Here is a 60,948-nt window from a genome sequence, read left to right on the forward strand (position 1 = left end):
TATAACCTTAGTCAATACCTATGACAAACAGATGCTCTCTCACCAATTCGATGAAGATAAATATTTTGAAGATATATACACAAATATATAGATTCGATGATGAAAACTATTATGGAGATAAATACACAATGAAGATAAACACACAAATATACGGTTCACAATGAAGATAAATTCATAATATGTACATACCTTGAGCTATTCAAATTGAAACAACTCAAGAAACACCTACAAAATGGTGTTTAAACAATATTATCACTATAATGAAGAAAATAAGTTAATTTATATAGAAATTTAAAAAAACAAACTTACCTTGAATCAATAACGTGCTAATGTTTATAGATTTTGTGGATAGAATGAAGGATTATAGAGAGAAAAGTGGAGGATTATGGAGAAGAGGAGTGTTTTTGGCGCTAGTTAAAGAAGAATAAATGAGAAAATGAGAGAAGTTCGTGGGCTGAGGGGTTTTGTAGGGAAAGTAGGTTTTAAAACTTATTATGGCGACTTTTGAAGTTGTAATAAGTTCCCCACACCTTGGAACGATGCCGTTCTAATTAAAATACAACTTATTACAGCGGAATAAGTTGTCACTAGGTCGTCAGCTACCGTTCGAACAACTAATTTTGAAGTTCAAACGTGAAAATTCAATGGGCGCCAAAATTTCCCTTCTAGAAAAATTTTGACTGAAGTGTTCGAACGGTTAATTGTGTTGTTTGAACGTTAAAACTCAATGAGCGCCAAAATTTCTCAGCAACCAAAAATTTGGCGTAAGCGTTCAAACTCTCTTCTTTATGCATATTACTGTTCAAACTATATTACATACGGTTGAACGGTGTTATATCACGTTCGAACGTACTTAAAGTATAAATTGTACATATACTCATTAAGTCATATAATAATATAACACTAAGTAAAGTTACTAGTTACTATTATAAGTTATGATAACTATACTTACAGTATAGTTATACTATAAGGTAACATAAAGTACAGTATATAGTTACTATTAGAAGTATAATATAAGTATTATATTATACTAACTATATAACTATTATAAGTTATAATAACTATAGTCATATATGTTATATAATAATAATATAACACTGGTTGAAAAGCTATTTGGATTGTTCCGTCTGCTTTTTGATCTATATATTCAAGATCATCTTTAGAATTATTTTCTTTCTTAGGTAATGGAGTAATATTCTCTAATTGTCATTCATTAGGAAGAGTAATTTGATTCCAATTGATTTGTTTAAGAATTTGTATACTAGAGTTTTGTGTACTAGATTGTAATAATAATGTATGTCATTTTGGACTGGTAATAAGAGCTTGTGGTTCTAATGTTGTTTTCATTAATTTATAATGTATCCTATAAACTACTGTTAAAGGATGTGATCCTTTCATCATCTGGTAACTGTTTGTTTTAAAATTTAATGATAAAACATGTAAAATATTAGAATCGAATAATGAAAGAGAATAATTGGGATAACAATTAAAATAAACTGGTCATTCGAACATGTTTGATTCTACCATTCCAAGTAATGAATCATGAAAATTATAGTGTCTTCCGTCTCTTAAACAGAGTAATACTGAGGTGTTTAATCCACTTCTAGTGAGTAGTTTTATAGCTACTTGTACTAGTTCAATATGTATGAAAGAATATTTCTATTCTTTGTGATGTTTAATTGATTCTTTTGTTAATAGTTATAACGATTCATAATCATTATTTAAACTAATAGTTTTTCTACTGTTTTGATTGCATAATTTGTAAGAAATGATAATTTAGAAGAAAAAGTAGAATACTTATATATTTAGTGTTGACTAATACTATTCTTGTTATAAAAAAATCTGTATTAGTGATTACTTACTCTTTTTTTTTTTTAATAAAGCAAGAATCCTCAAATGATTTCTTACACTTTTAATTTCTTTTCTTAAGAAGTTGCAGTTGTATCGACGCCATTTCACCGCCGTATCAGCATCGTAGCATCGTCACCGTCGACCAAAATTATTACTATCAAAGAGGTACATCTTTTATTTTGTATTTTTGTTGTTATTTTTCATTATTATTTAGAGTTTATATAAAACTTATTCTAAGTTTAGATTTAGTACTCTAGGACTGCAAAACACAAGGCTGAAATGGTTCTATGGACATTTCAGCCTTGCATGTGTGTTATTTTGTTGAAGAAATGAAACGAATCGGTGGATTCCTTTTGTTTCAATGTCCATTGAGTCGACTCAGCCATTGTTGAGCTCGATCCAGTTATCGTTCGAACAGTAAGAATCGAAAATACTTTATTGGGAATAGTGTCTCAACCGTTCGACTGCCTATATATAACACTGTTCGCAAACGATTGTATACCGTTCGTGAATGATTGCATACCGTTCAAATGATTAGAGTCGAAAATACTTTCTTGGGAACGGTGTCTCAACTGTTCGACTGCCTATACACATTATCGTTCAAAGGGTTGTATATTGTTCGAATAATTAGAAACGAAAAGACTTTCTTGGGAATGATGTCTCAACCGTTCGACTGTCTATACACATTACCATTCAATTGTTTATATACAACACCGTTCAAACTCTTTGTAAGCGTTCGAACGTCTATAACCCAAATCAAAACATTTCAAACGTTATTTGCAGCGTTCGACCGGTTGAACACAGAAAATGGATTTATATTGTTTTATTAATTATATAATTTTATGATTGTTTTGTATCTTATATTTTGTAACTAATCTTTTTAATTTTATTATTTAAATTTCATGTTGAAATGTGATACCCCGTATTTACATGTATTTTGACTAAGGAATTATTGCATTTCTTAAGGTTATCGGCTTTCTTGATTTAAATTTTAGATGATTTACGTGGTATTATTTTAAGATTTTTAACTGTTAATTTAATGTATTTCCTTGTTATTAATTATTGTTCATTATTTAAATTTCTCTTTATTTTAAATTAGTTTATTTAAATTGTCGTTTTGAAATCATTTTCATTAGATCAGTTTCGAGACTCCGAGTTGAAAGACTAGATCTCATTTCTTTTCCTCATTTTTTCATTTTTTTCTTTTTCCTCTCTCTTTTTCTTCTTCTCTTCTTTTTCTTTTTCCTTCATTTCTTTTTCCCTTTTCTCTCTCTCTTCCCGCTCCGTCCATTTGCATTGTCCTCCATAACTCCGCCATGCGCCACCCATTGCCGTCACCGCCCCTCCCATTCTTCTCCCCATCGACCGGCGACCTTGCCCCTCATTTTTCAGCCCCTCTCACATCGCTGTCAACCCCCAGCCGCAGCTCTAAGCCACGGCACCCATTGAGCTCACGCGCCGCCGTTGCACCACCACCTCTTCACCACATCACCGGCGACACCCCACCTACCCAACCCATCCATCCTCAGCCCCGATCCGTCACCGATGAAGCCCATCCATCTCCATTTTCAATTTGAGCTTTTTGGACTTCAACCGCCGCCCACGCTGCAGCCCACGCTGCCGCCCACGGCCAACCACCACTACCATTAGCTTCACCAACATCCCTAAGCCCTTTCCTTGTAATCTCAAGTCTTCATTTGTCCCTATTCAAAAGTTGAGTTTTTGAGACCCACGGTTTTTGTCCATTTTTCACTATTACATTGTTGTGTCGCCACTTCTAGCACCTCCGTGATCATTCAAAAATTATATTATAGCACTGTAAGTATTTTCCCAAAGAAATTTTGAGATTTAAATGTATTTTTACGCTAAATCATATTTACTATGAACTGGTTGTTTGTGCCAGACTGAGTCCGAGGAGTAAGAGGGTCAGTTGGATTGGATGATGGAGTTGTTTGTGTGATTTGTTGGTTGTTTCGGATTTAAATATTAGTGTTTTGGGTTTGTCGTTGTTTATGGTAGATTTTAAGTTACTATTGGAATTGATAAATAGTCGTTTGGGTGAATAAATATGATTATTTAGACTATATGGTGTGGCTATTTTGTAATGGTTAGGTGTTACAATTTGAGTTAATGTTGATTGTTGGCTTGTGTTATGGAGGGTTGTGTTGGGTTGCGACAATTGTGGACTGTCATTGTCGTAACGAGTTATGAAAGTGAGTTGATTGGTTGGACATGACGTGTTGGGTTGATGTTTTAGAGGTCGTGTGTGAGTATGCTTATACCATATATTGAAACCGAAGCAAAATTATGTCGTGTGTGGACTGAATAGAATCACAAAATTTAGCTAGTTTTATTGAATTCGCATTTAAATGGAGTATTAACATATTAGTGAATAATTTTCTGTTTAGGTCGTGATATTGATAAAGCTTAAGTTCAAGGTTCTAGTAACTCTTCGCAAGAGTCAGGTAAGCGGAGTTCATATGCTTGATTTGCATAAAAATAAATGAACTGAGATTGGTTTATAAAAATGTGCATGTTGTTTTAGAAAAAAAAAATGTGAAAAATAACATCAGTATATGTTTTGCATTCACTCATGAGATTTGTATGAAAGAGAAAAGAAATATTTTTGACCTGAATACTGTAGACATGAGCAATATTTAATATGTTTCTGGAATATGCAAAAAAACGAATATGATATCATTGAGATTTTTATACATGTGACATGAAATGATTTGGATCTTTTTTTTTTATCAAATGGAAATAATATGAATATGTTTAGCACGTGTTTTGATATGATATGGATATGAGAAAAAAAAAAACCTTTGATTCCGAGTATGATTCTGATATGATGATACTGGTTCACGTGATATGATTGGTACCAACATGATATAATATGATATGAGTGCACCCACTTTGAAAACAAAGTGGTTTTCTATGTGTTCATTCATGTGTGCACACTCGGGGCTCGAGATTGAAAAAGAATAAGTTTCACAATATGATATGCTTGGTTTAGCCACCGGGGATAGTACAATCCTACCACAGGGGTTAAACATGATATATGATATGACATGATATAATACGATATGATGCGATAAGATGAAAATGTTCAGTTATGTTATGCCAAAGCATTTTTGAATATGAAAAGTATCTATGTAACGTCCCATTCCCGGAAGTCCAGAGAGTTAGTTTTTAATACTTAATATCAATTTTAATAACACAACTATAAAATCTAAAAAATTCTATAAAATATTAATTCATTTACTCAACCCAAAAATCTATGTTCATTCATAGGGACAACAAAGAAATTCTCAATGACATAAATTAAAACTCTCCAAAGACTCGAAAATATCCTTAATTCATCAAATCAAAATAACCGAAATAAATCAATTTACTAACTATGACTCTCAAATAAGTACTTGTACCCTCAGACACTTATTCCACTACGAACATCATACCTTGCTAAAATTTCATACACTTGTTCTACAGCTGAACTATAAAAAAAATATATATGCAGATAAGGGGTGAGTTACCAATAATTCAGTAAGCAGAGGATATATACTAGTGTGTAAACATGAGTATTTACAGAGTTCAGAATACAGAACAAAATATTTTCTTTCAGAATGTCGAGTCAAAATACTTGTTTTCAAAATGCAACGTCAAAACATGTTATCAAAATATCAGAGCGAAAGTTCAAAAATATTCATAATCAAAATCTCTTTGGCATAGCATAAACTGAAACATCACATCTTATTTTATCATATCATAATAGATACCATATTTAACTCCTGTGGTAGGGTTGTGCAAACTCTGGTAGCTAACCAAGCAAAAACAGAATGTGAATCTTCCCCTTATTCATTCTCGGAGCCCCGAGTGTGCACATAGGAAAGATTACGCAAAAAACCACTTTCCTTCCAAAGTGAGTGCACCAGAAACAGAGAAGTTGGTATCAACCTGAACAGAGGCCACAATTTTACACTCGCGGTAAGGTCAAAACGAAACAGAAACAGAAACAAAATGTTATGCCAGAGGTTTTTAGAAATCACATCATATCATATTAGAGTACGAAATATCTTTAAAACATAACAGAATCAGATCACAAGAACATAATTTATGCACAAAATTTAATATTCGCTCTCTTTTGCACAGTTCAGCAAACAAAATGCCAAAATAGTTCATGTCTACACTAGTCATGCTAGAAAATACTTTATTCTTACATAGAATCTCATGGGTGATGCAGAACAAATAACTGAGGTAGTTTAAATTTCTTTTCATAATAAAACATGAATATTTTTCAGAAATCAACCTCAGCTCATTTTATTTTTATACAAAGTCTTGCATAGGAACCCTGCTTACCTGGACTCTTAGCTTTTCAGAATTTTTCTCAAAAAATGTCGAGTCAACTATAAATCGTCACCTATAAAATAATCATGTAATTCTGTAAATTTCCAATCAATCACAAATTTAAACCATTTGAGCCTAAGCTTCTAAAATATCTATTTTAATTCTTTAATACCTAAAAATTTCCATAACCTTAAAATATCCCTTAATTCTAAAATATCTTCATTCTCTAAATTTCCTTGATATCAATCTACACTTAAGATAAGTACTAGTAAAAAAATTCGTTAAATAAAAAAAAAGAAATAGCTTTAATCATATTTAAAATGTTCAAAATAAAATTACACACTTACTATAAAAATAACTTGCTACCAATAGTACAATTTAAAAAAATCCTATTTATTTTCTGTACAATTTCTTATACTTCCCACAAAGACCACGTAAAAACAGATTTAATATAAACATAATTCTAAACTGAACCCATCCAATAATAAGGGCAATATTGTAATTTTGTATCAAAATAAAATGTAAAACTAAAATTTATGTAGCCTCTGTAAGTTTGTAACACATAGCTATAAGAAGAAGAAAAAATATTTTCATGTGTTATGTAGTGTAACCGCTGGCGAGACAGGGGCATGGGATACTCACCGAGAAGGGAGGAGCTGCATGCAGTGCAGCGAAGACGGATGTTGTCCCGACGGCGTCGTATTAAGAGAAAAAGTGACGAGTGAGAGAGAGAGATATATGAGAGCACCGAGAAGGAGACGGAGAGCTCCTTACCGAGAGAGTTACTTGCGGCGACGGCCTGGGTGACTATCAACAGTGGCACGGCTAGATGTGGCTGAGATGCTGGACTATGGGTTCCCTTTGCGCCGCGAAGGAGACGTCTGAAAGGGTTTTTAGCGCAAAAATTGCCATGCTTGGAGGAGCAACCAATTGCTCAGTTTTTTGGACCCAAAACAGAGGAGTTTCGGTTCACTAAGCAGGTGGTTGTTCTTGGCACTTTGGTGGTGGCTCCAGTACTCTTTAAGTGTTGCATAACCGTCGTTGGTGACGGGTACGTGTGCTACCAGCTTGGGGTGTGTTTACGTGACCAAGGCATGGAGGAGTTTTTTTTTGCAGTGGGCTATCTTTCGGTGTTGGTGGTTTGTGGTGGAGGGAGTCTAGCTCATGGTTGATCTACTCCGAGGGTGGTGTAAAGACGGCTTGTGACGGTTAAAACGTACGGGTTGGTTGGCTACGATTTCGCTTGGCTGGGCAGTGGATACCCTAAGGTGGTGTGGCGGCAATGGGAAACAGAGAGGAGAGGGAGAAAAAGAAGAAATGGCTATTCTAGGTTTTCGTTGCGGATGATGAAGGTGTAAATATAAAGATGAATGGATGACCAAAAGAAAACCCTAGAGATGAGAGAGTAATGTGCATGCGGATGGGAAAAGAGTCCTGCAGGGAAGTTAACGTGTGAAAAAAAAAATAGGTGATTGAAACAAAACAAAAACAAAAACCCTAAAGTTGAGGAGAATAGAGGCCTACGTGCATGGGAGTGCAAACGTGCGTGCAGTGACTAAACGAACGCGAACGGGCACAACGTGGAGTCTGAAATTATTTTTCACGGCTAAGGCTCTTTAACCTGAAAATAATTGGCCCACAACATGGATCTTGAATGGGGTTAATGCATGGCCTTTTTCTCTAAGTTTTGGATCTCAACTCAACCTAAAAAAAAAATTACACTTGTCCCATAAATTTTTCAAGTGAATATCTACTTGGTCTATTAAAAGAATCAAAACCTAATTATCAAGCCTATTGAAAAATCATAGTTAGCCATAAAAAATAAATAAATAAATAAAATAAAATCCGGGTTCAATGTCCATAAAAAAAAAAAATACTTGTTAACCCGAAATGGGCTTCTCTTACCTATAAACTCAAAAATTTTGTAAAGCGGGTTTGGCTAGGCCCGAGTGTTACAGTCTTTATATATGAACATTTGATTTTTTAGTATGAAAAATTGAAAAGTCGCTCTAATTTTCTAAAAACACATTTCTGAGATCTACATATGAAAATAAAATATTTTGTTTCTGCATACTGAACTTTCTGAAAAGACTCATGTTTACATACTAGTATATCTTCTCTGCTTACTGAGTTGTTGATAACTCACCCCTTATCTCCACAATTTTTTTTTCAGATGATTTTGGATATTTCAACTGAGGATCAAGATTTTGAAGTTCTGGGTGAGATGATTTAAGAGTAGTGGATTAAGTATAGAAAGTTCTCGATGAGTATTTGCGATTTTTATTAAGAAATTTTATTGTGTTATGGTGACTTGGCATTTTGAAAAATTGGTTATATTGAGGAAACTAGTTTGAATTAAAATTTCTTTATGATGTTGGGAATTTGAAATCTATAATTATATTGTTGAAATGGGAGTGTTAGTGACGGGAAGTAACTCTCCGACCCCTGCGGGACCGGGGCGTTACATGAAATGTCTGCTATGAGAAGGTCAAAGCGTGTCAAACCAAGGGAACTAGGTTCTTCTAGTAGTACGGTCTATACATTGTTAGGTCACAAAGTTTTACTGGAGCGTCAAGTGAAGATCGACGATTTTCAAGATCTTCTCTTCTAGGGCCGCTCCTTGACATCTGTATTCGTGGAGCATGGTTGGTCACCAATTCGGAACCACAGGGATGAGGCGTTCCAGTTCGTGGCATGCCAGGTATTTCATTCCCATTCTCAGCAGACATACTTGCTGATTTTATTAGTATCACACGTTTGGAGACTGCATATACAAAAGTGGTGCCCAATGAGTCTACAGCTGGTGAGGAGACAGTTGAGGATGAGGGAATTGATCCTGATGGACTTTATGGCCTTTCGGATGCATAGGTGAGGCAGTTGGCTGTTGGTCCATATGATCCTCCTTATGATAGGATGAAGAGCATCAAACAGGTTCATTTATCAGATTTTTTCAAGATTCTGAACTTAATTATCACCTACAACATTAACCCTTAGCAGCATAAGACGGAGGCTGACATGGATAGGGCGAGATTTATGAGACATGTTGCTCGTATGATCCCTATCAACCTAGTGGGTTATATATTCACTAGGATGCGATCAGAGGTTTCATACGTTATGACAGGTTTTTTGCTGTTCGGCCTCCTGATCACACAATTCTTGTTGTCGGTTGGGGTCTTGCCTAATGTTGCTGAGCGTATTCGGGAGCCGATTGGACCGATCAACGCCTCCACCCTGTCATGGAGCACGGGGCACTCGAGACTTCATCTTCGTGCTCCTACTATATAGCCGGTCGATACTCAGACCAGAGATGCACACCCGACTGATCATAGAGTATCGGTCAGTCAGACATCCACGCAACCCAAGGCATCACGCACTCTTACTGCTGATCAGATTATTGATAGTGCGTACGGAGATCCAGATTGCCTTCAGAGGCTTACGTAAAGAGTTCATGGGTGCCATTGATCGCGTGTCTCAGACTCAGGAGACGATATCTACTCAATTGACACAGATAGAGGCAAAAGTAGATTCAATTGAGGATATCCTCAAAGAGTTGGGGACATAGTATTTTATATCTTTTATTTTGTATTTTTTTTATTTATTTTTGGTATGGACAATATTTAATATTTTCAAAGTTTAATTAATTATGCATTATTTCTTTCTTTTATAAATTAATTGTTGATTACTATTATTAATTCTTTAATTGATTAATTTTTTTTATTGAATTAGAGTCACCGTTCGAACGTTAACTGACCGTTCAAAACTAGTGATTTACATATTCGAACGGTTATAATGGACGTTCGAACGACAAATTACTTTCCCGAGAACGACCCGCCAATTTTTCTCGCAACCACGAATGATTATTTCACTAGGCACGAAATTTATCATCTCCAAGTATAGTGTTTGAACAGGAAGCATGTTTTAGAATTTTTTTGGGATGAAATCAAAATTTCGTCCTTACATCTTACATTTTAGGACGATTTTAATTTCGTTCTAAAGAAAAACCATCCCAAAAGTTTGAAATTGTTGTAGTGAATATTGATCAAAGACAATATTGCAGGATAAGCTAGCTAGCTAGCTAGCTGATGCGGGGACTGGATATAAGATAAACTTAAGTCTAACAGCATTAAAACTCAAGACCATGCATGGTGATAATGTTTAGATTATGTGAAGATGTAGTGGGAAGGGAATATATTTGATCAGCCGAAGACATACAAAGTAAGCAAGGGCGCTTCTTTCCCCCTTTTTTTGAAAAGTGATAAAGGTACGTAAGTGGTGTATGAGATCTCACATTATTTGGAAATGAGAAATTTATGTTCTTTATAATGTTCTAATGTAGTTCCAATTGTATTATTGACTAATCATTTTGAAGTATAAATCATGTGGTTTGAGCCTTCCATTAGGGTATTATAGGGCTACTGGTGGGGCTGTGCCCACTTGCCCTCTTCTTATTCACTTTACCGTTGGAATAATGAACATTAGAATTGGGGATATTTATGTGTGTATCTCTCTCCTACTTGAGACCCTCAAGTTTGAGCTAGAAATTGAGAGAATCTTTTCAAAAGGGGAAATCTATATGAGATGTTTCAATTTTATCCAAAAGTATTCAAATCAACATAAATTGTAAACAATTACCCAATATGGGATTTTGTTATTATAATTATTTAGTAAAAGAAACATTTAGTTTGAAAATTCTAGATCTTTGAGTTTTTTCTTTATAGTATACCATATAGTTATTAAAATTTTAGCAATTATTTTTAGGGGAGGTTTGGATACAAAAAGCCTCTCCACCCATCTCATCCCATCTAATAATTACAATTTTCTTAAATTTTCATACAAAATATAATAAACATTAATTCAACTTTTTTAAATCCAAAAATAAAAATAATATTCTAACAATATTTTATTTAACTTTCATCTCATCTGAACATCTCAACCCACTACCCAAACTTCCCCACTACATGGTTTATATATACACACTCTTCTTTTCTTTTCTTTTTTCTAAAGCACTTAAACGTACAGTACTGCATAATTTAAGAATCTGTATATACTTTTGTATAAATTGAAGAGGGAATAAAAATGTAATCCACAATTCCTAGCCTATATATTCTAGTCCAGTTTTCTGCTTCCAGAACTACAGTAGATGTTATTTCATTATGATTCATCAATGACCAACGTCATAGATCCCATTATCATCATCCACGAAGAACTAGTACTATTTCTACCCTTTATTCAAAAAAAAAAAAAAAGTACTATTTCTGCCCATTAATCGTTTTCTTGTAGTTGTGGATCTATCATTCTGGCAGTTCAGTTTCAGATCATCTAGCCTCTCTCTCTCTCTCTCTCTCTCTCTCTCTCTCTCTCATGTACTAGCTAAGGGCTTTGCGCAACGTTCTGAACTGAAGTCTCTAACCCTCCTGTTATATATATATTATTTTCTGAAGTCCCAATCCCCTCTCTTTGATGAAGATCACAAGCACCCTCCATTTCTCATTCCCGTGCATGAAACTATTGAATGGTACCATTGCCTCAGCAAAAGGAAACTGAACAACCCGGCCGCAACACCAACATCTAATTTTACCCCACATCGCTCTCTCTGATGTCACCGGATAACATCCCGGCAAAGCCGGTGATTCAGAAAGATGACAGCCAAGGCTCAGGTAGCCGCAAAACTGCGTCCACAAGGCCAGCGGAGCAAGGCCTAAAGTGCCCACGATGCGACTCGCCTAACACCAAATTCTGCTACTACAACAATTACAGCCTCACGCAGCCAAGGCATTTCTGCAAGACTTGTAGAAGGTACTGGACAAATGGTGGGGCTTTGCGCAACGTTCCCATCGGCGGGGGTTGCCGGAAAAACAAGAAGGTAAAGTCATCTTCGAGGCTCTCCGGGGACTCCAAAGACACAGTGATCTCATCTTCAGAGATCGGTGGATTGAAATTCTTCCATGGTCTATCCCCGGCGATGGATTTTCAGCTTGGTGGGTTATCATACCCCAGACTTCACCCTCCAACAACAGGTATTTACAACCAGTTTTCCTCATTAGGAGACGTTTCGAGTACTTTCGCAGCTGCTTCTGGAGGTGTCACTGGTCCTTGTTTTACCCTTGATCCATCTGGAAGCTCTAATTCTCTGATGACTTTTAATTATCCTCTTTCATCGACAAGTGCTGGTGTTGGTGGTTTTAGTACTGCTGCAGTTCAGAACACGACCTCCATTAACATTCACAGCGGTCTTGCATCTTCTATCGAATCTCTGAGTACCATCAACCAAGACTTGCACTGGAAGCTCCAGCAGCAGAGGCTGGCCACGCTATTTGGTGGGGAAATTCAGAAAGATAACAGCGTTCCCTCCATTCCTCTTGAAACCCATACGCAGAAACCGCAACCCATTGTATTTCAGAATCTGGAGATTTCCAAAACAGAGGCTTGCGGTGTTGGAAATTCAAGAAAACAAGGTACAAGTGGGGATCAGATAGCGACAGAGTGGTTTTTTGGGAACTCTTATGGCCCAGTGACCACTACTCCGACCAACAGTGCCGTCAACGATGGTGGCAACGGTAACACGAGTAGCTGGAATGGAACTCAAGCGTGGAGTCATGACTTGCAACAATATAGTGCTTTGCCCTAGATGAAGAGCATCAGGAGGTAGACCTTAAAGCTTGTTGAAAATTGGGAAATATCATTTAGGTATAAGGTTGTTCATGTTCTTTTGTGAGTGCAGACCAACGCGTAAACTTTGGCTAAAAAGAGATTTTTTTTCCCTGTAATTCAAGTTTATATTTTATTATTTTACGTTAGGATGTTGATCAACAGTCTCAGTTCTTTGTTAGCTAATATTGATGCTGTCGATTGTAGTGCTTTCCACCTCTTTTGCATGTAAATGCTGGATCAAGCCGATTATGGCAGCAAATAAAAACTAGTTTTGGATGCATTGAAAAGCAATGCATGGTTGTCGGACTCTCTCTAAGCTTATACAAATTAAAATGTCTGTAGTTGAAATTTTATGTTTGATTTGAAAATAGTTCAGTACTTTTATTAACCTCAGTTTTTCAGGGATTTGATGCTCAATTTCTAGCACCAATATTGTATTGAAGACTTGATTATGCACATGCCTTCTTAAACAATCTCTTTGGGATCTGTTCAGTCTTGACTTTGGGACTGTTAATACATACTGCATACATAAATACATATATATATATATATATATATATATGTTTGATCTGTTTTATGTTCATTCGATATCTGGAACTCTCACCGTTTCTGTGTGTCTCTCTCTAATATGATATCCATTAACTGAGAGTCTCAGCCTGCTCAGCTAAAGAACAATATCGTAAATATATGAAGCAACACAGGATGATCAGCAGTGGCTGGGTAAGGCATTCGCTGCTCAGCCTCTTTTCCTAGCTAGGCCTGCAGTGTTAGAGCAACTGATCTGTCTTCCTTTTCTCTATCTGGGGCTCTCCATAATTATTAGGTGGTATTATGATCATGTGCATGCTTTGGTGGTGTCTGAAAAAGTGGTGGTTTGAAACTGTATTGAATGGAAGACTGTCAACATTTGAATGAATGAGAAAGAGGTGAGAGCTATGTGGCATCTAAAGCTTCATTTTTTATAACGAATAAGTTCTAAATGTACATGTCTTGTACAAAATTTTGAGTTCCACCAAGAAAAATTAAGTTTTTTTATACTTTTTCACAGTGAGGTCTATTTTTTTATAAAGTACTTGCACGAGACCAATGCATTTGGAAATTATATATATCATTTTTCTTGTATAATATTCTTTTATATAGCAAAAATTAAAAATGTTGTGGAGCTTTTTCAGGGTCTTGGAGAGTGAGCCCCGCCATCCGTGCTAATTGCTATGTACTGAGCATCCTCTCATTGTCATTCTGTTTTATGAGTACTGGTGAGGGGGAGATCAGCTTTGCTTTTCTCTTGCTGCCTTTGTCTATCGTTATTCTCTACTTCCACTGTTTGGCCGACAATGATGAGAAAGGAATAGCATTAAGCTCCCAAGTCTGTATCTATCGATAGACAAGGACAATTCCTAATTCATATATAAAACCATTATATTAAATTTGGCTTATGTGTTGAACGAGTCAAATGCACTTTCATGTGAATGATTAAGTTTAAACTTTAATGTTGGTTGGTTCAATCTCCACTAATAAGAATTCTTTTCAACTTCTTTTAATGGTGATTAGTACTATTGTCACATAAATATATGACTTTCTGCATCCTCCCCGAATTTTACCTCATCTCTTGATCTTCATGTCCAAAAACATGCCGGAAAGTTCATACGTATTTATTCTCGATCCATTCTTGCATCAGATGATCTCTCTCTCTCTCTCTCTCTAATCAGAACTTTAGGACTTCCAGTCTTCACCACTATGTATTGCCGGTAAATTACTGAGTGATCACAGCCTGTAACGTACAAGGCCAACCTCTCTCTCTCTCTCTCTCTCTCTCTCTGCCTTTTGTTTGGCCTATCATGGCAAAAAGGTGACATTCTATACAGTGAGCTATTTCTCATTTGCCACGCTTCCTTCCATGATGGCATGATGCCATTTTTTGTTCTTAGCGATGCTATAATCGTTCTAGGCATCTAATGCAACATTCCTTGCTAGTTTTATGCGAAGGCCTGGAAAGCGGTCTTGTAGATTATGAAAACTCCGGCGCCCTGCCTTGTGTGCTAGCTATTAAGCTGATTAATTAGTTTAAACTTCTTGCTGGTGGCATGCTTTTTTCATACCGAGTTGGGCTTATATCAACTCAATAATTTTTCATATATATATTTTTTATATTTTTTCCAACAAGCTGCTTTTTTAATATATATCTATATATATATATATATATATAATCTTTCTGAAATAAAAGATAATTTATAAATACGGTCATGAACATATATAACTCTTTGGAGTCAAAAGGTTTCCTACTCAAAAGTTTTCCCTCCTATATATATGTTATCATTAGCCTTTTGTTGGGGAGAGAGAGAGAGAACATGATCGAAGTAGCGTGATTAACGTGATAGACTCGGTGGGAGTAAGCTTTTTTTGGTCATGACAGCTTTGTGGATGTGTGTGTTTGGTGTCAACTGTCATATACAAGTTAAACCTGGCCGGCATATATGCAAGAAGCTCATGACCCAGCTTGCTAATGGGAAACTCTATGGTACGGTGCTCCTCATCTTCCAACCTAGCTCGCTAGCTAACTAGCTGGTACCTCATATATATATATATATATACACACACACACATACACACACATTGACTTGATATGATGGAGGGAATCATTTTATAGGATTGGAGCCTGATTTCTAATTTCAGTGAAAAATATTGATATTTCCATGTTATGCTTAATTAGATGGGCCATATATATCAGCAATGCTATACAACCTCCCTAAACTCCACACACCATATTTTTAAAATTTTTTAATTTTTTAATTTTTTTTAATTTTTTTTTAGTTTATTCTTTTTAAACTAATATAATTTTTTTCTTCATTATTCATATATTAAATATTTGATAAAAGAAATAATAATAAAAATTAAAAAAAGTGTGATGTGTGGAGGTTGTTTTTCTATATATATAGATGAATCCAATTCCCAACCAATATTGGATGATCTTATGACTATAATCAATTGGTCATAAGCTGGGTTCATCTATCAATATTTGACAAAGATAACGTTTCACGTGATTAATGCTTATTTAGATAGTGAGATAAGATAAAATGAGACGTAATGGTTTTACATGAGTTAAATAAAATATTGTTAAAATATTATTTTTTAATATTATTATTGTTTTAGGATTTGAAAAAATTGAATTCTTTATTATATTTTGTGTGAGAATTTAAAAAAAAATTATAATGATGAGATGAGATGATATGATCTTTTCTCTATCCAAACAAGCCTTAATTCTAATGAGCAAAAAAATTAATTGTTATATGCATGCATCTGTTTCAATCTGATAATGAAATTAGAAGATACGCTTTTTAGATATTTCAATTTTATACTTGCCCACTTAAATCTTGTACCTTACCTTTCTCTCTCTATATATAATATATATTTATATATTTACGTGCGTTTAAGCTGTGATGAAACATGTCATCATGGCATAATATATAACGTTTGAAATTGCTGATAAATTAGAGTTTGATTTGTTGTGGAGATCAGTGTGGGGGAGCCCGATCACCCCATCACTTACGTAAGTCGACAAAACGAGAAAAATGCTTTCATATCATACCCATCACCTTTTTTGTTTTGTGTTTTTTTCTTTTTGGACTCTTTCTGGTCTTTGGGCATTCAACAATATCTCAACCCCACACCTTCCACCAGCCTCATCATCATTTCTATTTTAGCCTTTTGTGCTTTTGCAGTTTTTGTCTTCCCTTTTGCATCTTCAACTAATACATTTCTCTCCTTTTTTTTTTTTTTTTTTCCTGTTTATTTCAGTCTTACATAGGATGGTAAGATTATGATTGTGAGCAGTCCTAGGTTTAATGGCCCAATTTTGGGTAAGGACAACCATTTCCAGATTCGCCGTATCTTAATTTTTTTTTTTTAAGAGTAATTCTACGTATAATCGTAAAGTGTGTAAAACAACTAAGTTTACAAAAATATATCACAAACAAATTGATATGGTTAGATTTGATTAGATACTTGAAAATTTCTCTAGACGAATTATATATATGCATTTAAAGTCACTAGATAGATACTTAGAAATCGCTATATCTAGATTAAACTTGCTAAAAACAGCTCTTGCCATGGTGTATTCTCCATATTGATTTACATGCAGCAGGGCTCTTTCTTTTTTTCTTTTTAAGTTGTGACAGCATTAAAAATTGTGGTGGGGTTTGAGCCCTGGACAGGGTCTACCAAACATTATTGTGTGCAGGGGCACTCAGATTTCCCCATTACGGCAGTCAGAAAATGCACCCCATCCAATTCAACATAGCCTTGCTTAATTACTTGTGTTAAAAAAGATACTTCAGCAACACTTCATTTAACACAGATAGTAGAAGGATACAACATGATTTGAAAAACAAATCAAAGAATTTCGTTTGTTCCTTTAGTTTTACATAGTAATGAGTTGTGCACAATCTACATATAAACAAATTGACTTCTGTTGAGTTGGTTCACTATCATGACCAGATCTTCTTCTTATTTTCCCTCTCCTTGATCCCTTGGTTATGATCTCTGCTGGTCCTCTTGTGAGTCAAGGGCCCTTGAGTAGCAGTGACTAGCTTTGTTGTTCTCATAACCCTTGCAATTTTAGGTGGATCAGATTTCCTACTAACCTTGGTATCATTTAAAGAAGACGACACAAAAATATGGTTTTCTGCATCAGCATTTCTGAAGTCTCTTTTCCTCCTCATCTCATGGAGAGAATCACTTCCTTTTTGCAAAGTAGAACCTTGACTCAACGGGCGGTTTATTGAATTTGAACTTCTCAGTATACGAGGCTCAATCTCATTCATAAATTCATCTCTTATAAAGGTTTTAGGAGTACTGGCCCTAACTGCATGATCAGTGCAATCATGAATACCCTGAGACTGCTGCTCTTGCACCCTCAACTTATCTTCAAGCTCCTTGATCTGCGATAACATGTCAAGGAGAGTCATTTTCTAGTTCCCCTTTTCAGTTACATCTCACAACTTACAATTTCCCTAAAAGCAGATTAAGATTAAAAAGGAAAAGAAAACTCATGAAGCTTCATTAAAAATATTAGCCAAAAAAGATTCCTCAAGAAAAAGGAAAAAGAAAAAGTAGGCAATGACAATGACATGATGGATGAATATAACAGGGTAAACAGAGTGCAAAAGTAACTCAGCCACATGATATGCTTGTTTGTGAAATTATGAACATTTCATAAGAATGTGGACATAGTTTTTAACATAAAATTGGCCTGTTTATAAAACACTGAAACTTGTCCAAGATTGCAAAGAATATTTCATTAGAAAACTCAACTGAAAAGTGAAATTAGCCAATAGTACAAAGAAATTAAAAAAAAATACCTTTTGATGAAGTAAGCAAGACTCTGAATTTTGTTCCTGCTCTTTTAGTTTTCGTTGCAGCTCATTCACCTGATTAAACAGTAAAAAAAATAAACAACATCATTAATTTTAACTTCCTATGAGCTAGTTGATATAAAAACTACCACCACTGAGTTTTTCACAACCTCATGTTGAAGGCTGACAGCGTAAGACTCTGATTTCTGCACTTCCTCCTTGAGCTTGTTTTCAAGTTCCTTAACCTGCTTGAAGTAAAACTGTGGTTAACCTTTTCAGCCTTTCAACATCACCAAACGTAAATAACTGAAATTATATCCAAGAAGGTTGAGCAAGAAGTAACTGAATTCTAGAATATCCAAGAGGCCATATCATCTAGTCATAAAGTACTGGATGTTAGAGTGTGAAGTCTACATTCCTCAATATATAAAATTTCCACCAAATATGTTGAGAAAAAAAAAAAAATAATGCATACTAAAAATTCTAAAAACATCAAACTCTTCCCTATTCAAGAGAGAGATTTTAGAGTTTGATACACAAACCTTCTGTTGAAAAGATGCAGATTCTGAGTGCCGTTGTTCTATGAGCTTCATCTCCAACTCTTTGACCTTAAGGAGAAATAATCCGAATTTAGCAATAATAATAATAATAATAAAAAACAGCATAATATCTACTATAATTTAAGTGGAAAACAACCTTTTGCTGGAGATTACTGCAGACTTCTTCCCTCCCCTTCAATCTCTCAGATAATTGCCAAAGTTGCTTCTCAGACTGGTTATGGATCGCTGTCTTCAATTCAATCTGGCCTTCAAGCTCTTTGATCTTCTCATGTAGGTTTTTATAACTCTGATCTTTGCCTTTTGCCTTGCTCTCAAGGTTCTGTAAATTCTCTTCTAGCTTCCTCAAAGATTCATCTTTGGATTTGGATTCCTGCCTTGCTTTTTCAAGCTTTAAGCAATAGAAAGAAATAAGTAAAAAATTCAAAGTTAAAATTGAACTCAAACATTATTACTGTAACTTGAAAAAGTGTGAATGGTATAGAAGAAATGCAGCTATTCATCTAGCTAGAGTTATCAGGGAGCTTTAAACCTGTTCCATAGCTACAGGAACATATAATCAAAGGGGAAAACTCAAGAAAAAGAAAGAGTACTGGAGTGGCATAAACGCCCTAAGGGTGGGGTAGTAGTATTACGTGATGAAAGTTGAAGTGTCGTAATGGCAGCATGTAAAGCAGGGTATGGACTATGGAGAACAGGACGTGGATAATGTGGAAGCTTTGGCTATCCTGAGAGGACTTCAACTCACGTATCATATGGGTAACAAACAAATTTCACTGAGAGTGATAACAGGCAGAATCTACCTAAAATGAACCTGTGCGAAGCTCTTTTCGCTGACATCAAGAATCTATCTAGTGGTTTTGAAGAGAGTTCAGTTATTTTGGTAGAGAAGCAAATGGTGTTGCTCATAATTTGGCCCGGTGTTGTAAAGATATGGAAGATAAAAGTTGGTGGCATTAGTTTCCAGATATGGTTAAGCAACAAATTATTGTATAAGCATCTCTGTAATTGTACCGTCTTTGATATTTCAATGACATCATGAACTATCTGTTATAAAATAATTGTGAATATAGAAAATGAACGAATAGTTGTAGTTATAAATCAAAAGGACCCACCATTGCTTTCAACTTCTGCAGTTCGCTTGTATCAAGCTGCCTCTTGGCAGGGCCCAACTCAATCCCACGAACCCGAGATGCAAAATTTAAAGAACTCAAAGTCTCACCCAAGTCCTTGTCTGAAGGACTAATTTGTACAAACATCAAAGTTTTGGAGTCGCCCCCTGTAATACATGGAAAAGAAGGAATAAAGGCCTGGGAGGTCAAAACCTGAAGTAAATGTGATGCTGATAGCATGGATTACAAGCAAAGTTTCACCTCCCTGCGGTCAACACACACGCACTCATATTTAGACTAATTGAAATATACCTAATGAGTCTTGAAGTAAATGAGTCAATTTGGAGTTCCTAGAACAGAAAACCAACATTGTTAGAATAAAAAGCGAACTGTGATGGAGGAACAACAGCAAGGCAAGCAAGAAGTAGTTTATACCTGTATGGGATATGACTACTTTTAGTTGCCAAAGCTGATATGACATCTCCAAGAGCTGAAAGTGATCTATTTATATTTTGTGCTTCCTTCAGGCGCTCCCCTTGCACGTCAGTTTTTGAAAGCCTCTCACTGCCTGCCAAATCTACAAGCCAAAGCTTACTTTTGGTGCACTCTCCATTCACCAAGTTCTTTGCTTTTACCATTATACAAAGCATGCTGAAAAATATGGTCAATCATTAATGAAAGAACACGTGACAGATGATACAAATATTTCGGTAATTATGCACAATGAAAGAAGCAAAGGAACATAGTAGAGAAGGAACTTGGTACCAGTGAGATCGGCTACTATGCTCGTTCACATTATTACTTCCAACAGCCCTAGCATTACTTCCAGCATGCAGTACACTCCAGACTTCCCTGATGTTATCAACTTTGGCTTCTACAATTCCAGGAACATGTAGAAATCCTTCAGAAGCTTGCTTTATCTCCAACCTATTTTACCCAAAATAAATGTTGATAAGTGACTAACTTGGATGAGATCATGCCATGAAGTCTAATATGCTTCAAAACTTGGCAGATGATTTTTTTTTTTTTTTTTCTAATTTTCGCATTTAAAGAAAGAAACAGCAATCTTACTTTTTTGATGTTGGAGATGTTGCCAGCAAGTCTCTAATCTGCTCATTATAAACTTCAAGAACACTAACAGCTATGCTGTATGTAAAAGTTTCGCTCCTTTCCTTGGCAATATTAAACAAGTGCTCAAGAGTCCTATAATTTACTCCTCTGTTTTGCTCAGTACCCTCCATTGTAAATGTCTTTCCTGTCCCTGTTTGCCCATAAGCAAATATGCACACATTGTAGCCATCTAGCACTGATGTCACCATTGGCGAAGCATCCTCAAACACATCAACTGTAAAAGCCAACCAAAATAGCTTTTAATACTCATTTCACAGTCAAAACATTGCTACTCTATCAACCAAAAGATAAACATATGTTTACACCTTGATCATTGTTTGGTGTGTAAACACGGTCAAATTTGAAAGACTTTTTGGTGGAGCCACCAGTCAGAATTCCAAGACATCCATCCTTCGCAGCATCAAAGTCTACAATTTTTGTAGAACCAGACGACATCTCTTCTTTACTTAGGGGACGACAGCGGCAGAAAACCCTGATATTCCCTGATACACAATATATAATTGGAGTTAAAAAGCTTCACAAAGCAGCACAAACTTCGATGATTTATTTAGAATAAAAGTGAACATGCCTTTAGCCTCCTGAAATTCATTAAAGAGTTTCTTTAGCTTAGCTTGCTCTTCACTGTACTTCACTTTGAGATCTTCACACTGGGCAACTGCAGAACATTTCAATGGGACATCACAGTCAAAACATCAACATAAGAACCTTCAATGTTAAGTCTAACTCAAGGAAATATTCTTCACTGAAGGGTTTGTAACTCAGACATACCCAAAGACTGAACTGCAAAAACCATTTTATTCAACTCAGGAATTGAATCAACACAATCATGAGCTTCACAAGAAAGCTGAAGATGCTCTTTTTTCATCACCTGAATTCAAACCATTTGCAGAAATGCTTAACAACTTAATAGTGGATTATGTATTAAAAATATTTCTAGAATGATTGTGACCTGTAAGCAGTAAGAGCAATTTTTATCAGTTACCTTTATTTTTTCGTGTAAATTATTGATTGCAGCTGCCCAGGATAGCTTATCATGCTCATACCTACTGGAGATATTCCTCAGATTTTCAGCTTGTTTCTCCATAGTTTGATCTAACAAGGAAAAAATAGAAGGTCAGGAAGGTTACTGCCTTAAGCGAGTACAAAGCCTTGGATGACTTATAGTTGAACTCAAAGAGGCTTCTAAAAGCGCTTCTGAGGCAAAACTGACTTATAAACACAACCCACAAATGCAATAGATCCTTTTTTCTTCCATTTCATTTTTCTTGTGATGGATAAATAATTAACATTACCCTATGTGTAGAATATGAGAAATACTTCATAGGAAATCTAGAATCACCATCATCCTTAAGGATAGCCAAAAAATTTTTGTAACTGGGAGACTAAGGTATCGTTTGGATTCGAAGATGAATTGAGATGAGTTGAGATGGATTGTGAATAGTAGTGAGATGAGTTGTGAATAGTAGTGAGATTTGTGAGTTAAAGTTGATGAATAATAATGAATAGTAGTGAGATGAGTTGAGATGACTTGCGAATACAAACCGGGCCTAATTGTGTTGCAATGACGTTCAAACGCATGTTGCGTCAAAACACATGTTCAAACACTAGTTAAAATGCAGACCTTCAAACACGTGTTGCATTGACATAAAGTATATTGACATAATTGAACCATTCAACTTCCATTATATACTATTATAAAAAATTCATTGGTTTTTCTGAAAGACTCCCCTTCTATCACAACATTCAAAGAAACAAAATATTTGAAGCTCACCTTTAGAAAGTGTGTTAAACATTACATTGTCAAGTTCCATCCTGACCTTGTCCAGCTGTTCATTTGCCGCAGTCAATGACATCCAAGCCTCATAGCATTCTTTTGTCTTTCGTTGACACTGCATGGTCAATTCTTCTATCTTCTGCTCATATTTCATGGTGGATTTCGTTTCCTGTAGTTTCTTCTGAAAACCCCAAATTAACAGCCCACGTAAGCAGCAATTAAGAAGCTTTGATGGTTCAACTATTCAAGTAAGTTTTGTGTAACCTGAGCTGAAGGAACTTCTATCATAGAAGCACAGTTGTTGCATTTAAGATATTCATGTGCCACTTGAGGAACTGCACCCAAATCATAAAGTAAATAAAAATTTTCTTAAAAAATATTCATATATGACAGTCCTTAACCACTAAAACAAAGCAAGCAAAAGAAATGCAAGGATTATTACCTGAAACCTTTGGCGCTTTCCTAATACAAATTCCACTAACTACTGGGCTTCCATTGACCCCTTCAAATCTTATCACAATTACTCCATCCTCCTTCATAGATACCCTCAAGTCAACCAACTGCAATGGCTTATTAGCTCCGACTACAGAGAAAATATCTAACTCGGATAGGACCTGCCATATTGACAAACGACAATGACCCCAAAATCGCACCATGGTCAGTTTAATACTGTATATAAACATTTACACATTGAGACCTTTGCTTAAATTTACTTGCCTTTTCTTCCTGGACATATATATTGAATACCCTCATTCCTTTAGGTCCGTTTGTGTTTATTATCTCTGCGAAATGAAGGTCAACAAAATAGTCTCCAGGAGGAAGATCATTGAAATGATAAGAAAAATTTCCCAATCGTGCAGACTGATAGATGAATGGAAAATCTCCGCCCTCAGTTATTGACTCATTAGTTCGGAAAACATTTCCCCCTTCATAATGTGTGTCACCGACAAATTTTGTACTGGAATCTACCTCGTTTGCAGCCTCACCTCCAGCATTTATAAACAGCACACATTCTTCTGGTTCAAGCAGACAAATAGTAAATTAATACTAGAATGTTAAAAGCACCCCCCCCCCCCCCCCCCCCCAAGCTTTTCCTATCCACTTAGAAAGGTAAAGTGTCAGTCTGGTGGATTTCGAGGAACTTCAGTGATAAATCATGGGATCATGCTAGGGAGCACCCCATTTCACAACCAAATGGAAATGACCTTTCATATTATTTTTATCTATAATAATATTTCCTGAATTTATCAAAGAAAAAGAAAAAATTACATCGATGGTTGTCAATGAGGTGCTAAGTATCATTTTCCTAAATTCCAAGTAGCATATGCTAACCAAGAGGTGCTATCTGACATTTAAGACCGCTAGCGCTATGTTTGTTTGCTAAGAAATGTAGTAAGGAAAAAGAGAAAGATGTCAAAACTTACATCTCTTTGTTCATAATTTATTACGAATGGAAAAGGAATAAAATTCATTAACCAACATATTGTTAACGCGATCTTATGCTTGAGGCTTCTTGTTTCAACTTTCGAGAGCCCCATAATTTAATTTCTTTTCACTCCCCTCGATTTCTTAGTAACCAACCCAAGACTAATTCCGAATGATAAAAATCTTGGGGTTAATAACACTAACCTGTACAATTGGATTTGGTAAACCCATAACGGATTAGTCTTGAACCAGAGTCACAAAGCATCGAATCCACCAAAGACTCATCGCCCACGTCATTAACGGCAGAATATTTAGGTTCTTGATTCAAGGGTTCAACTTTTTCCCAATCGAAGGCCTCGGAGACTGAAGAATTTGGAACTAGGGTTTCTAAGTCTTGGTGATAAGTATCGAATCGGGTCTCTTCCATGGAAATTGGAGTTTTGTGCGTCTGGGAACAGGGAAAACCTTGAATTTCTGTGGCGAATAGCTTTTCTTGCGGCAAGAAAGTAATTTGGACGATAGAAAGGGTGATGAGAACGTTCTTGGGTTCTTTACTTTTGTGGTGTTTGCTTTAAGGATATTTGAATTTGAAATTTGTGACCGTTGGCCGAAAGGGACCGTTGTGCATTGTATATGCTGTGATTAAAAATTAAAAAGTCGTAACAATTTTCGACAGTTATTATTACATAGTTGATTTTGGTATGTCTATACCATGGAGATTAATGTTTGCATAAATATTTTAATGACTGAATTAAAAAAAAAATTAATGACATTATTTATCACCAATTAATTGAAACTTCTCCCCAATTTATGGATATTACTCGATAAATAGTTGATTTATACATAGATGTTATAAAAAAAAAAAAAAAAAAATTACAACAATAGATAACTTGATGTAGTATATTAGATTGTAAAAATATTTTTATTATTTAATATATTATTTTTTTATAAATTTGCTTTAGTAAGATATTTTGTAGATCTAACATTTCTTATCAAAATTTATGCTGATTAACCAATTAAAATTAAAATTTGGCTAAGTATATTTAGTAAAAAGAATTATTAAATATATGTTGATATATCAATAAAATATGAAATTTTTTTCTCATCAACTATTATTCATCATCTTCACATCTCATACTTTATAAAAAACACTTCTACATCTTATGAAAAAATCATCACATCCTATAAAAAAAACTATAAGTGTAGAGCGTAGGAATGAATAGTAACTGAAGCATAGCATTTCTTATTAAGTATAAACAGATCAGATAGCTTGAACTAATTGAAATTAGTAGATATGTGATGTTAGACTTGTTTAGCTTATAAATTTAATTTTATAAAATCTTTTTATTATGGTGTTTTTTTTTAAATAATAATAATAGAACCCAAGTCATTTAAAATGGTAATAATAAACTAATTTTTTAAAATTAATAATTTAAAACAATTATTATTTCTTAAAAACTGATACGTGTAATATACATTTCATAATCATATTCAAAATTGAATATATTTAGCTAAGAATATATTACTTTTATAATTTTTTTTTACCCCATATTATTTGGATAAATTATTTTATAAAAATATCTGATCTTTATTTAAAATACGGTAAAAATGATCTTATGTTTTCTATTCGCTATCCTTCCCATCCGTTGGAAAACAGGCTTAAATTATTTGATAAACCTTTTTTTTTCTTTTAATCATCTTTATTTCACAGAATAATTTGTAGTGTAACATTTCTGGTTATTATAAAAAGAGTTTTGCTACCCATCATCTCTACATACTATATACCATATTTTTTTATTTTATTTTTTTGTTTTATTTTTCTTAAACTAATTAAATTATTATACTTATTATATTTAATAAGAAAAAAAAATAAAAATAAGTATAGTGTGTGATGTATTAGGATGATGAATAGAATTTTTTAATGTGCAAAGTATATTTGTAAGAAAAATTCTATTCATCATCCCGCATACCATATAGTATATATTTTTTTTAATTTTTTTCTCTTACCAAATGTGATAAATAGATAATGAGTAGAAGAATTAATAACTTTAAGAAAAACTCTGGGGAGAAGCCATTGTAGTAGGTGCAGTCGCTGCACATCCTACGTGGCATAAGTCAAATGACGAAAACACCCTATAATATTTATCTCTCAAATTCGAAATTATTGTAGACTGAGAGAGTTGATGAGAGAGAGACCGACTATGAGAGAGAGAGCGGAGATGAGAGAGAGAGCTCGAGATGAGAGAGAGCGGAGATGAGAGAGAGAGTCGAGGAGAAAGAGAGTGACGATGAGAGAGATCGAGATGAGTGAGAGAACTCGAGATGAGAGAGAGAGAGTCGAGGAGAGAGAGACTGAGATGAGAGAGAGAGTCGAGGAGAGAGAGAGTGACGATGAGAGAGCTCGAGATGAGAGAGAGCGGAGATGAGAGAGAGAGCAGAGGAGAGAGAGAGAGCTCGAGATGAGAGAGAGAGTGGAGATGAGAGAGAGAGAGAGGATGAGAGAGATCTGATGAGAGAGATAGCGTTGAGATGAGAGAGAGAAACGATGAGAGAGACGATGGGAGGGATGAGAGAAACGAGACAAGCCGTCTAGTGAAAAAAAATAGATGGATCAAAAGTATCCACGTAGTGAGTCTATTGTGTGCACCCACTACAGTGGATGCTACGTAGCAGCTCTCTAAGTTTAATAAGAATAAAATGAAATAAAAAATAAAAAATGTGTGGCCTGTAGTGCGGAGTGACGAAGGAGTAAGCTCCTGCACATTTGGTCTGTTCTGGTTTCGTTTGTTTTTCGTCAAAAAAATGGTTTTGAGTGTGTTCTGGTGCTCCCGAAGATTGTATCCCAGGCATTTTTATGCAGATGAGAGGAACTTTAGGGAACTTTACAGTGCGATATCTCATTAGGTAAAAGCCTCAACTTTCTCACAATTTATTTCTTTTCATATTTCTTCGTATTTCCGGATCATTATCATTTACTATGTGTTGAATCCTTGATTAACATGCATGTAATGCGTAGTTGTCACCTTTGTATACATTCCCATTGCTGATTCAATTTTCTGTGGAATTTGGTTTTCTAGGGTTAGTGTAGTAGGTCATATTTGTGTATGGATCCCGTGTTACTCTGTTTTGTTTCTGCTTTGTAAATGCCACAGATGAGGTGCTAAAAATTATCAAACTATAAATTTCATATGGGTTGAGAAACATTGGCTGGTGCAAATCGAGTAGTTTTAGGAAATCATTTGCATGTGAATTTTCTAAATGATCGATTACTCGTTTCATTCCTGTGCTGCCATATAAATATTCTAAATGTACACACAAGACTTTTGTTGCTCAAAATTTCAACTTATTATAAGTTCGTTATTTTAGTTTTTTTTTTTTTTTTTTTTTCTTGTCTTCTAATATCGTTTAGAAACACTTGGTTGTAATACAGTGAATAGGGGCATATATGATGTATTTATTGATTAGTGGTTAAGAACTTTTGATGCATTGTGCATGAACAGTGCAAAAAAATGCACTGTCCCGTGCAAATCTTGTGCATCCGTTCCATCTGCAAAACACTTCCCTTGTAGGAAATATTGTGACGGCCAGGATCTTTCTTTGACTTTTCTTGTGTTTTCACCTATTTGTGGGGGTGCATGCGGCTGTATTTGTGTATGTTTCATGATATGTGGTGTAGGGTGCTTGATCTTATGATCATTGACTTGTCTTTTGTAAACTTGTCATTACAATATTCTCATTTGTGCAGATTCCATTTTCTTAATATCACCAAATCTTTTGCATGTAATTTATGATTATTGAGTTGAACCTGTCTTGAATGCTCAGCAATGGTTAACCTTATTTATTAGAAATCACATTCCTCATTGTAGCAAATTCACAAAGACACCACTTTTAGCTATGTCATTGCATTTCAGATATTGGGAGGTTTGTGCACCATTTTGTGTTGGAGTTTGGAACAGGTATTAACTTATCCTTTAATAACATATAACCATAAAACATCTGAATGCATTTTGGTGTAGACTTTACTCTCTTCAAATGTGGTGTAAAGAAATTTCAGACTGCCACTTGTGCTAGAACTATAATGGATAGAGCAGATTTTGTAACACCCCCTTCCCGTAGGTTAGGTGTGTCACGTGTTTTTCATAAAATAAACCCGGTAATAGATCCCATAATTTCATAATTAAAAAAAAACTGAACTTTTATTATGCGGAAAAATGTCTAATAAAACTGTCTTCCAAAACATTAAATAAAATAAACTGAAATAAATCCATGTCATAAAAACATGTTTATTTTAGAAAGTCTGAACTAAAAATAAATGCTCCTTCTACTCCTGGCCTGCCTGCTCGTAATCATCATCTTCACCTGGGTGGTTAAAAACATGAAAATAAACTAAAATGAGTCGATGACTCAGTAAGAAATCTATCACAACGTAAACGTAATAAACATAAGATTTTCATAACAATTTTCATGCTGAGCTTAAAAAAATTCATGACTGTTCATACTGATGCATATGCTATGTATGACTGTTTTAAATGAATTAACTGACTGATCTGACTGATTTAACTGATTTATCTGACTTATCTGACTGGCCAACACACTTAACCCTGTGTGCAAGGTTGTGCACCAGTCCCACATCCCGCTGCAGCAAGGGGAACTGCTGATAGTATTCTAGCATACTATGGTGGACCACGACTGAGTTCATGGCTTGCACACCACCCTGAACTGAACTGAACTGCATTGGTACCATGCATCTGGATGGCCATCTTATTAACTGATCTGATATTATCTTACACTTGAGTTTAAGATGGCTTACGTGTCTTATACACATGAGATGCATGGCATACTACATATATAATCATAAATTCTGAATTTAAACATGATGCGGAATGACATGGTTGTATGCTATGCTAGATGACATGCTTGCATATGACATGAGCGGTTCATAAATAGTGGCTGTCAATGAACTGGCTTGGATAATACATACATATAAGCTAACTGTGATGATCCTAATTTATGATCAAATTTACTTACCTCGATGCGTTTCTTCTTGAATAATACTTCGTAACCTGAGACCTATATTCAATAAATAACTATCACCAAATTGTTTGGAAATAAATAAATACTAATATCTTACTTAACTAAATTCGAAATTCTAAAATATAGTCAAACCAATATTTGTTTAACACTAAAATCAATAATTCATAGTATTTAAATTACTTAAAATACTAATTTATAATTTAGTAGAAATACTCGAGCTATTTTAAAATAATTCACAAAAACTTAAATTCTTAAACTAAGTTTCATTTCTCAACATAATTATTAAATCTTATAAGAAACTTAACCAATTCCACTAAATTCTTAACATAGAAATTTTATTAAAATTTTACTAAATTGACAAAGGAAATTTAATTCAAATATTAGACTTAACATTATTCTTTAAAAACATATTTCTAATTCTTTAAACATTTTTATTAAAAAAAATGAACCTTTAATTAACTACATTTATTTAATAACTCAACTAGTAATATTAAACTCAATAAATTTCACTAAAATAATTATTGAAATAAAATAAGATCATAATCAATTAAACATTATTATAGTCTGTAAAAAGTGTTAAAAACTCTGGCCCATAATAATAATACTACACAACATGAGCCCAAACAGGAAATAAGCCCATCCCAACCCCATACGGGCCTAAGGCCCAAGGCCCATCAAAAGAAACCCACGGGTTCTTCAAGAACCCGAGTGCAAGGCAACCAAAAACACAGAGAGTTTGAGATAGAGAGAGGGTCTGCGATGGAGGAACTCACCGAGGGAGAGGAGCTGAGGCGATGGCGGCGCTGGTGGCTGGGAGTGACCAGCGGCGCGACTGAGGGCTCCTATGGTGGTCGGCGCCGAGTGAGAGAAAGAGAGAGAGAGTTTAGAGAGAGGAACTACTAAACCGAAACCAAGAGAGAGAGAGAGAGAGAGCTGTGGCGGCCGAGGCCTTACCGGAAGGGAGTGGGTGAGCTGGGGCTGAGCTGGTCGGCAGTTTCTGGTTCCACGAGTGGTGCTTTGATGTCCTATGGTGGTCGGCGGCGGTTGGAAGAATCTAAGGCTTAAACGGCAGTGTTTTGGTACTCTGGGTGTTTCAGAAGCAGATGTTTTGGAGTGGCTCACGAGATACTCCTCTCGTACGAGGTAAGCGATATTTATAATGGTAGGTGATAGAGAATTAGAGAAACCCTAGAAGAGCATAGACGTGCATGAGTAGAGGAATACACGGCACTAGAGTTGGTGTTCCACTAGGACGCTAGCAAAACAAACAAAATCACCGAGAGAAACACACGGGTTGGGTGGTTTGAAGTTCTCAACAGAGGCTAACAAAGTGATGAGGTTCGGTGACTAGAAGAAAAATTTAAATTTTAAATTTCAAAACAAAACCGTAGTACATAACCTGATACACTTTAGAAATCCTTATTAAAACAAAACTCTAACAAATCATAAATCGCAACTATAATAGAAAATATAAAGATAAAGTATATATAAATTCTGATAAAACTATAATCATAAAAATATAAATTCTAAAAATATAAATTTACTAGAAAAATTTACTTATAAACCCTAAAACTAAAATTGGTATGTCACAGATTTGCTTGTAACTTTTGGTGTTGACAGATGTAGAGAATATTGTTAATGGATTATTGGACATGCGATTTATAAGGAGTATTGTTGTTTTACTTTTTTGTCTTAGATTTGATTGTCTTTGATTTTACAAATGAAGTCTCGTGAATTTGTGTATGGATTGTCTTGTCTCCTTATAAAAGGGGAAAAAATGGAAAAAGTTCGTGAATTTGGTTCGAATACTGTAAGATTGTCCTCCGACTTTGGTGCTTCATTCCTACAAATACACATGTACATGCATATGCAGTGCCTAAACATGCACATATTTACTTTTGGGGATTTTATTGCATTTGGATTGATGAGTATAATTTCATTTCCTTCTATATAATTCGCCTTTTAATTTGCGAGTGATTTTTGTCCTCTTTGCTTGGTTTCTAGTGGATGGGTAGTTTAGAAAATTTAAAATATAAATGTGCACATCAAATTGAGTGATCAGGATAAAATTCTTAACTTCCTGTGTTCTATGCCAAGATCTTAGATGCCCCCTAGAGTATTCTACTGAGATGCACACGTATGGTAGGGCAGCTGCCAGAGGGAAACGTCCTTGGAGACCCACGTGAAAGTTTAAACCCACAATTCTCTTGTGGCTGCTGGTTTTGATGCTGCAGGCAGCATGACAGAGGGGCATGGCACTCAGCACAGCTGTTTTCGTCAGAGATTCATGGCCACGATATTGTGATTCAAGTTCCCTAACTAGGGTCTCTTTCAATTCTCCAACCCACTTAATAGATGAGTTTGGTTTATACTTTATACAGTCTTCCAAGAATGATGGGTACTGATCTTTCGAGGGAAGAACTTGTGGAGCATTCCAAAGAACTTAAGGCAAATGCAGGAGTAGCTCCCAGTGCAGACTTTGGTCCAGTTATTACTAAGGAAGTGCAAGCCCCCAAAAGTTTGCTATTTCAGCTGCAATAGAATAGGATTTATTATATTCCGAGTTTTGTTTTCATTGACATAGTGCACTTTCTATTGCCCTAGCTGGTTGTTGGTGCATACATTGTTGTTTTAAATTATGCAAAATACCTTTCCTTGATTTGTGTTACTTTATTATATCTTGATTGTTGAATTTACAGGCAAAAAGATCGCATATGTAGGCAACAGATTAATACAAAGTGGGTTTGAAATTGAAGCCAGAACGTTGCTTCATGTACCAAACCGTGCTTGATATTCTCTCCCCTCTTCAAATTTAGCTCTACACAGCTTGTCTTATATTTTTACACAACAAGTATGCCGCTGATGTGGAAGCGGTGTGTTGGGTGTTTGACTTTTTTAGACACTTTAATGGTCCCACGTTAAGGTTACGTTTAGATGTTGAGATAAGTTGAGTTGTAAATAATAATATTTTATAGATCCCTTTAATATGTGTTTAACTTTTTTAGATTGAAATGAATTTAATTTTTTAGTTTGAAATGTATAAAGTAGATTGAGATGAGTTTAACTTTTTTATGAAAAGTTGAAAGAGTAGTAGATCTCATCAATAATTGGTTTGAGATGAATTGAAATGAGATGAATTTGATTCAACAATCAAACACAACCTAAGTGTTGTGTTAATACACGGGCTTGTATGTTGTAAAACTCTCTTGTGCTACTACGGCGACATTACTCATAATTCAGAGGAAAAGAAGCTAGGCTGCTGGCTTGTGGTTTGCTGCTTGCTTCTTAAAGCACATTTAACAGGATCTCTGGCAAAAATCATCAAACAAACAAATGAAGAACGCAGGCTAAACATAAAGTCACTGCCTTTTACCATTTTGGATGGTAAATACTTGAGAATTCTTGTAAACTGAAATAATATAATCAGTTGCAAAGACCATTAACCGCAAAGAAAAGAGAATTTCTTGCACCTTAGCTGATTAAAGCTTTCTAATATGGATGATGGACACAAAAATTAAAACCAAATAAATAAAGAAAAATGAAAAATGAAATTTATTTATCGTCATTTTTATTATTATCTTCTCAGTATCTTTGAATATGCGATTAAATAATTGGCCTATAATTGAAATATAACAGATAATTTTCAGTCATTCAATACCATATTATGGAATGGTGAAAAGATAAGGATGATGACAAAAGAGATGGTGAATACGGTTATTTTACCATTTTCGATATAATTTTCTTACAACCCTATATAAATATGAAAGACATATATTTTTTATAAAAATCTAACTTAAAAAATTAATATGTATCCAATTATTAAAAAAATATGTATTTATCAAATGCACCTATCATTTTTTAAAGGAAAATTTTACAAAAACTCTAGATGCAAGCGGCGTGTGCAGTCGCCATGCAAACGGCTGACGTGGAAAATTGAAAACGGCGTCGTTTTCAATTTTTCACGTTTTCGCCATTTGCCATTTCCATTTCCCCCCATTCTCCCATTTCTCCCTCCTTCTTTGTTTCAGTCTTCGACCCCCAATCCCCCCCACCTCTCTGTTTCTTTTCCCCCCGGTCGAAGCCCACTGGCGCCCTTCCTCTCTATTTCTCACCCCACCAGTCGAAGCCGGTGCCCATTCGTCTCTGTGTCACGATGTGGAGAGGCGAAGCCCTTCGACTCTGATTCCTTCCTTCCTCCCTCCCTCCTAACCCTAACCCAAACCTAGCCCATCCCCTTCATCCCGAAACCCTAACCCTAACCAGGCAATATCCCTCATCCCGAAACCCTAGCCCTAACCCAGCCAACCCTAACCCTAACCCTAACCAGCCCCTTTCCCTCATCCCAAAACCCTAGCCGTAACCCAGCTCATTAAGGAAGAAGGAAGAGAATCGCCCCTGTCCGGTCCAGGTTGAAGGCAAGTACACATCATTTCAATTCCTTTTGTATTATGTTTTTTTATTGAGTTTTTAGTTTTGAAAAATCCTATTTGGAAAATATCAAAAAATGAAGTAGGAGTTTGCTATGTTTTTTTTGGTAGAGCACGACATTTATTCATGCAATGTTGACTGGTGTTATAGATTGCTCACAGTTGGTGCAAACTTAATATGTTTCCTGTTATTGGCTTTGTGGTAATGGGCACTATAGTTACACATGATAGGGTAAACATCTCAAGTTATGCTCTTAACTTGTCCACTTGAACGTTTGAGAAGTTTCAAGCTCTGTGCAAGATGACTTGTAAGGAGAGTATGGGATTTGGCTCAATGGTCTATAGGATCGTTAGATAGCATCCTTGCTATGGATATATCCACCAACTTTTTTTTTTTTATACTAAGAGATGTTATTTTGGGTCTTTAGTTCTTCCTACTTGTTGGAGTAATTAATGTTTAATTTCTTTCTCTTGTTGTTCTAAGATCATATTTTATTACGCTTCTCATGATAATTATAATTTGTTGTGCTAGTTGGATTTCATGTATGTATTGGAGTCATAGATTTAAGATGGAAGGATATCGTTCTCCTTGTTTTCTGTGAACAGTAGTATATGCAGCATGCCAATTGCTGTAAACATACTTCACAATAAGTTACTATGTGGATTTCTTCTTTAGTAGGACAATTAACTATCAGTTTCAAATGTGCTAGTGTCTAGGTGTAGATATTGAATCAGGTGCCCTTTGAAGAGTCTTTTGGGCTTATTTTGGGACTTTCAAGGACCGGTAATGGGTTAGGATACTTTTTAAATGTCATTACGTTGGGGGAGAGGTGATTATGAATGTTTGGAACTTCCACTCTGGTTTATATAAAATCATCAACCTTGGTTACTTAATGAGTTTACTCTATGTAATGAGAGCCTACACAACCTTTTCCTTATTCTATAAACCAATTACCATACGATCTAGTCTGGATTTAAAAAGTAAAGGTTCCTAATAAAGAAGATGATATTGTTCTAGTAAGTCACACCACAAGTGCAAAATATTATATTGATGAGAATTTTGTGCTTTAAATCAGTATTGCAAAAAACTCTACCAAAATTAGAACCTGTTAAGTGAATGAATATAACCACGAGAATGAATTAAGTATAATGAATGATAATTTCATTGCTTGTGCATCGTTGAAAAGGCTCTTTTAGAAATTAGGTTTAATAGCTTGTGGAAAATTATTGTAGTGGTCCCTGGGCTTTAATCTTTTTTCAAACTGGTTGTTAGGGTGGTATACTTTCAAAAGATTCTTGAGGTGATGAACTTACATCAAACTGGTGCTTTTATCCAAATTTAGAGTGGTACTCTTATCCAAATTTCGTTAATTCATTAACTGAAATTGCTGACGTGTTGGTCATTTGCCATGTCATAAGAAAACATAAAAATGTTGGAAAACATTAAAAATAAAAGAAAAGATAAAAACTAATTATATTAGTTTCCCTTTTATTGTCTCTAAGCTGGTTCATGAGAGAGAGTTGTACTCGTTATTGTTGTTAGCTTTTGGTGCATGTAGCAACATTTCTGTGTACTCTGTATTTTGAGGCAAACACAGTGCTTTCTTGCTGTGCGTGCGTGCTTTTTTTTCAGTGCTTCCCTTTATGTGTGTCTTTTGATATGTGTGCCTTTCTTTTGTGATTCTGGTTCATGTTATAATGTCGTCATTATCACTATCTTCATCCGTTGGCAAACGTACTTTGGCATCGCCCTTGTGCTTCTGTGACGTTGAAGCTAATTTGAGATACTCAAATACTAAGGCAAATCCTGGACGACCCTTCTTAGGGTGTCCAAAGTACAACATGAAGGTAGCTACAAGACTTGATTTTTTATACAAGTTTAATGAATTGATTAATATTACGTATGTGCAACATTTGAATTGTTTTTCTGTGCAAATATCAGGGATTACCACACTGTAATTATTTCAAGTGGGCAGATAGTGAGCAAAACATAGAGGTAGAAGAAAGAAAAAATGAAGTGTCAAGGAAAACTGAGGAAGAGCTCGAAAAGAGACTCAGCGATATCGAAAATAAAGTAACTGAGCTCCTTAAGATAGTGGATGACATCAAGAAGATAGAGATGGTGCTATATAGTATATATGAGGAGGTCCGGAAAAATGAGTTGGTGCTTCTTGAGAGAGAAGTTGCCCTAAGGCATTCACGCACGTTATCCCGGATGTACTTTGGTGTTTTTGTAGTTATTTTTTGCTATTTATACTTTTGGTAGTGGTTTATATTACATCTTATTCGGAAGTTGTAGGTTAAGTGTTATTAGTTATCTACAAAACTAAATTGTAGTTATCTACAAAACTGAATTATTAGTTAAGTGTTATTTAATGTGTTATAAGTTATTTAATTTGTATAATTAGATTTGTATAATTAATATAAGGTGTTATAAGTTATTTAATTTTTTATTAGTTTTTGATATAATTTCTGTGGATGCTGTTTGGTGGAGATGGGAGGTTTATTCAAGTATATCTGTAGCTGTTTGTTGTGGTTCAATTGCCGAGGCAGGGAAGCTAACCCCAAACCAACCCATGCCACCTGAATCGTATGTACGTGAATGACCATTTGTCAATTGAAAAAGCCACGTGCACTGGTTGGCCAACAACTAAAGAAGCCATCCAACTCAAACCTGCAACAACTAAAGAAGCCATCCAATTGACCATTTGTCTTTGAAACCTGTTGCATGGCAATTTCGGGCGTGGCAATTAGGGACTTACTCAAACCTGTTGTATCACTACTAATATTAATATAAGTAACAATAAAATCTGCACACCCTTCCAAAAATAATGTGAAATAGTATCTGACTTTGAAGCTATGTGAATATAACAAAATTCCAAAAACCTTGATAATTCTTACTCCCGCAATCCTCATTCCCAAGAGCAACATGTCTCAAGTCAAAAGGTTCTGGATGTCCCATTGCAGCTCGCATAGAATAAAAATATCGAAGGCTTCCTGTAATCAAGCCATTTATCATCATAAAATAAAAAGTGAGGCTGAGTTGTACAGAACATGAATTGAATTACCAAAAAGGGTGATTGAGTATCAACTTGATCAACTTAATGTAACAGGAAGCAACAAAGTCACATATACTTGCACAAAAGGCCTGATGTTGGAAGTACTAACTAAGTCCTCTGTTAGCTGCAGAAAAGAAAAATAATGTATTAAAATCAGCTCAAGAATCATATAATGGAACATTCTCAGGTGATTAGTAATGCTAACACTCCACCCCCAAAATTAAAGAAAATGCCTACTTGGAGAAACTCAAAGTAACCAAGTCCATCATCCGTCCAGTACATGCCAAAATTTACAGCACCTTTATAACCATTTTGAAGCTGCTGTTTCTTTTTTGATGGGGCGCAGTTAGAGGTGGTGTTGGTAACAAAGATGTAGAGGATAGAAAATATGACCGATTCAAAAGAAAATGAGTTTCTTGCTCATTTTCTCACAGAAGTTCTTGAACAAATTTATGATTAATATTGAAAAGAAATCAAATGTATAAAGAAAAGCGAAAATGGAGAAGAACACGGTATAAAAAATAAATAATGACAACAGCTTAATGAGAAAATCTACACCATGAAATGTCACTTGAGTTCGCTCATGGATTCTCTACACCATCAAAAGCACTCCTACTAAGTAAATATACTATAGTCTTGGATCAAGAAGAGAAAATGTTGATACAAATAAGGATTCAAAAACAACGAATGACCATTTGTCGAAAGGGAAGATGTAGATAAAGTATTATGGAAATATAAGCTTCAGCATCACAAATATTACACTCAGAAGCCTGTATAAAGTTATTAAAATTCTTTTTAATAACTACTACACTACACCAAGTAACAATCCAGAGCAATTGATTTTTGATATGGCTCATAAATTACATTATAATACCTTGTGTATCTTGCCAAGCTTGCAGAGTCACTAATATTCAACCTTTTTGCACCGGTTGTGATCCATCACAATCTAGGGAGGTCCGGTCATACGCCATCGAACCCAAAAAAATCTGTTACGATTAATATGAAAATATTAATGTCATTTAAATATTACAATTAAATTGTGTAAAGTTTAGAAACGTTACACTTTCTTGGCTACCCATCACTGTTTCTCGGTGTTTGATTCCACTACTGTGAAATATTAAGCTGTCTATAACAGTTTGTTTATAAATAACAAAATACTTAGTAAATTGTAAAGGGATGAAAAGTTACCATTTCAACTGAGGCAAAATCATTGTTTGGCTTATAAATAGATGTATTTATGATACCTGCACTTGTCCAGGATTGGTGATATCCACTTCTGATTGCCCAAATAAATTCTTGTGTGTGCCAATGGCTAGTGTATCTCCAACATTGGAACTCTCATCTCCCTAATAATAACGTAACAATTAAAAAACCTTTTTCTAATTTTACATTATAAAACTACCAGACATTCACACGTTAAAGGAATCGAACGGTTATTTTTAATTCTCCCAATGTTAAAACATTCACCTGTTTGCCTTTCCCTCTGACTTGGGCTTTCTTCTGTTTGGCTTTAACCTTTCGTATGTCTGTCTCCATCCTGGATGCTCTCTTCAGAGATGAGGGTCTTCCTTTCCCTCTGACAACAAGTGGACTCTTGACTTGTTGTGAACCAGCAACTGCAGTTGTGTCCAGTGTCATATAACCAGCATTCGAATCTGTTATGGGCAAAGAACTGTTTAAATATGACATCATTAAACAACAGAAATTCCGTAATTTTTTTCCTTCCTTCATAAGTAGGAATTAAGTACTTATAAAGAACTAAACAAGATAAATAGACTTTGAAAATCGTCACATTCGAACCTGTTTGGGTCAAAGATCTGCTGCGTGTTTGCTCACGATAACATTCAGTCATCTCATGTATCCTCTTCTTTTCATCTTCGAATTGCTCATTAGAATCCGCCGCATATGTAATCATCACATAACACATATTCAACAAAATTGAATATCTATTACCATTAGGCCTCTGATCCCTTGCGTCATAGCTACTGCGGATTAACGTGTATCGCCTCTTGATGTCCTTTCTCCATCGGTCTAAAATGTACCGGTTTGGCAATGATTTTATACCATTAGATTTGAATACGGCCAAAATATGCCTACACAGTATCCCCCTCATCGGAAATAACTCACATGAACACTTAGCATTGCAGTCTTCTTCATTAAAGTCCATTGAATAAGTAACCATTTTACTGAACTCCTCAATACGAACTTCATCTTCTACCAAATAACTCTTCATTACACCATCCAATGTAAGTAGAGATGGATCCAAATCAAGCACACCTATACTTGCTGCTGCACTTCCCTAAATTTAGCTTTAGTATACAACTCTTTGAATTTTCTTTCAATTGGAGATCTCGATACACAGGGAATGACCTGGCTAAATGATTAGAATTCCGCATGATTTTCATTCTCAATTTTCTTCTTCAACGCACTGTCAAACTAGTCGACAAACTCCTTCAAGTTTGTTTTTGAATGAACATAACCGTCAAAAAAAGCATTCATACTCTCGTTACGTTGGGTTGTACTCATTCCCGCCCAAAAGTGCTCTTTCAGGAAAACCGGTACCCAATGCTCACGCTCTGCATATAAACTTTTCAACCATGGATTCTCATGTAAGTCATATGTGTTAATAAACTAGGCCCAACATTTCTCAAACTCCTCAATAGTTTGTGTGTCGTAGACACATTTCATTAGTTGAGTTTTCAGCCCACTTCTGTATGTAGCATATGACCCAAGCTTCTCAAGGACTTTCTTCAATATATGTCATAGGCATAATCTATGTCGAGTTTCTGGAAAGACAGTAGCAATTGTATTTTTCATTGCTCTGTCTTGATCAGTAATAATAGCCTTTGGAGTTATACCGTCCATACACTGCAATCAGGTTTGAAATAACCATGTAAAGGTCTCCGTGTTCTCACTGGAAATTAACCCAGCTCCCAAAAGAATCGACTGCATGTGATGGTTTACACCAACAAATGGTGCAAATGGCATCTCATACCTATTCGTCAGGTATGTGGTGTCGAATGTAACTACGTCACCAAAATACTGGTAGGCTGCCCGACTACGTGGATCTGCCCAAAAAACATTTTTTAACCTTCCTTCATCGTCTAAATCCATCAATGCAAAAAATCCGTTATTCTTGTACTGCATCCTCATAAAATAATCTTGAAGTGCTCTAGCACCACCTGCGCCAAGTCATAGATGTTGTGCTTTGTCGATGTAATTGCAACAATCCTTTTCCAAAAATGGGAGATTCTCAAAGCCACCTGCGCCAACGACAAGAGATCCATAACTCTTATTCAGTCGGATCCCAGCTAAATCGTTTGTGTCTAGGACTCTTTTAACAGAGTCACTCACTTCTCTGTTACATCGAAAGAAGCGGGATTTCATTGGGCTGAGACCGTGATTATGTGTATTATGGATTGTTGTCAACCGCATCTTTCCCTCAACTCTTAAGGCATTAATCCTTGCCTTACAATCCGTTTTTCCCATCGGACGTGGGTTGGCGAGATTGGAACTCTTATTTTGGGCCTTCCCTCCCCGTGCACAACCAAGGGTGACATATCTGACACTTTGATCCTCTGACCTCTCACTCATTTGTGTCATCACCCCAAACCCACATTTTTTACCATAATGCTTATAATAGCTGAACAACTCTTCAAATGAATTGAACTCCATCCCCGACTTTGGTTCCTCAACGATATCATTACCATCCTACGATGGCACGTACTTTGGTGTACCAGTAGTGCCATCGTCAGTTGGTGTACCAGTAGTGCCATCGTCAGTCTCCCGTTCATCTGGTCTATCCAACAAAATTTCTTCATCTACTCTAGCAGAAGTACATGACGCTTCAGTTTGCAGACAATCGGATTTATCTTCTTCACTAACTCATGCGCTTGTTCCAGAGCTTGTACCGATAAATGGCCTCAGAGGTCCCATCCCAAATTGAAATGGGTAACCAACGTTTAGCTTAAAACAAAAAAACTAAAACATTTAATTTGTTTCAAAAATTATTATCTTATAACTAAAAAATAATAAAGGAGTTGAAAAATCACCTGAATGTTGCTTGGATTATTGGTTCCATCTGGATATGGCAAGAAAGCTGGTGACCATGCAGGCACTGGTCCAAAATAACCGTGCATGTAATTTTGATAGTTTAGTATACTAGTTTGAGGGATGTCCTAACAAAATAATAATAATATTAATAATTATAATGTTAAACATTGAGCTGCAATTAATTTTCTTAATTATGAAACAACATATTGAGTTTGACGGATTTGAGCTAGATGGTGTTAGCGGAAATAGGTGTTCTTCTCATTTTCCCATGCCCTGTACAAATTGTTCAATATCCAAGGTCAGTCTTTGATAAGTTATCAAGAAAATTACTTCAATCAACTAGAAGACTAATATTGTACATACTTCTCTCAAGAAAAAAAAATCTGATAAAAATTTGCTTAGCATTAAATACTGTTTACACATGCCAGAGATGATTAATGCCTTTCTTCTCAACTAAATCATCCACCGGTTGTTTTTTCAGAACAATTCAAATATAACTAACGTACATGAGGGAACAAAATAATAATCCTGCACCTAAGATCATTGTTTAAAGATCATTCCAAACATTTTATATATTTAACGACAGCTAAACCATAATAATTAAACCACAATATCAATATTTAACCACTAAATTAATTTTTCAGCTAACAAATTTCCACATAAACAACTCTATGCAATGCAAAAATTTTGTATTTAACAATATCAAATCTAAATCACAACAAGCTGTGTAAGGAAAAAACTAACTATATCACAACAGAAAAAAACCAACTAAATCATAACATGCTGTGGAACAAAAAAACTAATCTGTGGAAGAAAAAAACCACCTAAATCACAACAACAATGGAAGAAAAAAAACAAGCAAATCACGACATGCTTCATTGTTTATCAGTGACCATAACATTTAAGCAAATGCAAAGTTAAAATTTCAATCAAAGTAGAGATGAAGATGACCCACAGTGCGACGGTATGGAGACGAAGATGACCCGTGAAACCGACCCATGTCGCTGACTCGAAACGCTGGCCCACTAAGCTGACCCGAGATGATGGCCCACGAACATGACCCACCGAAGCCCATGAACCTGACCCAGCCCAACGCAGACCGGCCTTGACCCAGCCCAACGCACCTACTGACGTTCTCTGGGTTTCAATCTGCAGACCAAACTCTCTCGCACAAAGTTTTTGTTTGTCCAAATCGCCCGGTGCACACACGAAGCAGGACGAGCGGGAAACGAAATGAACCTGACCCAGGTCTCCACTTTTCATCTTCGTTTCATTTTTTTTAAACGGCTGACGCGCCGTTTGCATAAGACGACTGTGCATAGCAATACTGCTTTAAATTTTATACACATCCCACCATTGAAGAGTAAGATCTCATTTTTTTTCATAACACATCTCATCTCATCTAATTATTACAATTTTTTTAATTTTTTACACAAAATAAAATAAATAATTTAATTTTTTCAAATCCAATAATAATATTAATAAAATATATTTTAATAATATTTTATTTAATTTTTAATTTTTATATCAACTCATCTCGAAAACAAATTTAGCCGAAGACGTGTTTAAATAGCCCAAATCCGGTGGATAATATTGTCTATTTATGTTTACCTAAAAATTACTTGTATTCTGAATTGCGAACATTGTAGCTGCAGCTGAATTCTCAGTTAGAGTCGGTGAAGATAATGCCATGCTTCTACACATCTTCGATGCCCACTTCTTATCCTCCGAAACTCGGAGTTTCAAATTTTCAGTTAACGTTTTCTATTGCTCAAACACAAACCCATTTCAAAGAGAATGCCAGTGATTCCGTGGATGTCAAACTCCCTCTACCTTCTCATGTGAAATCCATTACCAGCGCTTCAAACCCATTTGTGAAGCACTGCATCAAGCTGCGTCACAGCACTTCTTACCGCCACTCCCATGGTTCCGTTCTCGTTGTGGGCGCTACCCCTGTAAGGTCTCATGCTAATCCCACTCTCTTTGATCTCAATTTATCTGGGTTCTACGTTGCAATCAATTAAGTAGCCCAAAGTTCAAATGGGTATAAAGCATTTTTCTTCCTTCGCTTTGGTTTCTGAAAATATGTGGGACTGTGAAAGGAAATTGATTCTTTTAATTTTTGGAGTCTGTTGTCTTGGCTTCCAAGAACTAGGAAAATCCAAGTGAATTATGCCAGGGACTTTTTAGTTGTCAATAACTAGCCATTTCTCAAATGAATTCCTGCTTTCCCTTTTTCTGGATGCTTAGAAGAGTAGTAAAATTGAAATAGAATTCATGATAGAGGGAAAAAAAAAAGGGACAGAAAATTGAATGTCAAGATACGTATTTGTTGTTTGGTTTCCAAAAATTCATGATAGTCACACTATATATAGTTCGGTCCGATGTAATGAAAATTCTAATGGTAAGTCTACATGTAAAAGCATTAGCCTTTATGAGTGATAGAGTCATGGCATGTTTATCCTTTTTAGGGAAATATACAAGTTTCAAGAGTCCTTGCAAGAGAAAACTGTGGAAATGGATTATTTACTTCTACTTGATAAAGCCGAGGTTCCTGAAGGGATAGATGGTTTCCCTGGACGTATTGTGCGTGTGAGCGCTGCAGTGATGAAAAAGCTTTCCGGTGTGAAGTCAACTGAATCTATTGATGCGATTGCCCTGATGAGAATTCCTACCAGGTTCTTCAATCTAGTAAATGATCAAGACAAGGCAGATTGTCGAAGATGGTTCCCATACCCACATCGAATTCTAGTTCTCGATGGAATCCAGGTGATTTTTTACACTTTTCCAGAGTAGTTCTCATTATTTCAGAACTTCTCAGTCAGCTTTTCTCCTCATGAGGTAGCCTTGCATTTTTGTGCAAAAAATAGATAATCATCCCTTGTCTGTTTGGTTTCTGAAGACTGCTAAAAAAGGAGGGTGATTTTGGAGGGCTTCTTTAGTCTTCTGCTCGGTGGAGATTTTCTACATATGAAAGCTGTATTACCAGAAATTATAGAATAAAAAAGACAATGAAGGGGATTTCTATCCCAAATTTTCTTTTTCTTTTAGGTACAGTTATATGAAGCGAAGAGTTTATAAGGCCTCAAGGCTGCAACTTGGTAACCTGATAAATAATTTGTCATTGAGTCTAAAAGAAACCTAAATATATAAGTACACGTAAGTGTTAGACTAATATCAGGCTATCAGCATATTCTTCTTACTGTACTTGCTTTCAATCAATTTTACATAGTGCTGATATTAGTTTAACAAGTACGCTAGACAGAAACCCCAAAGCAAATAAAGCATGAAATGCGTTTGGTTGAAGAAAATTTTTGGAACAAAATATTGGAACTAATTGGATTCGCTTTCATCTCTTCCCTTCAATTCAAATAGATAAAATGCTATTTCTAAGATGCTCTTTACTCTCCAGGTTTTAATTGCAGGCAATTGGGTTCAGGAAACTTTTGGGCATCTGTATCACTAACTCAATAGTTTTACTCGCTGCAGGATCCAGGAAACCTTGGTACATTACTCAGATCAGCTTTGGCCTTTAGATGGGTATGGAATAAGCTGCAATCTGAAATTATGTCTTCTTTATACCTTTCCCTCCCCCCACCTTATTTTATGTACTATGCATATGCTTCTCCAACAACCCACTGCATATTTCTGAACTCCAGTTTGTACTCAAAGCTACAAAGGTAACAGAAAGTGATATTACTTCTCATGATCAAGACCAGTTTGAATCCCAACTATTTGTTGCTGTTTGTTGTTGTTACTTGAGGATCATTTATTGATTAGAAACTTGACAGTTTTTTATGCCTTCCCACTGATCTGTTTAAAAATTTGAGACTTCTCGATAATAGATATCACAAGCCCTAATGATTTAAGGGTTTTACTTATCGAAACCAGCAATCTTTTCATTCTTCAGTAAATTATCCCACACTTCCTTTTACTGGACAGCAGGATCAATGGTGAGCCCAAAAATCAATAAAATTCCCTGTCTATGACCCAATCATTTAATGCTGCTGTTTATTGCCTGACATGAGCTATATGTTTTCCATCTATATTTTTAAAGGAAGACTAATAATATGGGAGCTATTGCCCAACAGGGTGGTGTTTTTCTACTTCCTGGTTGTTGTGATCCATTTAATGGGAAAGCACTTCGAGCTAGCCGAGGAGCCTCCTTTCAGATCCCCATAGTTTGCGGCAGTTGGATCCATCTTGAAGCCCTTGTAAACGAATTTCAAATGAAGGTCCTAGCTGGCCATCCAAATAGTACTGGAGATTTAAAGCCAGTGTCTCAGCTTTCTAAAGGGCTAGCCGATTCTTTAGTAGATTTTCCTTTGTGTTTGGTATTGGGTAGTGAAGGGAGTGGCCTGTCAGAGAAATCTCGGCATGTATGTGATCTTGTGAGCATTCCAATGACTGGAGAGTTTGAGTCTCTGAATGTTTCAGTTGCAGGTGGGATATTGATGTATATGCTTTCAGCCTAAGAACCACTAACCAGAGATCTGTCATTCCAATTCTCTTTTAGAAGGAAAATTAATTGTGCACGGGCAAGGATCCATTTTTAACTGTTGATACACTGTGCCCATGCACAATCTGTGTATTTTGCCTGTGGATGTATCAGTAGTCTTTTTAGAAGCTAACCATAGCGCTCAAGAAGGTGCAGTCTTTTCTTTCATTTGTTAGCGTTTGGTTTGTAACTTAGCCTGATGTTAAGGATATAATTGCAAATACTTTGCAGAAGCATCAAATGGTATTATATCTTACCGGTTTCGAGATATTTGTGAATTAATTACTGTGACAATGGAGAGGAATAGGATCCTCTCTATTTCACTTGAAATGAATGGTATCTAATTAGTGTAAATTATGAGATATTTGAATTATTTCTAGTAACGTTGACAAGTGAAATGATGAAAAGGATCCTTTTTCAAAGATGGAAGGGGTGTGAAACTCTAGACCGGAGAAACCGACCCAGACTGAGACCGAGACCAGTCCATGTTTTAGAGGATCGAAAAGTTTTGGTTTGGTCTCGATTTAGAGTTTTTCCATCCCTAGACCGAACTAGACCGGACCGAATGAAAAAATATATATATTTATTTATATTATTTATATAATAATTGTATAATTTACTATGTAATTTTTATCTAATCTATCACTGTTAACAATATAAAATTTTAAATATGTTATTAACACTTATTAATATTCTATCAGTTAACTAATATATATAATATCAATTAGCTAATTATATAGTAATTATATAAATTAATAATATAATTTTTATCTAATTTATTATCATTGATCATATAAAATATTTTTTTATTAATTGATTTTAAAAATAATAATAACTAAACCGGACCAACCAGACCGGACCTATGGGTGTTTGGTCCAAGAAAGTGATGGACCGAAAATGTTCGGTCCATCACCAAATCGGACTGGACCAATCGATTTGCACCCTTGGATGGAGGGTTCTTAGTATTTTTTTTTACCAGGCATCCAAACTTTCAATATGTACATTTATCACCAAGTTATTTATTTATTTATTTTTGGTATGCATTACCTCTAAGCTGTTAAAAGGTTTTAATACACATCCTTTTAGGTTTTAAAGCTATATCAAGCATCTTTGTCTAAGACGAAATGAGATGAATTGAGATTAAAATTAAAAATTGAATAAAATACTATTAGAATATATATTTTTAATATTATTTTTGTTTTAGAATTTAAAAAATTTTAATTGGTTATTTTATTTTATGTAAAAATTTAAAAAATTATAATAATAAGATGAGATGAATTGAGAAAAATTATAAAAACAAACGAGGCCAAAATGTCTCAAGTATATGCATCTTTACATGTGTTGGGACTTTTTAAAGAGTGTGGTACTTTTAGGCATTTGGTCTTCTAAATTTTTTTCCATACAATATTTTAAAACTTTGGACGGTAAATCAAGTAAAGAATAATTTTTTCTTCTTTTCAATAGGCCTATATTTTTCCAATTATTAAGTAAACAAGCCTACATGCTAGTCTTTTTTTTCCCACTCTATGTCAAGTATTATTATTTAATTTTTTTTAAAAATAAATTATTATTTTAGAATCTAAATATTTTAAATTAAATATTATCAATGATGTAAATGATTTAAGCACTTATTTAAAAATTATTTTTGTTACACATCATTCCACAAATCACATTACTTTTATTTTTATTTATTTATTTATTTTTTACTTTATTCTTCCTTAAAAAAAAAAAAAAAAAAGAATTTAAAAGATTTTATGTTGGAACGGTCAGTCCAGTAATCTACTTCAACTTTGCTTGGAAAACGTTTTACATAGGTATTAGGAACGGTTAGTCCTGTAATCTAGTTGTCTACTTCTACTTCTGTTGGTTACTGGTACTCAATTGAGTCGATCCCACAACACAGTTCCACCGCCGGCGAACAATGTCGACCGGCAAGCCACCTCAGATGGCGTCCTTCTCAGCGTCCTCACCGCTTTGCTCTCTCCAAGGCTCCCTCCTCACACTCGCTGTCTTAACCCTCTTCTCCCTCACCTATTTCTCTCTCAATTCCCTCCGCTCTCCTCTCCCCTCCTCTTCTGCCACCACTCAGGTTCGTTGATTTTACTTCCACGCCGCTCTTTCCCGAGAAATAAAGAAAATTTATTTACTGACTTTCTTTCTTTTTTTGGTACGAAGGTTTCTGTTGCTAAACTGGTTCGTGATGATAATAAAGCGGCGAAGGATGGGGTGGAGGAGGACGGGCTTTATGATATTTACCATTCCCCGGAGGTTTTCCGGTTGAATTACGCGGAAATGGAGCGGAAATTCAAGGTGTATATATACCCGGACGGAGATCCCGACACGTTCTACCAGACGCCCAGGAAGCTTACGGGGAAGTACGCCAGCGAGGGCTATTTCTTCCAGAACATTCGCGAGAGTCGCTTCCGCACTGAAAATCCGGATCAGGCTCACCTCTTCTTCATTCCCATTTCCTGCCACAAAATGCGAGGCAAGGTAAGGGTTTTGATTGCCAACCTTATGCATTGTTTTGAAGAATTTTATGCAATCGTGGATCGTTAGTTACGGATTTGCATTAATGCTCTTTTTTAAGCGAAACAATAGAAGTGGAATTTCTCCTCTATTTTGAGGATTTTCACCGTTGGGGAACCCAGGACATGTAACTTTGACTTGCTTGTGACTGAATTATATAGTTTTTCTTCCCAATCTTTATTTCCTTAATTGACTCACGAAATGGATGGGAAAAAGACAACAAAAGCTTTAACCCCTTCTTGCTCATTAAAAAAAGAACAAAAAAAGGTTTTCACGGAAAGAGCTTGCTGGATGAACTTTTTTGGTTTCAATTTCCAGGCCCCATTTTTGTGTTTTCAAATGAAAGCTAAAGACTAAGAATTTACCTGTGTTGTCATTTATGTCAAGATAAAAGATGAATGAGTGTTCTTATAATATTGAACACAGGGATCAGCCATTTCTCTTGCAATTGCTGTTTGTTTTCATCCCGTGTCATTTGTAATGTGGTGAGTTAATTTGAAGAACAACAAGTACAACAACCGCAAATGTGAATTTTTAGATGAGATATTCTACTTTGCTGACCATGGCAGGAGCTTCAAAAACTCAGAACTAGTGCTCTATTTTTCAGATGCTGATCAGGTTCAAGAAATATACTACTAATACAATGCACAAACCCTTTCTTTTCTTGATAAGTAATACAACACACATATACACATCAAACGTACTTTGGTCAGTTCTAATTGACACTTCCCTCCTATCTGATCTATTATATGCTGGGATTTGATGCTTGCTTTATTGTGTGCAGGGCACTTCATACGAGAATATGACCATAATTGTCCAGAATTATGTGCAAATGTTAATTTCCAAGTATCCGTACTGGAATCGGACCCTGGGTGCAGATCATTTTTTCGTCTCTTGTCATGATGTTGGTGTTAGGGCAACAGAAGGACTTCCACTTCTTGTAAAGAATTCAATGCGGGTCGTGTGCTCCCCAAGCTATGATGTTGGATTCATTCCACACAAAGATGTTGCACTTCCTCAAGTATTGCAGCCATTTGCGCTTCCAGCTGGAGGAAATGATCTCGAAAACAGGTAGAATTGTAGGATGTGAAATTTTAATGACCTGATTAACAAACCTTCACCTGTTGACTGAGTTAAGAGTAGATGACAGCCGCTTTTATGGGGTTTTCCTTCTTTGATTATTTGTTCCTTTTTTCTGAGTTGTTCCTTGAAAAACCATTTGCTTTGCTTTCTTATTTCCTGAAAATTCCATATTGGAAAAATAACGTACAGATTGGAAATTTAATTAATAAATAGGTTAAGGCATGCCTTGCATGGGTAGCTGAAAATGATTTATCTTATTTTTGCAACTTATAGAACTCACAAGGCATTGCTTATAAATATATAACAAACGTGTCTTGTAGGACAACGCTTGGTTTTTGGGCTGGACACCGGAACTCTAAAATTAGAGTTATATTGGCACGCATTTGGGAGAATGATACAGAGCTTGATATTTCCAACAACAGAATAAATAGGGCTATGGGACCACTGCTATATCAAAAGAGATTTTATAGAACCAAGTTTTGCATATGCCCCGGCGGTTCCCAGGTCAATAGTGCTCGTATAACTGACTCGATCCATTATGGATGTGTGCCTGGTAAGATTTGAGTGCTTCCTGGCTGTTTGTATGAGAATGGTACTGGATGGTTTTTATCCATCTTCTGTCATTACATGCATGGTAACTATGATGTCGAATAATATGCCTGGATTATTGGGAATTAAAGACCCACGAGACATGAATTATTTCAAAACACTGTCTTCCTTCGCTATACTCCAGCCTAACAAACTGAAAACAGAAGACCTGAACACAACAAGATCTTTGTGGCATTTTTCCAATTTAATGTAGGTCTTAATTTTTTCACCTGTTTGAAAAAAAAAAAAAGGGGGAAGCGCAGCTTGCTTCTTATTCCCGTGTTTGATGTCTTTCATCTCTGCTTTGTAAACTAGTTATGTTAAACTACTTCTGAAACTGAACAGGCAGTCTCCATCAAACACCTGGAGAATATGATTGAGCAAGATGAGGAAACATGAAAGTTACCCAGCTACTTAGCAGTTCAGGTTTCTGCTTTTGGACCCTGATGGGAGCTGCCCCTGATAATACTCTAATTAGGGAGAACGTTCCATGGAAGGCATTTGAAATTGTTCATCTTTTGAGTAATTTTGAGATGAGAACGTCTCTGTTATGGTAATGAAAGGTGAACTACGTAAGGGTTAGGTTTCTGGCAGACGCAAATAGCATTCTAATGGGGCGAATCCCATATGTTCACCCCTTTGGGTACTTTCAGTGTGCTGGGTTCCCACCCATTTGTCTCTTATTTTATTACTTATCCAACGTACAGGAGAGATTCCAACACATTCGTTACTAATCTCCCTTCTAGCACAAAGACTTGGATTACATTTCCAGAATCAAAGGAATTTGTCCTTATTGTTAAAGAACTCATGCTGTTTTGACTAGCATATTAGCGTGGTGTTTGGGTTGCATAATTTCCTAAAAGTGGTTTGAACAATGTCCAGAGCTTGTTGGGTGCCTTAGATTTTTTTGTATTTTTTCTAGTTTCTGATTGTGAACCTTCCCCATATTCTGTTGAGATTTTCCATCTAACTATTTCCCCACCCAACTTATGTATTGAATATTTTGCAGTGATATTGTCAAATTATTACGACCTGCCATTCAATGATATTCTTGATTGGCATAAATTTGCGGTTGTGCTCAAGGAGAATGATGTGTACCAGCTTAAGCAAATCCTCAAGGATATACCTGATGCTGACTTCGTTACACTCCACAAGAACTTGGTTAAGGTAGATGCCCTTCTGTTTCAACTTGAATATTTTAAATAGTATAGTTGATTTATACTTGCTGTTTAAGTTTTTCATATAAGCAATCTGCTATGTCCTTTATATTTTCTGTTTACCGCAAGTGCGTGAATAACTCATGGGCAAAAAAAGGAGAAAGAACTGATGAGATTATTTTTGGATTGTTTCTTATCAGGTTCAGAGACACTACCAATGGAACTCTCCGCCAATCAAATTTGATGCATTCCATATGGTCATGTATGAGCTTTGGTTGCGCCATCATGTCATCAAATATTGATTTGTATGTAATTCCATTGTACACTAATTGGCTAGAAACCCAAAAGGTTGTAAATTGTTATACACCGTTCTCTCATCTACCTAGTTTACTTATGGTGAAGGGAAGTAAAGTTGGGGGCATTACTTGTTTTTTCCCTGGTTCAGGTTTTCCCCCTACCATTTTGTACCTGCAACTTTGGCAATTAATTTCTTCAATGATACAAGATCAGAAGTGTTGTGCTTTGGGTCTGCGAGAAGTCACTATATTGATTTCAGAGTAATGCTACAAATCACACACATCTGGCTCAGCTCTCATCACATTATGTAAAATGTGGTATCTTTATCACCCTTGAATCATTTTTTTTTTTTTTTTTTTTAAGAAATCTTAAGATTGATGGGCAATACCATCTCATCATGGTAAGATGAAAGATGAAAGTGCGGTTTGTAAATTTTTTCTTGTTTTCAATACTGGGTTCTTCGTGATACGACTTGGACTGATTGAACCGAAGGGACAACGCTCAACCTGGATTTCAATCAGTAATGCTTGTGGTTGGGTTTACGAATCCGATCTTGCCGTGTCGATCGAACCAGGTGACTTCTTTCGTGTTATGGGAAATTACAACTTGTTGGAATCTTTACAAACAATTTTAAGTTTTTGAAAGTGCATTATTGCTGTCCTTTAAAAGGAACTTTCTCTTATACTCTTATGTGTCTTCCAATTAGTCAACTTTTTGTCCCGAATTTTGTTACATATAATTATTTTTATGTTCTCCTTGTGCACTTCACTGACGTGATTGGCCAAAACAGTTATTTTATATTATAAAAAAGTATTGCAGCTAATCATATTAATAGAGCGTGTAAAGAATACGCAGTGACTGGACATAGAGATTTTATTGTTATTAAGACATTTTTCTCTTGATGTAGGGATTGGGCAGCCTGCAAGAATGTGTTTTTGACTCCTTGGAATACGGATGACGGCGTGGTACTTTTATTCTATCATAATAGATATATAAGTATCAACTTTAATTGATATAACATATTATGATAGGACAGAAGTACGACGTATCCATAGTTCGGAAATACTTAATATTTACTTGTTAACATATAGTTGGATTATAGCCTGTTTTGCACTTTATGAAAGAAAGCTTACACTTGGTAAAAGAAGAGCTATTTGTCCCCATTACCCTTCTACATATCATTTCTTCTTAGAAAATTCAAGGACGAATGACTATGATTTGGACTAACCTTCCCCTCATTCCTGAATATCATTGTCGTTCGGACCACAGGTTGGGCTGGGGTAGTAAGGCCCAGACAGCTGGCCATGGTTGCAGGACTGCCGAATGGCAATGTGAACATAATTGAGAGAGTATTGCAAATTATATAAAATAATTTTATAAACTGACGTGACTTCATCTTATGTGTCAAAATAGAATGTATCTATACCCACCTATTGTTTTTCACTTCGCAATTATTATGTCTTCTGGGAAATGAAATATGAATAATGCTACCCATAAACATGATAACAAGGTCTTCTCTACGTACTGACGTGTCACAATAGTAAACAAACAAAAAATAAGCAAATTTAAAAAATCAAATATACAAACTCAAATTCGTCTCGGTTGAAAACTTGAAACCCCTAAAACCTTTCCAAGAATCAAATCTCAGAACAAATGGCTCTCGTTTTCGTAGTCCCTGATCTCCAGTCTCCCCCAAGTCAAAAAGCTAAAGACCAAGACATCACCAATTCCCTCCTCCGCAAGAGGATATCATATACAAAGGAGAAATACTTTACTACAGACAAATTACACAAAATTAAATTTATAGATTAATGTGACTTAATGCAATACGTCAAATTATAAAATTATTTTATTTGTAAAGTAGATTTAACAGATTATATAAAGTTATATCAGCTTGTAAATTTATTTTTGTATAATTTTTTCGTGCATGTAACACTTCAATAGACCAAAAGGCACAACTTTGTAACTGCACCAAAGGGTCAGTTTTGATTTGAGATTGAGAAACCAACGTGGGAGAACCACATACATACATGGTTTTGTTCTTGGTGAGCTATAGAAACGTGCGTAATTGGTATTTTTTTTTTTTTTCTTTTCTGTTCTCAAAACGTTCAATCAAACTTCGTGGAACAACCTCCATGTCCAGAGACGAATCTAGAGTATTACTTCAAAATAAAAAATAAAAGAGTATTAGATGTGAATTTTTATAATCTCAAATATATTTGATTTTCTATAAATCATATATGTGTTCATTGATTTACTATGTATTCTGAAATTTTTTAATTTGACTTATTATGTTGTACGTACGATTTAAATTAATTTTGAATATTATAATATGACATTTCATGAATTATTTTCTTTATCTTTTATTTTGAAAACTTAAGTTTAACAATATGGACAAGCTAAAATGTTTAAATCATAAACGTGGTTAAGACTAAATTTCGGAATAAAAATAAATTGATCAACTTTTTTCAACTTTTAATTAATATTATTAAGATAAGGTTTCGAAACAAAATAAATTATGAATTTCTTATAAATTATTTGCTATTCTATATTGAGAATGAATGTGAATTAATGATCTTTATTTGTTAAAAAAACATTGAGATCAAGTGACATGTTAAATGCTTTTATTTTTATTTTACATTCAAACTTAAAACTTCTTATATACTTATTCACACTTCTGAGTAATCTTTTAATTTTTATAATTTACAAGTTTTTATATATCCTACAGCCCCCTTACCTTTTTTTTTTTTTTTTTTTTTAGAGAAAGACTATCTCTATTGATTCTCTTTAAAGCAAAAAATGAATACAATGAGGATAATCCTCTAAATGAATGCTCTCCTCAAAGAGATCTAGTGCACTCTTTGCTAAAGTGTGAGCCACCATATTGACATTCCAGTTACATGCCTTACTGACCATTGGTTCACTTTGCCTAAAATTTCCTTGGCATCTCTTATAATCATTCCCAAATAACTCCATTTTTCCTCAGACCCGTTAAGACCATTTACCACTGCCAATGCATCCCCTTCCAAAATGAATTTCTGCTGTCCCATTTCAATGCATAAAATAGTGATTTAAGCATGGCAATGACTTCACCAAGGAGAGGATCAGGATATAGCTCCCGAGAGGATCTTAGTGTAGCCACTACCCTTTCATTCCAGTCTCTTACAATTCCTCCAATTCCCACTTTGCATTGAACTTTGTTGATAGCAACATCCCAATGGATTTTGTAGAAATTTGAGGGAGGTACTTGCCAATGGGGGCTTGTCAGGTTTATATTCTCCAGGTTTAATCTTTGGCCTGATACATGTTTATATGCTTCAAGAAGTCCAAATAGCCTGCTCCATTCCAGTGAATTGGTCTTGCAAAAGAGTAAGCTATCATCTGTAAAAAATAAGTGTTTAATGTGTAAAGAGTCTTGAGCAAGTGGAATCCTAGAGATAAATCATTGCTGCTCAGCATGATTGAGACACAAAACTCAACATTTTAGAACATAGGATAAAGAGATATGGGGATAGTAGGTGCCCTTGTCGAATTCCTCTAGATGGTTTGAACTCTTCTTGTGGGATCCCATTAATATGAATGGAATAGCTGACAGTACTCACACACTTTAAAATTAAATCAATCCATCTTCTATAAAATCCCATTTTCTGCACGACAGCTTCAAAAACACTTTACTCCATCCTGTCATATGCTTTGTTCATGTCTAACTTGAGAGCCATGTATCCTTCTTTTTTTTTTCCTCTCATTCTGTTATGAATGGTATGCAAAGTTTCATAGGCCACTATAACATTATCTGATATCAATCTCCCAGGTACAAAGGCACTCTGTGTTGGGGAAATGATGTCTGACAGAATAATTTTCAATCTATTAGCCAAGACCTTTGCAACTGTTTTATAGAAAATATTGCAGAAACTGATAGGGCGATAACCGGATACTGTTTTGGGAGAGTTTTTCTTTGGAATCAAGGTTATAAAAGTCTTATTCACCTCCTCAAAACCCACACCTGTGCTTAGAGTTTCGTGAATTGCACTAGTAATATCATTGCCCACTGTACTCCAATGATCCTTAAAAAAAAAACACAGCTGGAAATCCATCTGGCCTTGGAGGACTTAATGGATTAATCTAAAAAAGGACCTTCTCTATCTCCTCTTTCGAGAAATCTTTCAGCAGAATCATGTTCATATCTTCAGTAACTGTAGGTACAAGTTGTTCAAGAACATCTGTAATTCCTCTTGGATGTGAAGTAGTAAACAGGACCTTATAAAAGGTTTGGAAAAGACCGCTAATCTCCTCATATCTTGTAACAAAATTCCCCTCTATTAGTGATCTTTTGTACAGTATTTGCATTCTTTCTCTGGGTAGCACATAAGTGAAAATACTTAGATGTTTCTATCTCCATCTTGCAACCATCTTTATTTTGCTCTCTGGCGCCACCTCAAATCCACATCCTCCAAAAAGCAATCAACTTTTTTTTTTAATCAACTTTTTCGACTTTTAATATTATTGAGATAAGGTTTCGAAACAAAATAAATTACAAGTTTCTTATAAATTATTTTCTATTCTATATTGAGAATGAATGTGAGAATCAATGATTTTTATTTGTTGAAAAAATATTGAGATAAATTGACATGTTAAAAGCTTTTATTTTTATTTTACATTCAAACTTGAAACTTTTTGTATACTTATTCATGCTTTTAAGTAATCTTTTAATTTGTATAATTTACAAGTTGATTGCTTCGTCCCTGTCCATAACCATAATAATTGATGACAATTAAGCATTCTTTTAATAAAAAATGGCGTTTTCTCTCCTTTAAACATGTCTAATTTTACATTTATAATCTTAAAAGCTCGAGAGATTAATGTTGTTTGTGTGTTTCAATAAATTCTCCGAACATGCTCACATTTGTATGTTTCTTAACTAATTTGCTATGTATCCCATTAGCTATAACAACTAGTTAGCAATATTTTAGCCAATGAGATTAATGAAAATGGGTTTACATTGGAGTAGCCAACTAAACTGATTTTTGCTACAATGCTTATCCAAATATGTAAAACAATGTTATTTAGCTAAACTAATAGTTTATGAAAAATACTTAAACTATAAAGAGATCTCATAAAAATAAATTCACTAGTTGACGTAGTTTGATGTAGTTCGTTTAATTGTAAAGTTACGTTAATTGTAAAATAGATCTAACATACCGCATTAAGTCATGTCAATTTATTGTGTATTTTTTTGTAGCGATAGTACTTCTCATAGTTTATTATTATTTTTTCACCAAGAAAATATAGATTTCATTAGCTCTTATTACTGTAGCATGATCATTTCATATCTTATGATTATTTTATCCATCCCAATGTTACTCTTTCCTCTCTCAATCGAAAATAATTGAAGTATTAATTATTCCATCGACCAAACCATTAAAAATATGATTATTTCATCTAACCAAAACATTAAAAATATAAGTAGTGTTAGAATATTATGTGAGAATATTACTATACTTAGAATGAATTTTGATATACATAAGCCACTATTCACTTCCATATTCTATACTTGACAGTTTTTTTTATAAGGTATGGGATGTTTGATAGTAAATAGTAAGTAATGAGAATAATTATTCTACTTAGAATATATTCCTAATATTCTAGTATATATCGTAACATGACTTCTTTTCTACTATATTTAGTTTATTGTATAAATTAATCAATATCATTTAGTATCATTGAGTTATTGTATTTCTATTATGTATCTAGATTCATTTCTCTATATGATATTTTATATATTCAAAGATAATTTAGAGTAGCAAAAATATAGTCATCAAAGTCTCTTCCTCATTCTCTCTCTTTTTCTCTTCCTTATCTCATTTTCTATTTTATTTTTATTTTGTACAAATAAAAACAATAATTTAATTAGAATGAACATAATAACGGGTTTGTTATTAAAATATAAACTATTGAAAAAGTACATGTTATAAATTATGAAAATTAACACAAAATATATTTTATTTTATTATAAATTAAAATATGATTGGTAGATCTGTAATATTTGACGAAAATAAATTAGATAAAAAATTAATAATAAATTAGAAATTAATAATATTTTATTAATAATTTATATAGTTTTAAAATAGGTAAGTTTCAAACCCTTCATTTTAAAAAAAAAAAAGTATGATAAATTTGAGATTTATATAAAAAAAAAAAATGAGGGGCCACAAAATGTGTCATTTTCTTCAATACTTGCTTCCTATATCGTCCATCAAATAAATTATTCGTTTGATTCTTAAATTCATCTTAATTTATATTAATTTATTATTATATTTTTTTAAAAAAAAATTAAAATAATAATAATAATAAATAATATTTTATTATTTTAATTCAATTCAAATAAACTTCAAAATTTCAACGCAAATAGCGCTGAAACACCCTCGTCTCTGGATGATGACCTTTGTAACATGTATATATAAATATATTATATATATAATTGCTTTTTCTGTTTTCTTGGGAATCGGATCGAAGTGTTTGAACATTGATATCACAGGGTAAACCTAGTGTAAATCTAACTGCAAAGAAGGTAATAGCCATTATTTGAACATTGACAATTACTGCATTAAATTCAAAATTTATTTCAATTTATCTTATTTTATCATTACAATTTTATCAAATATTCACATAAAATATAATAAACAATTAATTTTTTTCAAATTTTAAAATAATTTTATTAAATTATCACACAAAATATAATAAACAATTTAACTTTTATTCTATTATTTATAAATTATTTCAACTCATATCTGAATCTAAATCATAAGTTGTTCGATTGGCCCCTAACAATATCTTTTTTAATTTTTATTTTTTATCTAAAACTATCTCATCTTTATCTCTAAATCTAAATCACCTCTAAACATTATTTTACACCGTTATATTTGGTGATGTATTGAGATATCATAAGTGATTATTATTTAAGTGATACAAAGAAATTTTTAAAATATGTCACATCATAAGGTACGAAAGAAATAATAACATTTAAGATAAAAAAAAAAAATATATCACTAATATATATGCTACAAACTGTAAAAATCATGCTACAGAATTCTTGGTATGTGATTGGTTCATGTTTAATTTGGTTGAAGACTTTTTGGAAAATTCTTAAAACCTCTCTTTCTCTCTCATTCTGTGTGTGTATTATGTATTATGAAAAATGATAGTTATAATTATAAGTATATAAGTGCTATACAATCATTTTAAAAATAAATAAATAAATATGAGATATATATATAAAAAAATTAAATTTTTAATAGTAAATCTTATTCTTTTTTAAAGCGATTCCACAATATTTACATATTTCACGATTGAATATAATATTACTCGCGTATTATTCACCATGTTTGTACGAGATTGATATTGGAAGATTCTTGATCCACTAGAGATGTGGAAGATGAGCATCTAATCCTCAACTCTTTCATCAATATTCCATTGTCCTTACCTTGACTTCATTATATAATGTGTCATGTTTATTTTAATTCTACAAGCTAATAAATCTGCTTCTCTTTCTTAATATTATAATGAATAATCCCACGCCTGTGGTATACTGTTGCATTCTACATCACTTTCGTTTTAGGTATACCTTACGCTAACATTAAGCTAGCTGCTAATCTTATTTTGATCATCAATGCTCGCTACACTACTCGCTAGCAGTACTAGTGTTGTAGTGACGTAGTCTGTGCTTATGATCTACACATAATCAAACGTGTCATCGGAATCATATATAACATAATTCCTTTGTTACTTTTAAATTCCCAAAACGAAAACCAAAGAGATTGAAAAAGAAATGATGGAGGTGATGACCACGACGACTAAAATAATGAGTTTATATATATATATATATATATATATTAGGGAATGGTTCTGTGCGTTAGTCCTGTGGTGTACTTAATATAATGATTTTAATTAGAGGTGTAATCGATCCGGTTCGATCCGATTTTGAACAAAATTTAAGACTTAACCTGTCCGGTTCGGTCTGGTTTTAGATAAAATTTAGGACCGAACCGATATATACCGATTTTTCATTTTTCAAAATCGATTACGCCCTGGTTACTCTCCTAAACCGGTACATCCGGTTTTATCAGTTTCCAGTCTGATTTTTCGATTTTTTTAAAATGTAAACAACATATAATAAAATGTTACTTCTTATGATAAAATGTTATTAATAACTTAATATATATATTATGTTTAAAGTATATAATCAATTAAATTTTCATCTTTAAAATTAAAATTTTATTTTATAAATTATAATAACATTATCTTATATATAATTATATTAATAACATATGATCAAACAAATTACAAATGTTCATATTTAAGATTAGCATTTTATTTTATAATTTATAAATTATAATATGAAATTATTTTATGATATATAATTATATATTATATATAAAACTTATATATATAAATATTTTGTATAATATATAAAATTAATTTATATATATATTTTCCCAACCAGTCCGGTTCGGTCCACACCGGTTCCGGAAACTACGAAACCGAAACTGGACCAGTTCCGACCGGTTTTCATAATATAAGAACCGGTTCTGGACCAGACTGGTTCAAAACCGGACCAACCAGTCCGGTCCGGTTCGATCTGGTCCGATTTTTCGGTTTAAATTTACACCCCTAATTTTAATAAAAAAAAAAGTAAAAAAGTCAGTGACTTATTTATCTGGAAAAAGAAAATACAAGGTAAAATAAAGATTAAAAAATTAAGATTAAAAAAAATCTAAAATTCAACAAAATATCTAACCGCGGGGCTATTAAGGACCTTTTAGTAAAATATGATCATTCATTAAATTCTATAGGAGCGCTACACGTCAAATGGTCAAGGGTCTTAAAGACTTTTTGATAAAACAGAACTTAACGAAAAAATAAAAAAAATTACGAAAAAATAACTATTCACAATTAGATAGCCACTTATTATAATATAGTATATATATATATATGTGTGTGTGTAATCATGAACATGGTATATACTTTACATGTTCAAATCCTGCATTCATATGAAACATTAAAAGTTCCTCAAACAATAAAATTAATTGTAAAAGAAATAATAAATATATGTTAATTAATTTGAAGCATATGGGGCTCACCAACCTTGTCCTCATGTAATAACACTTCCAATCAATGCTCAATCAAGTGTACGTGAATGAAATTATAAGGGTACTAGCTCCCAACGGATGTAGAGTCTTCACGGGTAATTATGGTATTCTTCAGGGTCCTTGAATAAATTATGAAATGCTGTCCTCATTTTGTTTTTTTTTTTTTTTGGGTTAAAAAAAAAAAAGAGCTCTCAACCTACAATGATCAGTTATGATAACAGTTATAAAGCCATCGAACTTATTATTTTTGTCAAATGATTAAAATTTTAAGCCTTAACCATTCTTGATATCATGTGTCTCTTCATTTTAATTTATTAATATATCATAAAAATATCAAAATATTGATCTCTAGGGTTAATTGCAAAAATAAATCCTCGAACATTTCAAGTTTTTTTCTCAAACACACCTCTAAACTAGGACTTTTGACCTTTCAAAAATAGCTTTAATTTGCATGATTACGAGCATTCCAAACTTGAATCAAACTAAGACATTAAATAAGAGTGCTAATGCCTAAGGGTGTAACTGATTTGGTTCGGTTTGATTTTGGACATATTTTATAATCGAACTGATATATATCAGTTTTGAGATTTGAAGAACTAATACCGCACCGATTATACCCCTAAAATTTCGGTCAGACTTTTTCGGTATGTTATATATATATATCATATACATATAGTATATAATAATATAATGATAGTATATTGTAGTATAGACTACAGTGATATATTATAATATATAAAATATTGATATTATATTAGAATAACTGCTAATACTATAGACTACAACGATAATATATAGTTATTTATATAGGAGTTTAAAATTTAATGTTATTTTAATTAGTAATTTAGCAAATTTTAGGTTATTTGAGTATTACATATTAATGT

At 34.4% G+C, this 60,948-nt stretch overlaps 5 protein-coding genes and 1 long non-coding RNA gene across 7 annotated transcripts; 5 read left to right on the forward strand and 1 right to left on the reverse strand.

The window, feature by feature from the left end:
- The first annotated feature begins 11,445 nt into the window (after nucleotides 1–11,445).
- On the forward strand, nucleotides 11,446–13,194 carry LOC121259016 (dof zinc finger protein DOF5.7-like). Its single transcript, XM_041160485.1, has one exon. It carries the CDS (start codon nucleotides 11,789–11,791, stop codon nucleotides 12,818–12,820), a length of 1,032 nt encoding a protein of 343 aa, XP_041016419.1. The 5' UTR covers nucleotides 11,446–11,788; the 3' UTR covers nucleotides 12,821–13,194.
- A 4,095-nt stretch (nucleotides 13,195–17,289) lies between these two features.
- LOC121261599 (kinesin-like protein KIN-14R) lies at nucleotides 17,290–24,752 on the reverse strand. Of its 2 annotated transcripts, none has more exons than XM_041164045.1 (19): nucleotides 24,398–24,752; nucleotides 23,486–23,781; nucleotides 23,211–23,382; nucleotides 23,033–23,103; nucleotides 22,766–22,949; nucleotides 21,977–22,086; nucleotides 21,763–21,862; nucleotides 21,563–21,649; nucleotides 21,300–21,476; nucleotides 20,935–21,208; nucleotides 20,629–20,790; nucleotides 20,299–20,514; nucleotides 20,176–20,213; nucleotides 19,867–20,030; nucleotides 18,891–19,142; nucleotides 18,737–18,802; nucleotides 18,365–18,439; nucleotides 18,201–18,269; nucleotides 17,290–17,780 (listed from the first exon to the last, which is right to left on the reverse strand). In XM_041164045.1, exons 1-19 carry the CDS (start codon nucleotides 24,618–24,620, stop codon nucleotides 17,328–17,330), a joined length of 3,189 nt encoding a protein of 1,062 aa, XP_041019979.1. In that variant the 5' UTR covers nucleotides 24,621–24,752; the 3' UTR covers nucleotides 17,290–17,327. The 2 variants fall into 2 exon arrangements, with proteins under 2 accessions (XP_041019979.1, XP_041019978.1); XM_041164044.1 differs by having other exon boundaries at nucleotides 23,486–23,784.
- A 2,191-nt stretch (nucleotides 24,753–26,943) lies between these two features.
- On the forward strand, nucleotides 26,944–31,982 carry LOC121259051. Its single transcript, XR_005939504.1, has 3 exons — nucleotides 26,944–27,097; nucleotides 31,325–31,551; nucleotides 31,642–31,982. It is a non-coding gene; the product is annotated as an uncharacterized LOC121259051 (long non-coding RNA).
- A 3,274-nt stretch (nucleotides 31,983–35,256) lies between these two features.
- On the forward strand, nucleotides 35,257–36,095 carry LOC121260682. Its single transcript, XM_041162636.1, has 2 exons — nucleotides 35,257–35,502; nucleotides 35,597–36,095. The coding sequence occupies exons 1-2, from the start codon at nucleotides 35,353–35,355 to the stop codon at nucleotides 35,918–35,920; spliced, it is 474 nt and encodes a 157-aa protein (XP_041018570.1). The 5' UTR covers nucleotides 35,257–35,352; the 3' UTR covers nucleotides 35,921–36,095.
- A 6,305-nt stretch (nucleotides 36,096–42,400) lies between these two features.
- Nucleotides 42,401–45,357, forward strand: LOC121260936 (uncharacterized tRNA/rRNA methyltransferase YsgA). Its single transcript, XM_041163023.1, has 4 exons — nucleotides 42,401–42,726; nucleotides 43,238–43,535; nucleotides 44,256–44,306; nucleotides 44,858–45,357. Exons 1-4 carry the CDS (start codon nucleotides 42,452–42,454, stop codon nucleotides 45,239–45,241), a joined length of 1,008 nt encoding a protein of 335 aa, XP_041018957.1. The 5' UTR covers nucleotides 42,401–42,451; the 3' UTR covers nucleotides 45,242–45,357.
- Nucleotides 45,358–47,065: 1,708 nt separating this feature from the next.
- LOC121260950 (probable glycosyltransferase At5g03795) lies at nucleotides 47,066–51,150 on the forward strand. The gene is made up of 6 exons (XM_041163055.1): nucleotides 47,066–47,353; nucleotides 47,440–47,757; nucleotides 48,578–48,864; nucleotides 49,197–49,429; nucleotides 50,474–50,631; nucleotides 50,822–51,150. The coding sequence occupies exons 1-6, from the start codon at nucleotides 47,186–47,188 to the stop codon at nucleotides 50,921–50,923; spliced, it is 1,266 nt and encodes a 421-aa protein (XP_041018989.1). The 5' UTR covers nucleotides 47,066–47,185; the 3' UTR covers nucleotides 50,924–51,150.
- The last annotated feature ends 9,798 nt before the right edge of the window (nucleotides 51,151–60,948 follow it).

Source organism: Juglans microcarpa x Juglans regia, chromosome 4D (assembly GCF_004785595.1).
Source record: "Juglans microcarpa x Juglans regia isolate MS1-56 chromosome 4D, Jm3101_v1.0, whole genome shotgun sequence".
Taxonomy (NCBI): domain Eukaryota; kingdom Viridiplantae; phylum Streptophyta; class Magnoliopsida; order Fagales; family Juglandaceae; genus Juglans; species Juglans microcarpa x Juglans regia.

Coding starts and splice junctions, on each gene's coding strand:
- LOC121260936 (XM_041163023.1), top strand. CDS start 42,452: ATGCCATGCTTCTACACATCTTCGATGCCCACTTCTTATCCTCCGAAA. Junction 43,536..44,255: donor TAGTTCTCGATGGAATCCAG/GTGATTTTTTAC, acceptor TACTCGCTGCAG/GATCCAGGAAACCTTGGTAC. Junction 44,307..44,857: donor CAGCTTTGGCCTTTAGATGG/GTATGGAATAAG, acceptor ATTGCCCAACAG/GGTGGTGTTTTTCTACTTCC.
- LOC121259016 (XM_041160485.1), top strand. CDS start 11,789: ATGTCACCGGATAACATCCCGGCAAAGCCGGTGATTCAGAAAGATGAC.
- LOC121260682 (XM_041162636.1), top strand. CDS start 35,353: ATGTCGTCATTATCACTATCTTCATCCGTTGGCAAACGTACTTTGGCA. Junction 35,503..35,596: donor GTCCAAAGTACAACATGAAG/GTAGCTACAAGA, acceptor TGCAAATATCAG/GGATTACCACACTGTAATTA.
- LOC121261599 (XM_041164044.1), bottom strand. CDS start 24,620: ATGGAAGAGACCCGATTCGATACTTATCACCAAGACTTAGAAACCCTA. Junction 18,803..18,890: donor GCAGTAATCTCCAGCAAAAG/GTTGTTTTCCAC, acceptor TTTCTCCTTAAG/GTCAAAGAGTTGGAGATGAA. Junction 18,440..18,736: donor CTGCATCTTTTCAACAGAAG/GTTTGTGTATCA, acceptor TACTTCAAGCAG/GTTAAGGAACTTGAAAACAA.
- LOC121260950 (XM_041163055.1), top strand. CDS start 47,186: ATGTCGACCGGCAAGCCACCTCAGATGGCGTCCTTCTCAGCGTCCTCA. Junction 47,758..48,577: donor GCCACAAAATGCGAGGCAAG/GTAAGGGTTTTG, acceptor TATTGTGTGCAG/GGCACTTCATACGAGAATAT. Junction 49,430..50,473: donor CCATTATGGATGTGTGCCTG/GTAAGATTTGAG, acceptor AATATTTTGCAG/TGATATTGTCAAATTATTAC.